Source organism: Rosa chinensis, chromosome 5, assembly GCF_002994745.2.
Source record: "Rosa chinensis cultivar Old Blush chromosome 5, RchiOBHm-V2, whole genome shotgun sequence".
Lineage (NCBI taxonomy): Eukaryota > Viridiplantae > Streptophyta > Magnoliopsida > Rosales > Rosaceae > Rosa > Rosa chinensis.
The window spans coordinates 66,095,071-66,166,465 of record NC_037092.1 but is presented as its reverse complement, the minus strand read 5'-3'; the positions used below and the strand labels follow the sequence as shown (position 1 = coordinate 66,166,465).

The 71,395-nt window shown below is 39.6% G+C and overlaps 5 protein-coding genes and 1 long non-coding RNA gene across 9 annotated transcripts; 3 read left to right on the top strand and 3 right to left on the bottom strand.

Annotated features, from left to right (window-relative positions):
* Positions 1–22,434: 22,434 nt before the first annotated feature.
* LOC112168087 (thiamine thiazole synthase, chloroplastic) lies at positions 22,435–25,166 on the top strand. Its single transcript, XM_024305211.2, has 3 exons — positions 22,435–22,951; positions 23,335–23,823; positions 24,728–25,166. Exons 1-3 carry the CDS (start codon positions 22,523–22,525, stop codon positions 24,890–24,892), a joined length of 1,083 nt encoding a protein of 360 aa, XP_024160979.1. The 5' UTR covers positions 22,435–22,522; the 3' UTR covers positions 24,893–25,166.
* A 1,553-nt stretch (positions 25,167–26,719) lies between these two features.
* Positions 26,720–28,292, bottom strand: LOC121049072. Its single transcript, XR_005799249.1, has 3 exons — positions 28,029–28,292; positions 27,417–27,903; positions 26,720–27,331 (listed from the first exon to the last, which is right to left on the bottom strand). It is a non-coding gene; the product is annotated as an uncharacterized LOC121049072 (long non-coding RNA).
* Positions 28,293–28,323: 31 nt separating this feature from the next.
* LOC121049252 lies at positions 28,324–30,005 on the bottom strand. The gene is made up of 5 exons (XM_040505932.1): positions 29,873–30,005; positions 29,123–29,755; positions 28,681–28,971; positions 28,387–28,555; positions 28,324–28,343 (listed from the first exon to the last, which is right to left on the bottom strand). The coding sequence occupies exons 1-5, from the start codon at positions 29,945–29,947 to the stop codon at positions 28,324–28,326; spliced, it is 1,188 nt and encodes a 395-aa protein (XP_040361866.1). The 5' UTR covers positions 29,948–30,005.
* Positions 30,006–44,411: 14,406 nt separating this feature from the next.
* On the top strand, positions 44,412–48,796 carry LOC112165218. The gene is made up of 4 exons (XM_024301670.2): positions 44,412–45,126; positions 45,478–46,262; positions 47,239–47,388; positions 47,844–48,796. Exons 1-4 carry the CDS (start codon positions 44,464–44,466, stop codon positions 48,676–48,678), a joined length of 2,433 nt encoding a protein of 810 aa, XP_024157438.1. The 5' UTR covers positions 44,412–44,463; the 3' UTR covers positions 48,679–48,796.
* A 12,247-nt stretch (positions 48,797–61,043) lies between these two features.
* LOC112167991 lies at positions 61,044–64,001 on the top strand. The gene is made up of 3 exons (XM_024305099.2): positions 61,044–61,886; positions 62,321–63,093; positions 63,576–64,001. Exons 1-3 carry the CDS (start codon positions 61,146–61,148, stop codon positions 63,673–63,675), a joined length of 1,614 nt encoding a protein of 537 aa, XP_024160867.1. The 5' UTR covers positions 61,044–61,145; the 3' UTR covers positions 63,676–64,001.
* Positions 64,002–64,431: 430 nt separating this feature from the next.
* LOC112167992 (glutathione S-transferase T3-like) lies at positions 64,432–65,985 on the bottom strand. 4 transcript variants are annotated; one of them, XM_040507050.1, is made up of 3 exons: positions 65,892–65,985; positions 65,203–65,528; positions 64,432–65,098 (listed from the first exon to the last, which is right to left on the bottom strand). In XM_040507050.1, exons 2-3 carry the CDS (start codon positions 65,413–65,415, stop codon positions 64,604–64,606), a joined length of 708 nt encoding a protein of 235 aa, XP_040362984.1. In that variant the 5' UTR covers positions 65,416–65,528; positions 65,892–65,985; the 3' UTR covers positions 64,432–64,603. The 4 variants fall into 4 exon arrangements, with proteins under 4 accessions (XP_040362984.1, XP_040362985.1, XP_040362983.1 ...); XM_040507051.1 differs by having other exon boundaries at positions 65,203–65,534; positions 65,892–65,975; XM_040507049.1 differs by having other exon boundaries at positions 64,434–65,098; positions 65,203–65,577; positions 65,892–65,953.
* Between the last annotated feature and the right edge of the window lie 5,410 nt (positions 65,986–71,395).

The window sequence follows — 71,395 nt, the reverse complement described above, 5'->3', positions numbered from 1 at the left end:
ATTGGAGTTTCTTATGTGAAAGTTACAAGTGAAAAAAAAAATTACTGTTCATGGTAATTTGGTATAAAATTGAAAATTTCACAGTGATAGGTCAGAACCTACCCCTGGGTAATTTATTCCTTCCTCTCTCCTCCCCATGTTTCTTCTCTCTCTCCCTCTCTTCGATGGTTTACTGTTCACCTTCACCGAGCTCATATCTAGCCACTTGGGGGCGAGCCGCGGCCACCATTCGATTCCTCTCCCTGTCCTCGACTCATCTGTGGTGTGGAGCACCGTGTCGTGATCGGAAAATGAAGAACCAAGGCCGAGTGGTTCACTGTTGCAGAAAGATGTCAAGGTCGATTTCTCTAGAATCCAGCCACCTCCAGCGACAAAACCAGGTCCATTAGAAGTACCTTGGAACACCCGTGAATCCCTCCAAGTTTCATAACCCAGATCGAAGTGTGGAAGGAGAAATCACGTCGGGAAATTTTCTGCACTATTCCCCATCTAGTTTTTCGGGTTTGCTTGGTTTCCGGCCACTTCAAGGTATTTTATGACTTAGTCACAGTTGAGAAAGTTGTTGGAAATGTTGAGATGATGTTGTACATGAAATTTGGTGGCCGGAGGTGGAGGCCCACACGCCCCCAATGTGGGTGACGCGTAGGGTAGAGCTTTACTTCATGTTTTTGGCTAGTTAAATCTGTATGAGTTGTAGATTTTGTAGATATAATTTTGGTGAAAATTGGAGAAGTTTGATATCGATTGCGAATTTCTAAAGTCTGGAGTTTTGGATGTCGATTTATGGAAATGCGACCCTCAGATTTCCTTTGTTTCGGCTATGGAATACTGTAATCGTCGGATTGATATTAGTGGTGAAGTTTGGGTTGAATTCGAGAAGTAATAGAGATGTTGGTTTACGTGGGGTTTCGGGTTTCGTTTTAGAATCATAGTTATTTGTTGAATTGTTGTTTACGGAATATAATTGTGTACAGGACGAGGTACCGATCCATTTCTCGACGAGGATCCTTATGCTTGGGTACTGCGTTAGCCGTATACTGTGAGCAGACGTTTGATTTTAAATGATGCATGTGAATATTTTTTGAATTATTGATTTATTCGATTTATCGAACACATTATTGGTTTTGCATTATAATTGGTTTATTGATTGGATTTCCATCATGATTTGCGGACATGATTTATGTTGATATTAGACGAATTATTTTGTCAGGTGATTTCCGGAATTAAACATTTTATTTTTATTTGTCGATATTGAGATTTTTGAAAGGCTTTCGAAAATGGGATTTTCGAGGAAATTATATTCATTTGTTGATGGATTTGAGAATATCATTTTGGCGTGTGGGACACGTCATTGTTTCATGTGATTTATCATGCGATTCTCAGAGTACAGTTTGGGATCGTACTCGAGCTTTTATTTGCCAGATTTGGGGAAGTCTTATTGGTTTTTGGTTTTCATATGGATTTTTAATCCACCATACCTGGGTCGTTTTATTTATATTATTGCTAGCTAGCCTATTAGTACTCCTCCCCGCTTACTCTGTGTTTGTGGGTGAGTTGAGCAGAGCATGGGATGCTCAAGAGCCTGGGAGGCTCCATTACTCGTATGGTGATGACTTTTTCCCCATACTCTACTGTTACTTGACTAGCGAGGCTAGTTTGATTTTGTTTACTAGCGGGGCTGGTCTTATTTTCTTGAGCTGTACATCATTCGGATTGTTTTCCTTAATTGTTGCATGCATCGGGTTTTTAAAAGACTAAATGTGGGAAAGTATAAAATCTCTTTTCTTTTTAATTATTTATTTATTTTTGTCCACTCACGCTAACGTTTTTATATGTTTTCCCCTGGGTCCTTTGGTTTCAAATGCCCAGTCTGTTCGGATTTAGGAGTTTAGGTTTAGCACCACCGCTGCCATCTATCATTCGTAGGTTACTTGTTAACCTACTTTGTTTATCGTTTTTCTCCTGTCTTTAGACTGCTCTGATAACCATAGGATTGTTGTATAAATATTGTAATTTATGAGTTGGTAGTAAAATCGAGATATTTGGATTTTGGATACTCTAATTTGTGGAGTTGTTCGGTTTTGGGAAGTAGGCTGGCTCCTGGAGAATAAGGATGGTTTTTTATAAGTGTGAATGTGTTTCCACAGGGTTTGGGTGTCCATTTTTAGGGGAGACTCTGCCAAATTTTTGGTAGAGTTATTCCTAAGGTGGGCCCCATAAGGCTACCTCGGATTTCAGGGTGAAATTCGGGATGGATCCTGTCAACAGTGGGTGCACTTATTCTCATATACAACCTCAATGGGGAAACAATGAGTCTCCCGCTCCACCATCAATAAAGAATGCATGTCACTAGCAACATCCACATCAAGCAACACTCTCGCACAATATCCAAATTCATGCTCTTTTGTAGCTTTATCCAGTTGCAATAGAGTACCCGCTCCAGAAGCAATCTCCATCAGGTGTTGGGGGTGCCAGTAATCATGGCTTAAACCATAAAATCTGACCCAAATTTGTGCATGCGTATGTGGGAGGATATATAAAAAAGAAATAATGGACTTAAAAAAATATATATTGTATAAATGAAAATATATAGATAATAAAAAAATTATATTTTGATAATTAAACATACAAAAATAAAAAATAAAACATTAAAAAAAATACAAATGAGAAGTGAGAAAAAAAAAATTAACACAAAATAATAAAGTAGAAAAAAGGGAGATACTAAAGTCCTAAGCGTGGCTTTTGGTTAGTAGAACTTGCTATAGAAAATACTTTTTTCATTCTGTGGTTGCACCGTACCTAATGAGTTTTAGATACCCTTGTTCGTATTATTTGAAGCAAAAATACAGAAAAAATTATGTATTCTATGAGGATTTTGCTAGTAGTGACATCCCTTGGCACAAAATCCGGCTTCCATTGAGCTAGTTTGAAGAGACCATCAGCAACCCCCTCCCCAAACTCATTGTAGATCATCCTCAATGGCAAAGTGAATGTGAAAATATCATTTCCCAAGCGGAACCAAATGCCAAGGGGCCAACGGTTTCTAGAGATCATTGAGCAATTTCTTGAGAGCAGTAGTTTTCAACAACATTGAACCCTTACGTAACAGCAGCCTACCAATAAGATTGATTTTGAATTTTTTAATTGTTCTTGGTATAGAGCCTCATGGATATAGTTGCTTGCTAATTGTTCATGTGGACTACAATTATTTCATTTGTCATTAACGTTCACGTATAATCTTGAAGAGAGGTCGATTATATCATGAAGACGAGGATAAAATTTAACCTATAAGAAAATATTTAATTAAAATTTTGATATATAATTCAATTAATTCTTATTTTGTTTTATGAATTCTTCTTTATTTTTATTTATTTAATAATGAGGAACGGTATAGATGAAAGTTTGATGATTAAAAAACAGAGGGAGTAGAGAGCGCCGTCTCTGCCATCAACAAAGAAACCCGATTCTAGTCTGGCGGCACGCCCTCCTGGCGTCGTCGTCGGACGGGTTATAGTGGATCTCGTGTCCGGATGTGTTGCCCCTGAATAATCCCAATCGGAGGGAAGGCTGCATGGTGTTGGTGCTGTTGTCCAGATCGCGGAGCGGCTCCGTCAGTTTGGGGTTGATCTCCCCAAGATTGGAGTGCAGACGGTGGGAGGGGTTGGCTGGTGGTGACAAGTCGGTGGCGGCGAGGAGAGGATCTGCAGTACTGAGATATGGTCGGAGTGATTATGGAGGGCGGTCGGATCTGGGCGTTTTGGTAGGTGCTTGGTGGTGGTGCTGTGGCGAAAGGGCTGGGATCTCCTTCGTTCGGTGGGTGGTGGCGGTCGGGTTCTGGTTGCGGCGGTGATGCGTTGATCTTGGTGGTGGGACGGTGGTGGGCTGGTGTGCTGTGGCCTTGAAAGGAGTTGTGGTCTGGGTCGGAAGCTACCAAGCTTTGGATCTGTGTTTTGGTGGTGGTTTGCTAATAAGTACGGGCAGTGGCAGCGGCCGTCATCCTTTGGCCGCCCTGTGGGTTGTTCCTGCCTAGTTTGGGGTCAGCGAAAAGTCTTAACCGTTGTTTTGACGGAAATCGACGTGCTTATGGCCTTCTAGGAGGTCTTACCTGTCAGGTTTGGTTTTGGATGCGGTGGCGTGTTGGAGCGGCGGCGGAAATGACGGTGGTGGATTTCTTTAGTCCTAGGTCTGTCTGTCCAGTGTGCCTGTTGGGCTTGGTTGTTACTAGTGCTTTAGGGTTTGGTTTTATTTTAAGGTTTTGTTAGAAATAAGCCACTGCAGGTTGTGGCAGAGACAATCTTCTCTTCGGCCTTCTAGTGGGACGTACCTGTTCTGGAGTTGGGTCAGCAGCGGTGGCGAAAACGTCTGGCAATGGCATAGACAATCATCCTTGGCCTTCTAGTGGGTCATTCCTGTCTGGGATCGGGTCGGAGGCAATGGCGATTTGGAGCAGTGGTGGATGGATGGTGTTGACAATAGGGTGGTGATGGTGTTTTCTTTAGTCCCAGGTCTAAATGTCCGGCACTCCTTTTGGTCGAGTTTAGGTCACAATGAGTGTTGGCTTGGTCGATCCAAAGCTGGTTAGGAGGACTCTGGTTGGTGAGTTTAGTGTCGACACAAGTGAGTTGTCTAATTTTAGAAGTTCTTACAGACTGGACGAGAGGTGAGATGTCAAGGATTCACTGCTCCTGCGCTTTTGTCTTTGTCATCCAGTTGTAGTGCAAGTTTAGAGTCAGTCAGTATAGAGTTCCAGTGTGAAGTCTAGAGGCCATTTCTGATTCAGAGATGTCGCCTAAAACTCATTGTAAGCAGTTCATTATTAATGAAGTTCTTCTTTGATCAAAAAAAAAAAAAAAAAAAAACAGAGGGAGTGTCCATTAAGTAATTGAGGGTGTATATAAAACTATTCTATCTTCAAAGGGAAAAATAAATCACTTCAGCATCGGCCTCTAGCGCCTCAATCATTTGCTCTTAGTAAACTAGTATCTGATTACCATTATTTTTTTTCAACATTGTATGTGTGGAATAACAAATCCATTTGAATAGCATTTACTGATCGATATTTATTGAAATTTTTCACTAAAATCGAAACTCAAATCTTGATTTTAACACGCGAAAACAACTTAGTGGCATAGTCATAGACTCGAACAAGTGCTGTCGAGCTATCAGATTCCATGCACGTACCACGTACGTAGAACAAGCTGTTTCTGATTTGGTTTTCTGCAGAAGAAATACGAAGGAAGACGTTGCACTATTCTCTCAGCCGAACTAAAAATCATTCACGCAGAGCCAACCTATGGCAAATATATTATTTCTTTCTTGTACCCGAAGATATTATTTCTCAAAAGTGATCTTTCTGATTCTGTACTTTGTACACAAGCTCTGGAAAGGGCATCAAAGATGGCACCCACACCATCAGAAGATTACAAAACCAGTGACTACACAATGTGGTGGTGGACTGGTTCATGCGTGCCACTTGTAGCAGAGCCAAATTCTAGGCCCTTCGTATCCTATCCTCTTCCCACCCGTACCTTTCAATTTATTAACAGATATACACATATAGTGAACTAGCGAAGTAACTCAAGTTCCTGCAGAAGACCCCCAGGTTCCAACTTATCCCATTCAGACCCATATGGGGTTCTAATATTTATTTGGGCTGAATACAAATTACTACCTTGTGATTTAGGTCTAAAATTAATTCAGTCCCTAAACTTCTAATTTCATCAAAAACACCTCTGCACTTTCAATTTTGATCTAATAAGTCCAATTTGTTAGTTTTCCTATAATTGAGTTATTTAACTTGTTAATGTGGCTCATATATAACCTATCTTTTATGATGTGGTGTCGAGGTGATATGCATAGTCAATTTAGGAGTGAGTCCTACTATTAAAAATAAATAATTTTTCAACAAATAATCCAACTATAACTTGAACCCATAACAGAATATTAATGAATTGGACCTATTAGATCAAAATTGAAAGTGCAGGAGTGTTTTTGATGAAATTAGAAGTCCAGGGACTGAATTGATTTTGGACCTAAACCACAGGGTACTAGCTAGTATTTAGCCATATTTATTTCCTTGACGTCTCCAACTTTTAACTGAGCAATTCTTTAGTTAAATCAGCCAAAATCTTATAAACCAACTCTAGCAAGTTTTATTTACTTTCTATTATATTTTAAAGTTTGTATGGCTCCCATAGTTTACTCTCTTTTTGAAAGTTTGACCTAGAAATGAAATATTCAACTTAATAATAACTTATAAAAAGCAAAAAAAAAAAAAAAAATTAGAGTTCTACTATTCCATAAATATGATAGGGAGTCAGTCTTTTTTTTTTTTTAGAATGAAAAAGTTTTATTCAAACGAACCAAAATTACAAACCATGGGAATGACCGGTGGTGGACAAGAATTCCCCACTCTCCTCCCTATAAAAAGAACCAGTTATGGGTCCGTCATTACCAATGACATCCATGAGCCAAGAAGGCCCAACCCCTAACCAACTACTCCGCCCATTACCCCGGGCTACAACTCCAGCAATAGCATGAGCCGCCATATTAGCCGCTCTAGGAACATACCAAATATTGTGGAAATCCAATGCCACTAATAACTCTCTGATTCGCTCCACAATAGTACCCTCACTTGCTAGGCATTTATCACTTCCATTTACCATTCTCACAGCCTCCAAGCAATCTGTTTCAACCACGAGGCCAGTCCAGCCTTGTTCCATAGCCCATTCAACACCCCTCATCACAGAGAACAACTCAGCTGCACATGGCCTTAATCTTCCAAAGACCATCTCCCCCATAGCTGCTTCCATATTCCCATTGCTATCTCGGCACACGATACCAATCCCAACCTGTTCTCCGTTTGCAGCCACCGATGCGTCACAATTTAATTTTAGACTTCCACCTGAAGGCGGAGCCTAATGTACTTCATTAGGGAGTCGGTCTTTCGATAGCCTATAGAAAGCTAAAATGTGAAACTAAAGAAAAGAGGCTGTTAGAGGCTTCATTTTATAACATCCTCATAAAAATTACTAAATAACAAATATTATGGTGTTGTTTTTCATGATGACATTACAGGTTTATAAATATATAGTGCGGTCTTTTATTTATGTATGGACATGGAATATTATTTAGTATGACTCTGGATTGTACAAGAAAATGAAAAGGGAAATTTTAGGAACAGTACACCAACTAAGGCCCATTATGCATTTGTGTACATGAACTTACAAATTATGAACTTTGGTACATCAAATGTAAAGTCCGACCCACTATATAGACACGACATCATTAACACCATTTACTCTTATGTCATTACTCATTTGTCAATGAATAATTTAGTACTCTCGTACTCTGACTCTTTTTTTGGTCAAAAAAAAAAAGAATACGGATCTCCTCTCTCTCTCTCTCTCTCCATCCACATACCCAAACCCAGAAAGCTCTCTATGAGCCCCTCGACCACCACATCTCCTCCACCTTGTCATTCTGAAATTTGGAGAGACCTTGCTTCGGCTACGAGAGATTGGGAAGGTCGTCTTCTTGACGAACGGCCTTCTTGACCTCGGAAATGTTTATGGTTATTGGTTCTTCTCGGCCAAGGCTGAAGAGGGCCAACCTGGTGGCCCATAACTCGAGGGAGGTGTAGCGGTTCTTCAAGACGGTGGTGACGTGGCAGATAAGGGTGTACTAGGACTTGCGAAGCGGAAGAGAGAGATGATGGAGGTGACGGCGGGCTCGAACTTTTGCTACTTGGAGACGTCTCTCTGCAATTCGTCTAGCCTTTGCTTTAGGTATTGTTCATTTTTGAAATCCATCATATTTGGGTTGGACTGGTTTCTATGTGTGAATGACTGGTTTTGATGATGAAGAAGAAAGATTCAATTGGAATTGGAATTGGGGTTTTTGATGATGAGTTGCTAGGTGGATTATGATATGGAAGTCGATTATAGCGCAGAGTGGCCGGGGAGCAGTGGCTAGGCGGTTGGAGAGGTGGCGGTCGAGGTCTTGGCCGGGATGGTGGCGGAGAAAGTAGGGTTCGGGTTAGGGAGGACCATAAGAGGCAGTGAGTTGGAGGACTGGAGCGAGTCGGTTTTTGAAAAAGAGGAGAAGATAGCAGAGGACGGAGTGGAGGGAATGACGATGGTGGTGTGGTAGTGGCGGGAGAGGATGTGGTTGCAGGTGTGAGAGAGAGAGAGAGAGAGAGAGAGATGGATGGACAGAGTAAGGGCGAGATAGAGAGATGGGTGACCAATTTACCCCTCAAATTATGCCAGGTGGCAGAGGTTCTCACGGCGTCATTGACGTCGTGTCTATATAGTGGGTCGGGCTTCAAATTTCGTGTACTAAAGTTCATAATTTATAAGTTCAAGTACTCAAATGCATGGTGGACCTTAGTTGGTGTACTGTTCCTAAAATTTTCCCAAATGAAAATGACAAATTTACACGTAAAGAAAATCTATAATAAATTAGGATTACACTAAGTTATGAGTCGACTCCTTCTAGTTTCGGCCCAAAAAAAAAAAATCTATAATGAATCTTCTTGATAATATCCTTTATGTTCAAGTAAATCCAGAATATGTGTCTGGCCCAAACTCGAGGTTACTTGCTCTAGTTGAAATATGGTTTATATTAGAGATATTCTCGAAGAATCTTAGGAGATATCCAATCAATGTATGATTATATTTCCATGTACAACTCTATCTTTATGCTTGTAATCCTCTATATAAAGAGGCCCCTATTATCAATGAAAGTACGACTCAATTCTTTCCCAATTCAGTTTTCCTTAAACACGTTATCAGCACGAAGTCCTAACCCTGAAACAAATAGCCAAACCCTGATTCAAGAAGCTAAAAACCTTGAATCCGACTACAAAACCTTGAACCCTTTTCTACCACCACCACATAACTTGAAGCCCTTGACCCCAGGAATCCAGAACCGGCGACAGAACCACCAGAACTAGCCGAAAACCTACCGAACTGGCCACCGGAAGCTCTATACAATCCGCAACAAATATTCCACAGATTCACCATCTTTCCGACTTCCAATTTACACCAAATTTTGTCAGCAGAAGCCCCTCAATCTGAAGTTTCAGGAACCGGAAGAAAAATCACCAAAACCGGTCTAAAAAGTACAAAACCGGCCGACTCATCCTACTCCAGAAAAACCGACAGACAGGAGAAGGAAAAAAAAAGGAAAAGAAGGAAGCCCAAAAGCCCTGAAGGCAGAGGCCCACTGACGCAGACCCACGCCATGTCATCACCCGAACCCGCACCAAGTCAGCAAGAGGGACCATGCCACTTCAGCATCCAGACCCTCGCCACGTTATCAAAGGGGAACGCCACGTCACCAAGGGGGACCCACTGCCACGTTAGCTCCCAGGTCAACTTCAGTTAACTCCAGGTCAAAGCCTGTCAACCACTTTTCCGGCGACTTTCCTGTAGTTTCCGGCAACTTTTTCCGACCACTTTTTCCAACACGTTATCAGCATGAAGCCCTAACCCTGAAACAAATTGGCAAACATTGATTCAAGAAGCTAAAAACCTTGAATCCGAATACAAAACCTTGAAGCCTTTTTTGCCTCCACCTCACACCTTGAAGTACTCAATCCCAGGAATCCAGAACCGGCCAGAAACCTACCGAACCAACTATTGGAAGCTCCATACAACCCGCAGCAAACATTCCACCGGTTCACTATCTTCCGGGCATCCAATTTCAACCAAATTTTTTCACCATTAGGCCCTTGATTTCAGATTCCGGGAACCGAAAAAATTACTCCCGAAACAGGTCAAAAAGCACCCAAACCGCCCTCCAGAAGATTCCACAACTTGGACCGCCGTCTGCTTTTTTCAGGTTTAATTCCCTCTCTATCCCAGCCTTCCAGGAGCCTAGAGAAAGCAAAGAGAAGCAAGCCCAGCCCAGAGGTGAGAGAAAGAATATCACAGCCCAGAAGAAAAAGGAGAAATAAAAGGACAAAGGCCCACTGACGTCACAGCCCACTGACCTGCGTGGCCCACCGACACCTGCTCCGTCAGCATCCGCCTCGTCAGCAAGGACATCAGCTACATAGTGCCACGTCACCACCGACCTGCCACGTCAACACCCCAGTGCCACGTCAGCTCCGGTCAACAACGGTCAACCACCGCCGGTGACTTTTCCGGCCATTTTCTGGCGACTTTTTCCGACCATTTTTCAGGCCAACTTTTCCGGTGACCTATTTCGAAGTTTTTTTTTCCCTAAAAATTCCTCTTTTTTTAGAGTTTTTACATTCAATATCTCTTCTTTTTCTGGGAATTGCAACCTCCCTTCTTCTACCCCCCTTTCTTTATCATAGGTGAGACCAAATTAAGCCGAACTGTGGGGGTTCGTGCTCACTCCAAGCTTGGAGCTTGTAGAGTCCTCCAAACTTAGAGTTTGTTGAGATAAAACGATCGACCACAAATATCATTGTTTCGATCTAATCCAACCCCTCTGGGAATCGAATTTCTTGGAAGCGACTACGCTCAAAAATTTTATTTGTTTTCATGGTAGCCTTTTTCGCTCCCAAACTAACCCTAATTTCTTGTTCTCTTTTAGGATGAGTAACCTGAACAAATTGGACTTTGCTCCATTGGGAACAACTGGCCCTGAATATCACAGGTGGGTTCGTGATGTCCGCCAGCATCTCAAGGCTGATGGAATCCTGGATACGATTCTCAAGCCTAGCCAAGACGTGCTAACTGTTGAGCAAGCTCAAGCTTTGGAAGCAAATAGGGCAGCCTTAGAGGCAAATAAGGCGAAAACCATCATCCTAATGACTCGTCATATGGATGATTCGCTCCAGTACGAGTGTATGAATGAAGAAAACCCCAGAAGGCTGTAGGTCTCACTCAAAGAAAGATTTGGCAACGTCTATGACTCCCTGCTTCCTGACCTAGAAGTGAGATGACATAGCCTCCGCTTCTGTGATTTCAAGTCAGTTCTTGACTACAACTCGAAAGCACTTAGCATTAAATCCTTAATGGAATTCTGTGGTAAAGAAATCACAAATGCGATGTTGATTGAGAAGACTCTCTCTACCTTCCCCATCTCTGCATTGATGGTTGCTAAGAACTATTGAATCGATGTTACTGCAAGACGGATCACAAGGTTTCATGAGCTCATTAGAGCTATGAATGTCGCTGAAAAGCATGACAACATCCTTGTGAAGAACTATAATTCGAGATCCGTGGTAACAGAGAATATTTCAGAATCCAATTATAGTCGCGCCCAAAAGAGAGGGCGCCAAGAGCGAAACCATAATCTTAGGGATACATTTGGACGTTTTGGTCCATATAATCGCTCTACTTGGGAAGGTAACCACTAAAATAGGCGAACACAGAACCGAAGAGGTCAAAGTGGAAAGAGAGAGGGAGGCAATGCCTCTGGCCATGTTGGTGGCACCACCAACACTAAGAGCCATCTAAATGACGCTTTCAAAGTGCCTCAATCAATGGAGTTTGAGCAAAGAGATGTATGTTCTCGATGTGGAGTGTCTGATCATTGGGCACACATTTGTAGAGCTTGTGAAGAACTTGTCACCGCCTACAAAGCATATTGTGAAGCAAGAGAAGCTCACTATGTGGAACAAGAAGATCAAGAAGATGATCTAGAGTGAAGGGTTGAAGACTACAAATCTGGCTGGGATCAATAGATCGTCAATTCTGTTTAAGTCTTTTTATTTTCCAGGAGATGTAATAGGCAATTGCATATATTTTTGTAGTAGATGCCAATTGTTTAGTCTTTCTTCAAAGTAGACTCACCCCAAAGTAAGTGTGATGTCTAGGAAGGTTCTGAGATTAGTGGTACTTAAGCGAGCCTTGCTCCACCGACAGCTCTCTACTCACCTGGTCACATTTATTTTGGAATTACCGAAAGAAGTAAGATGACTACCATTGTTTTGCATTAGCTAGCATTTTGGATTAGATTTTCTTTAGTCAAAGAGACAATGATGTAACTCTGTTGGCTTATGAATAAAATTTTGAGTTCTTTTCATTATGACTCAATTTTGATTCTAAGCATATTACTTTGTGACTACGATGGCTTGGTCATCAGTAGTAATTCAAGGACAAGGAATAAGCCAAGTTCCCCTTTCCAAAAGGCACCTTGATTACTGTCGCAAAAACTCTCTATGCTCCTAGGGCAAATCGTACCTATGAATTGCCAACGGATTCCATGCGAAAATGCATGTAGAGAACGGAAATGAGTTCCTCTGCAATACCTCTAATGATTGCGAACAAAGGCGCATCGTAGAGAAGTTTATGTGTCTCTCTAGTCGACTCTATGTCATTATTCGAGCTATTAAATCCAATAAAGTTATGAGAGAAGATCTCTTGGATTTAGACACATATTGGCTTTGTCACGACAAGATGGGTCATCTTAGTCATGATATGATGATCCATCTACTAAAGACTTCATATGGACATCCTTTCTCTAGAGCGAAATGAAGCATGAATCAAATTAGGTTGATTCCTAGACTAAGTATGACCGCCGCCGCTGCCGAGGGCACCTGCCGCTGTCCACCACCAGCCTAGGGCTGGCACAGTCCCTATCCATAACGCTATGGATGGTGTCCATCATGGTGATGTCGCCCCAAGTGATCACCAATTTTGCTTCAAATAGCGTTTCACATGCCCCAACCACAATCCTCATTGGTTGCTTCTAAAGCCTCTCGCTCGTTTACAAAGCCGGTTCCTTAGTGAAATTAGGACTGAAACCGTCCTATGCAAAGGATATGAAAATACTCATTCTGTTCTTACATAGAATCCGTAGGGATTCTGTGGACTATTTCAACCAACCTGCGGACATTTTAAATATCTCATGATGTTGGTTGACATGCAAACACACTGGTCAAGTGTTGTGTCATTATCCACTTGTAATGCTACTTATGCTACACTCCTAGCAAACATCATATGGCAACGGGCTCACTCCCCGGATCATCCTATTCAGTCAATCGGATTTGACTATGCTGGAGAGTCTACATAGAAGACTTTCGATGGTTATTGCAATGGGACTGATGTTGGACATCATATTCCAATGTACACACCTAAATGGTCTCGTGGAAATGACTACAATGGTAGTCCGGACATTGGTAATGCATACCAATCTCCTTATATCCGCTTGGGGTGACATAATATCGCATGTAGCAATGCTAATTCGTCTACGACCCACTGCCACTCAATGTACCTCTGCGTTACAGCTAGTGACTGGGTACAAGTATTGTACTTATGCATATTTGAGTGAGCCATTTATGTGCCAATTGCGCCGCCACAGTGCTCTATGATGGGTCCTTACAGACGAATGGGTAACTACATTGGATTTGAGACTCCAACAATCGTCCACCACTTAATGCCCTTGCAAGGCAATCTCCTTACCGCTAGATTTGCGAGTTGTCACTTTGATGAAACAGTCTTCCCGTCGTTAGGGGGAGATAAGAACATGAATGTTCAGCAGGAACGACGGGAATTTTCGTGGCCTGTCCCCACTATGTCTCATCTCGATCCCCATTAAAGTGACGAGATCACACAAATATGCTGCAAACAAGCCAGCAAGGAAGGACATCCCTACGAGAGGACGTAGCGCCACCCTATGCGGAGGTAGGCATGGCTCCAATGCCAAAGAAAGTGGCACTCTGGCGTTATAGGCCATGGCCCCAGCTAGGATGCGTGGGAGGCCCGTGGATTCGAAGGATACTTTGGCACATTCCAATCCTTTGATCATCAAGACTCAAAATCCGTCTCATGAGAATCTTTCGGGTTATTATTATCGTTGGGGACGCCTCAACGTCAGAATTTATTCCTGAGAATATAGAGCTCTATAAAAATTACACTAGTGTACATGAGACATTGGATAGAAACTCCATCATAATTGATGCAGTTGCGCATTTCGTTGCGCATGAGTTTGTTGAGTCCGATGATATCGACCCACGCTCCGTTGATGAATGAATGCCAACATAGAGCAATTTGGCCTAAATGGAAAGATGCAATCCAGGTTAAGATGGATTCTCTAACGAAGAGGAAGGTTTTTTGAGCCAGTGATGCCAACACCTCCTAACATAAAACCTATTGACTAATGGGTCTTCGTTAGAAAGCGTGGTGAGAAAAAGATATGGCAATCTCGCCTTATGGTGCAAGGCTTCTCACAAAAAGCCCTGGAATCGACTACGATGATACATATTCTCTCGTAATGGATGTCATTGCACTCCACTACCCTGTCAGTTTGGTAGTTTCCTAATAACTGATTATGTAGCTTACAAATGTGGTCACTACGTATCTCTATGGGATCTAGATACGGAATATACATGAAGGTTCATTGTGAACTTCATTTACCCAAGTCAACTGGCTCTAGACCACGGAGCGCGTTTACAAAGAGGTTGAAACGCCTACTAAATGACTACTTGATTGGGAAGGGATATGCCCGCGCGTTTCCATAACAAGTTTCAGATTCTATCGCAGTTCATGTTGGACATGATATTCATTGGAAGCCCTTAAAGAGTTAAGGGAAACCGTTGAACCCTTGAAATTCGAGTTTAAGATGAAGAATTTTGGGAGAACACGATTATATCTCAGTTTGGAACATGAGCATCGTGTTGATAGATGCTTAGGCATTTAGACAAGGTCAAGCCTTCAAGCATCCCCATGATCTTTCGTAGTCTTGATCCTGAAAATGATCCTCTTCGTCTGAAGGATGTTGACGAAGATGTGTTAAAGGCAGCAGTGTCCTACATGAGTACAATAGGCGTATTATTGTACTTACCCTAATGCACAAGACTGGACATCTCATATATTGTGAACTTGTCAGCTAAGTATAGCTGTGCGCCAACGCGACGCCATTAGATTGGTGACAAAAAAAAAAAGATATCTTTCAGTACTTGAGATGTATGATTGATATGGGCTTGTTCTATCCCTACAGAGAGATGATGGATTCAGACCCATCACATACCAGGAACGCCGCCAACACTGGCTTAGTCCACTAACCCCATCCCAAAACGACATGTGTTTTGGAAGGTTTTGATATGAGCATTTTTATGCGACGTTTTAATAGTTAACTCCTCATATTTTGCTTAGTTATTTCCTTTACTTAATCATTTTTAATTTAGTTTCTATTTTCTAGGTACATTGGAATAAATGACAAAGAAATGAGCTGAAATGAAGAAATGGAGTTTTCCTGGTCCGACTAGGAATCCCAGTAAACGCAGGAATCCTAATGAGGCTAGGAGACCACATGACTTGAAGATGACGTGGGAGATATTTTTGGGAATTAAATCTGATTTTTGCAATGGGAAATGATGGAGATAATGTGAAAATCAAGGAGATTACGTTCAGAAAATCTTAGGAGAGTTTCAAGGGATTGTGCAACAAGAAAAGGCTCAAAACAAGTCCAGATTCGTTCCTTAATTCCCTCAAGATATGTTGGCTGAAATTAGAGATTAAAATATGCAATTTTAATGAGAAAATCAAGAGGAAATCAAGGGGAGGATGTTAAGGATAAAGCCATGGAAAGATTTAAGGGAGAAAATGTCCAAAATGAGTCCAGATACATTGTCTAGGTTCATGCCTAGATATTTGGCCAAAAATTGTGAATAAAATCAGATTAAATCATGGGAAATTTGGCAACAATAGATTATGGAATTATTTTGGAGCTTTTTGATTGGTTGAGTGACATGGCAGAGCTGACGTGGCATTAATTCATTGGTTGGAGCTGTGTGGTGCAACCAGAAAATTCCTTAGAAATTAAATTCATGAAGCCTTGCCTTCCCCTATATATAGCCTCCTCTCTAGACGTTTTAGACACCATCACACCAACACAACACACCACCACAACACACCTCTCTCCATTAGAAAATAAACATTAGATTAATTCTCTCCATTCTCTAGTCTTCAGAAGCTCTGCGTCTCAACCAAGGAGGAGAAGAAGTCATGCAATACATCAAGATCCTATCCGCCATCCATCCTTGTGTCGTCTCTAGAAGATTGTTTGCTTTCAAGGATATTCAAGTTCTTCGTCTCAAGGCTTGTCATCCATCTTTCACGGTGTATTTCAAACTTTCTTTTCTTTTCCTTTGTTTGATTCGTAGAGTTATGAATTCTAGTTAACATGACATTAAGGGCAAAGTTTAAAGCCCGTTTATATGTTTTGAAATAAAGTTGTGATTTCTTTATGTTGATTTATATGTTGCTTATGTGAGATTGCTTAATTGATTTTGGATTACAGAAAACTTTTGCATGTTTGTGTTCTTTGGTGGCCAACTTAGGATATATGCATGTAATTGGAGCTAGATTTAAGTAGTAAAGACTTTGGACAAAAGTCGAAATCAATTAAGGAGGATTGCAAATAGGTGAACTTATTCATAACTAGGTTGTGCACTTTGGTTGACATCCTTTCTTTGTTCTTAATGCGTTGAATGTGTTCTTGATTAGCTAGCTTTCTAGACTATGATTGCATGTTCAATAGGATTGATTTAGGTGCTTTCACTTAGATTAATTATTCAAGGAAAGTAAAAAATGGGAAATCGTTTGCTTTCTAACATTTCACATGGTCAACTTCTTTCTCATGACATAGAAGATCAACAATAGGAATTGTGATTGGATTTCATTCATATAATTGTGGATTTGATCTTTATTCCTTGCGTTCCACCCTTGTATATGTGTTTTTATATTTTCTTTCTTTTATTTATTTTAATTTTCGAAACCCTAATTCTTAAATCCCCCTTTTATTTAGTTATTTGTATATATTCTTTTTGTAAATTTTTACTTTATACTTTAATTCTTTACTTGTTTTTGCAATTACAGGTGTACCCTCAATCCCCGGTTAGAACGATCCCTATTTACCATATACTAATGATGACATTTTCAGGGTTAAATTGCGCGCTTGCTTTTAACGTGTCAGGTTTTGCTGATGTTGGGTATCTCTCTGACCCACACAAAGGTCATTCCCAAAATGGTTAAGTGTTCACCATGGGTAAAGACCGTGATATCTTAGAGGTCTACAGAAATAGACCCTAGTCGCTATATCTTCGAACAATGTAGAGATTATTGCTCTTCACAAAGTGGTTCGTGAATGCATATGGATTGGATCCATAATTACGCATGTTTGAAACAATTGTGGTTTGAAGTCTACCACAGATGAGCATACGAGCATTTAAGATAACGCTGCTTGTTTTGAATAAAGAAGCAAAGGCTACATCAAAAGAGACAACACCAAGCATAATCAGCAATAACAAACTCTCCTCAAGATCAAAATGAACTAGGTTCAATCTGAGGATAGTGTGGCAGACTTGCTCACTAAGTCATTGCCTAAATTCCACTTTTGAGAAACATGTTGGTAGCATTTTTTGCGGAAGTTATCCGAACTCCCATGACCTTTATCATCAGGGGGAGATGTCTACATGTATGGTCTCGAAACGTGAAGGGTGTGTTGTGCTCTTTTTCCCCTTCGACTGAGGTTATTTTTGTCTCACAGGGTTTTTGTTACTCCGCAAGGTTTTTAATGAGGCAATGAGTAGAGCACCAAGTTTGGGCGACACAAGGGGGAGTGTTCAAGTAAATCCAGAATATGTATCTGGCCCAAACTCGAGGTTACTTGCTCTAGTTGAAATAGGGTTTATATTAGAGATATTCTCGGAGAATCTTAGGAGATATCCAATCAATGTACGATTATGTTTCCATGTACAACTCTATCTCTATGCTTGTAATCCTCTATATAAAGAGGCCCCTATTATCAATGAAAGTACGACTCAATTCTCTCCGAATTCAATTTTCCTTAAACACTTCAGAGTTTTTATTACCAACGGTGTCTAAACTTTTTTGTAAAAAATAGTGACCAAAATAATACCTAAACTTTTAAAACAAATCAACTTGATACCTCGGCTTATTTTCCGTCACTTCTCTGTTAAAATTGTTCACGTACTGTGCATGTGAGGTCTTTTTGGGGTTATAATACGTTTTTTTTTCTCACACAAAAACTAATTTTTAATTATTTTTTATTTTAGTTTGTTGATTCTCTTCTTCCTCTTCTATCGTCTACTTCTCTCTCTCCCCTCCCTCCCCTCTCTCTTTCTTTATTTTTTCAGAAGGTGGGAAATATCCCAACCTTATTTGTTTCTAAGATTGTGGAATTGAAATTGAATGGAAGATTTTAATGCTATAGAAGAAGAAGATTGGGTTATAGATGTTTGATGACCCTTCTGACCACAAATCACTTCAATTGATGGGTTTTATTTTGCATCTGTGCATCTATGTATACAGTTTTAGATTCCAATTCTGCAATAATTTTGAATTGAATTACAATTTTGTGGTGTCATCGGCGGCAGCGAGACCATTGTATTTTTGCACAGTTCTGTTGCCTAATAACCATTGATCCAACTACTTTTATATAAACAAGAAAAAAGCTTGGGTTATAGATGCAATATGCAGAAGGAAGATAATTGAACTAAAGTCGCGCAATCAGAGCATCTTTAGCAGACTCTCTATTTTAGCTCCTTAGCTATTTTAGAGAGCATGTTTAGCTTTTTATCTATTTTAGCAGCTGCACCAGACTCCTAAGTGACTCTCCATTATAACTTTTAGCTATCTCGCTCCTAAATATAGAGAGTGAGATGAGGCTCTCTATAATTTAAAACATTCCTTTTGAGTGATTTATACAAATTATAAATATATTTAAACAATTTAATCTTGATTTAAAAAGTAATATAAATTCAAAATTAGCTAAAATAGAGAGCATTGATACAGACGTGTTTCTAAAGTGGCTAGCTAAAATGACTTTTTAGCTATTTTGACTAAAATTTGACTCAAAAATAGCTGGCATTGCTAAAGATGCTCTCACAAGTAAAGAATAATTAAGCTTGGATAGATATAGATTCAAAACTAGCTAAAATAGAGAGCACTGATGCAGACGTGTTTCTAAAGTGGCTAGCCAAAATTTGTAGCTACTTTGACAAAACTTTGATTCAAAAACAGTTAGCATTCCTAAAGACGCTCTTAGTGCATTTCTCGTCTTCAATAAAAAAAATTCTATAGAAAAGTCTTTATATGAAAACTTCCTAGTTTTGCCAATTAATAATAGCACCTTGCACCAAAAATAGAAATAATAATAGGTACTAAACTTGTTACCATCTATATAGTTAAATTTACTTTTACTTATCGGCCCACCAACTTATAAATTCTACTTCTGCCCCTGCATACCAATCATATATTGTCTTTTTTTTTTTTTTTAAAGGATCATATATTGTCTTTAACAAAAGGGAAGTGTCGGAAGGGATATCATTTTGATTCATCGGTGGCATCACTCTGTTTTGTCACCTTTGAGAGGAGAATGAGTAGTGACCAGTGGCCACATGCCCACGACAAAGCTAATACAATCTCAATCCCATCTCACTTATTTAGAATGTTCCATTACCATCTAAAGTCTGATTAGTCTTAGTCATGTTGTTTTATATCAAGGACATCCAGCAGGTTAGCATAAACGTCACAAGTCTCATGATCTTTCAAAACAAACCATGCAGGTAATCTCTTCCCAACAATCCATGAAAACATGTCCTGGTTCAAGACAAAAGGTTTCACGTCCAGGTTCAAGATAAAAGGTCACTGACATTATTATAAGAGTTTTTATCACCAACGATGTCTAAACTTTTTTGCACCGGACAGAATGATACCCAACTTTAAAAAAGGATCAAAATAATACCTAAACTTTGAAAACAAATTAACTTGATACCTCGACTTATTTTCCGTCACTTATTTGTTAAAATTGATCACGTACGGTGCAGGTGAGGTGTTTTTTGGGGTTATAATAGTATTTTCACACAAAACTCATTTTTATTTTATTTTATTGATTCTCTTCTTCTATTATCGTCTACCTCTCTCTCTCTCTCTCTCTCTCTCTCTCTGTCCCCCTTTTTCTTTATTTTTTTCAGCAGGTGGGAAACTTCCCAATCTTATTTGTTTCTAAGATGGTGGAATTGAAATTGAATGGAATATTTTAATTCTATAGAAGAAGTAGATTGGGTTATAGATGTTTGATGACCCTTCTGACCACAAATCACTTCAATTTATGGGTTTGATTTTGCATCTGTACATCTCTGTATTCAGTTTCAGATTCCAATTATGTAAAATTTTTGAATTCGAATTATAATTTTGTGGTATCATCTGCGGCGGCAAGACCATTGTATTTTCACACAGTTCTATTGCTTAATAACCATTGATCCAACTACTTTTACATAAACAAAAAAAAAAAAAACTTGGGTTATAGATGCAATATGCAGAAGGAAGATAATTGAACTAAAGTCGCACAATCACAAGTAAAGAATAATTAAGCTTGAATAGTATATAGATTCAAAACTAGCTAAAATAGAGAGCACTGATGCAGACGTCTTTCTAAAGTGGCTAGCCAAAATTTGTAGCTACTTTGACAAAAATTTGATTAAAAAATAGTTAGCATTCCTAAAGATGCTCTTAGTGCATTTCTAGTCTTCAATAAAAAAAAATTCTATAGAAAAGTCTATATATGAAAACTTCCTAGTTTTGCGAATTAATAATAGCACCTTGCACCAAAAATAGAAATAATAATTGGTACTAAACTTGTTACCATCTATATAGTTAAATTTACTTTTACTTATCGGCCCATCAACTTAGAAATTCTACTTCTGCCCCTGCATACCAATCATATATTGTCTTTTTTTTTTTTTTTTGAAAGGATCATATATTGTCTTTAACAAAAGGGAAGTGTCGGAAGGGGTATCATTTTGATGCATCGGTGGCATCACTCTGTTTTGTTACCTTTGAGAGGAGAATGAGTAGTGGCCAGTGGCCATATGCCCACGACAAAGCTAATACAATCTCAATCCCATCTCACTTATTTAGAATTTTCCATTACCATATGAAGTCTGATTAATCTTAGTCATGTTGTTTTATATCAAGGACAATCCAGCAGGTTAGCACAAACGTCACAAGTCTCATGATCCTTCAAAACAAACCGTGCAGGTAATCTCTTCCCAACAATCCATGAAAACATGTCCTGGTTCAAGACAAAAGGTTTCACGTTCAGGTTCAAGATAAAAGGTCACTGACATTATTATAAGAGTTTTTATCACCAACGATGTCTAAACTTTTTTGCACCGGACAGAATGATACCCAACTTACAAAAATGATCAAAATAATACCTAAACTTTGAAAACAAATCAACTTGATACCTCGACTTATTTTCAGTCACTGATCTGTTAAAATTGATCACGTGCAGACATGCGGTGTGGGTGAGGTGTTTTTTGGGGTTATAATAGTATTTTCACACAAAAACTAATCTTTATTTTATTTTGTCGATTCTCTTCTTCTATTATCGTCTACCTCTCTCTCTCTTTCCCCCTTTTTCTTTATTTTTTTTTGCAGGTGGGAAACTTCCCAATCTTATTTGTTTCTAAGATGGTGGAATTGAAATTGAATGGAATATTTTAATTCTATAGAAGAAGAAGATTGGGTTATAGATGTTTGATGACCCTTCTGACCACAAATCACTTCAATTTATGGGTTTGATTTTGCATCTGTGCATCTCTGTATTCAGTTTCAGATTCCAATTATGCAAAATTTTTTAATTCGAATTATAATTTTGTGGTATCATCTGCGCCGGCGAGACCATTGTATTTTCACACAATTCTATTGCTTAATAACCATTGATCCAACTACTTTTACATAAACAAAAAAAAAAAAAAAAAGCTTGGGTCATAGATGCAATATGTAGAAGGAAGATGATTGAACTAAAGTCGCGCAATCACAATTAAAGAAGAATTAAGCTTGGATTCTTTGGTTGTAGATGACTAGATCCAATATGCAGATTGCAAAAGAATGGGGTAGAACGATAATAGAAAAAGAGAAAGAGAAAAAAATAGAGGATAATATGACATTCCAACTAAATATTTAGTGAACGGTTGTGTATACCCTTAGTTTTAACGGAGATGTGACCAATAATGGACAGATGTATGAAATTGATCAATTTTTATAGGTCTAGGTACTTTTTTGATCACTTTTGAAAGTAGGGTATGAAATTGATCAATTTTTATAGGTCTAGGTACCCTTTTAATTACTTTGGAAAGTAGAGTATGAAATTGATTAATTTTTATAGGTCTAGGTACCTTTTTAATCACTTTTGAAAGTAGCCAAGTAGGGTATGAAATTGATCAATTTTTATAGGCCTACGTACCTCTTTGATCACTTTTGAAAATTGAGTATCATTCTGTCCAGTGCAAGAAAGTTTTGACTCTAGCGGTAATAAAAACCCTATCCTTTATACTTTGTCATGGGAGAGAAAAAAAAATTAAAATATGGTGAATCTTTGGAAATTATTGCAACCACCGGGGGCTCTATTGAAACCTAAAAACCTCAGGGGCCTGCACATCACTCCAGATATTTCACACCTCAGTGTCCATAAATACGCTCTCCCAGTTACACACTCACCACTCTTAAGTCCCATCTTCAACAAAACCAAACCCCCATATCTGTTCCCTCTCTCTCTTCATACCATCAAAATGGCATCCATGGCTTCCACACTCGCTGCCTCCTCTCTCTCTACCAAGCTCCAGAAGCCATCTCTCCTCGAATCCTCCTTCCACGGCGTTCCCTTGGCTCGGGTTCAGCCTTTGAAGGCGGTCTCATCCAACGGCCACGGCCTCTCCGTGTCCATGTCCGCTGGTGGCTCCACCAGCGCTTACGATTTGAGCAACTTCAAGTTCGAGCCGATCAAGGAGTCCATCGTCTCCCGAGAGATGACCAGGCGATACATGACTGACATGATCACCTACGCCGATACTGACGTTGTCATCGTCGGTGCCGGTTCCGCAGGGCTATCTTGCGCATGGGAGCTCAGCAAGAACCCCGATGTGCAGGTAGCCATTATTGAGCAGTCCGTCAGCCCCGGCGGCGGCGCGTGGCTCGGTGGCCAGCTCTTCTCCGCCATGGTAATATAACTCCACCTGACTTGAATGTGATGTTGTGCCACGTGTCTTACATCACCATTTTATCTGATGGCAATTATTATTGTTGCTCAGAACTTGATTTGTATAAGAAAATATTATTCTTGAAAAGTTTCGTAGATCCTAATTCTGATCAGATTATTCGGATCCATCCCTGGAAAATTGGTTTCATATTGAAAATGCTAATTGGTATACCAAGTTTTTTTTCTTCCCCTTTTTGTAATGAATAAATAAAAATCTTAAATTGTTCCATTCTTTATATACGTGGTAGCCTACATATCATTGCAAGAAAACATTTTTGTGAAAAATAGTAACTATACTAAATTACTAACTAATTATTGAAAATTCACTCCATATATTTTGAACAGGTAGTGAGGAAACCAGCACATCACTTCCTCAACGAGTTGGGCATTGACTATGACGAGAAGGATGACTACGTAGTCATTAAGCATGCTGCCCTATTCACCTCAACTATCATGAGCAAGCTTCTTGCCCGTCCCAATGTCAAACTCTTCAACGCCGTAGCAGCTGAGGATTTGATCATCAAGGGTGGAAGAGTTGCTGGTGTTGTCACCAACTGGGCCTTGGTCTCCATGAACCACGACACACAGTCGTGCATGGACCCCAACGTTATGGAGTCCAAGGTTGTGGTAAGCTCATGCGGTCACGATGGGCCAATGGGAGCCACAGGAGTAAAGAGGTTGAGGAGTGTTGGGATGATTGAGAGCGTGCCTGGGATGAAGGCCTTGGACATGAATGCAGCTGAGGATGCCATTGTGAAGCTAACAAGGGAAATCGTGCCTGGAATGATCGTTACTGGCATGGAAGTTGCTGAGATTGATGGCTCTCCAAGAATGGTAAATTTCTATATAATAAATTTATTCTTTATGCTTCAATATATGTTCTCTTATGTTTCTTCCCAAATGACTTATTTTGAATAGTTATATGCAAAGTTTATAATTCTGACCAGTTTTGAGTAAATAAGGACCAGATGCTTCAGACAAAACTTATCATGCTCTGGTCCTTTCTAAAGAAAAAACAAGTTGAAATTAAATTTGAAACGAAGTAAATAGATTGCATATATAGTATATTTGCCTAGTTTCAGGTCATTGAAGCAAGTCAAACATTTGCTATTTTTTCATCAATCGTGTTGGTGATTTGATAATAAGTTCATATATATATTTCCGGTAGTAGGTGGTTTAGCATATATGGTACAAAAGTTGTCTATCCCTTCATATAATTGGTTACTCCAAGAATTTATATGATGTTCAAGTAGTTTTATGTTTGATTGATAATGAAATCTCATTATCAATCAAAGTACAAGTGTAGAAATGCCAAGTGAATGTTTTGAGGGGTTGCCAATAATGCTCTGCTATAGTTAACATGGAAAATTTACGTTGTTAATTAAACCCTTGAAACGTGGACTAGAACCAACTTAGTATTGCACCCTCAATAATACAAGGTGGCCGGGAGGGGATCCAAAACCATTTCATTTGCTAACCTATCCTAATCAATTATCATATAAAATCTACTTTATTGGAGAGGGATGTTTACCATCCTCTTTTGTTCCCCTCACTTAATTAAAAGACAATGACACAGGAGGCCAGCAATCACTTTTAGGCTTTATTCAAAGATGAGCTAAATGGCCTAAAGGGGGGTACTGGTCCAAAAACTTGGTCTTACTTTGATTTTTTGCTTTGCGGAAAGCGCTCCATCACTTGACTAATACAATTTGCATTTTGGGCATTATTGTTGATGCAGGGACCTACATTCGGGGCTATGATGATATCAGGGCAAAAGGCAGCCCATTTGGCATTGAAGGCACTGGGACTTCCCAACGCTCTTGATGGATCATATGTTGGAGGTATCCAGCCAGAGCTGATCTTAGCTGCTGCAGATTCTGCTGCTGAGATTGCTGATGCTTGATCGTATCATAGTCCAATCGAGGATGATGTTTTAATAAATCTGGGTAAGCAAAATCAAAAGGCCGGAACTAATAGCAGCTGTTAGTGGTGACTGGTGAGTAATGATGATGGTGTGTGGATAGTTCTTGTGACGGGTAAATTTAGTTAATAATGTGGTTGTGGACCTGTGGTTGTGCGAAGATTTCGTTGAAAATCAAATGAAATTTCTATTCCTCTGTATTTAGCTTCTACTTACCGTAAAATGAAATGAACACGAGTGAAATTACATGGCAAAACAGTTTATCCTAAATCCCAATTGAAAAGCTGAAATTTGCTGGACCGACTGCTTTGGTTGACAGGAAGTATCAGGGCACGTTTACTTACTTGGAAGGAAAGTGAATGATTACGGGGTAAAAACATTCCTGCGTTTACTAACACATAAAGGAATCGGAATGATTCCGGGTAAAAGAATTCCTACGTTTACTAACACATGAAGGAATCAGAATGGATGTAGGTCCCACCTCTTTATCAGGAATCGATTCCTGAATACTCAGGAATTCGATTACGAAGGGGGGGAGATGGGTTTAGGAATCATTCCTTCGGAATCAATACCGATTCCTTTCTTCTCCCATTCCACTTGTCTCCGATTCATGATTATTTTCCATTCCAAGTAAGTAAACGTGCCATCAGTTCAGCCCAATTTGGTTTCAATTAACCTGACTACCTGAGCTTGTTTATTTTTTAACCAGTTTTCTGATTTTCACATATTGCAGAAGGAAAAATTATACGGTACATTAATGTACTAATATATCAAGTAGTCTAGATTTGATATAAAGGTAGACCGACTCCATGAATAAGTAGACTAGCTTGAATTGGTCTACCTCTATATCGAGGTAGTCTATCTCTGTATTAAACTAGTCTTACTTAATATATAGGTACATTAATGTACCGTAGACAATCCCCTAAAAGTTCAAAAACAGAACCAAAGAAATTCTACCAAAGAATTTTACATACGTGTAACTTCTTCAAAGATCAAACATGACCAATGATCATCATACATTCTTACTATGATACTTTGATCAGCAAATGTTCTCGATTTCGTACTAAAGAAAATGCAAGCATACACTATGCCAAAAAGGCCTTCAGACGACAGAACTGTTCTGTCGTCTGAACGAACAAAAATGTGTCGTCTAGTACGGTGTCGTCTCTTGGGGGCATTCTGAAAAATCAGACGACATAAAAAAATATAAATCTTGTGTTGTCTGATGAGTTTTACATTTTGGGAACATTGTGATCTGTATCTTCAAAAGCATTCAAACAACAGTTTTGTATTGTCTGATAGACAAAACAACCACAGTATTTTTTAAATGCTATTGTGTGAAGCATATTTGCAAGACTTATTTGTGTGGTCTGAATGCCCTTAAATAAGAAATATGAAACCTCGTATGTAGTGTCTTATCTCATGCAACAACAATTAAAGGTTGTGCTAATTTACTTTAAACGATAATTATATGTGGTCGCAAAGAGCATCAGAGGACAATTAAGTGTCGTTTTAGGGTAGGTTTGTATGACATTTAAGTGTTGTGTGAAAGGTTTTGAAATTATACATATGTGATGTTGGGAAATGGTTTAGACAATAGATATCATATTCTTTATGTTATGTCAATCTCATTACGACGACAATTTACTGTCGTTCGAGATTATTTAGACGACAAATATTTGTGGTCTGAATATAAAAAGGACCACTAATAGGATATGTTTTATATTGTCTGTAATCACATCCAATCACACTTATTTGTTGTTGTTATACACTTTAGTCAATACTTTCAACTAACTTATGTTGTTGTTTTGCCTTTCAGACTACAATTTTCTGTTGTCCCATTGTCAAAAAGACAATAGACTTCTTATTGGTTTTTGTGTTGTGTCTATGCAGCTGCAACCACACGTTTTGGTGTGCTTTTGTTGTAGCTTGCAGTTTGTGACGACACATTTTAGTAGTCCCCTGTACAATTGGTATGCATGCATTATGGAAATTAAAATTGGCTATTCCTGAAATCATAAAATCCACATCCAAAATCATATTGCAATTTCCATTAATCCACCATTGTCTCATGTACACAAACCTAATCATCAGCATCAGTTCTAAATGGCCAATATCTACTAATCTGGGCAACCAACAATATATATGCATGCAGTACTGCTTGCTAATAAACCAGAAGCACTACACAATGTGGACAACCAACTAAACAACATAGCAAAATAGCTAGCAGTACTGCAATCAAAATTTGGCCTATATATATATCAACTATGCATGTCTAAAAGTTGATGCTACATATCTTCAACTACTAGTTAACCTACACATGCACTAGTTATCTTTGAACTTCATAACATACTTTGCCCACTCTGCCCGGACAACATCAACCTTCTCCATTGTGTAATAGTGATTTGCTTTTCTTTCCCACTGTAAGGACATAAGCTTATTTATGCATCACAATGGATTAATCCAATAAATCACTAGTACAATAGATATATTAGTTACTGATTACCTTAGCACTCCACTCTTGGTTTTTGTCCTCCACTATATCCCTCATGTAATGCATAATCCAATATCCACAAGTCTTATCACCTATCTGCTCCGGAATGCCCTGAAAGAAATAAATATTTTCAGTACCTAATAAACCTTGCCTGAACTGGAAAAATGCAAATATAAATAGTTAACTAGATGGGGAACACATACTGCACAGTTTTTCCATTAAACTGTCTTTCGGCCTTTCCTATGTTTTTGTGTATTGAATATTTTAATGGAGCTTCAACAACAACACAATACACAAAATTATGATGAAACTAACAACTTATAAATTGAGAATCGATATCTCCAAAAAAAAGAGGACTAAACAAAAAACCCATCAAGCTAGCTGCATTTACTTGTCCACAATAGTTCTCCATTCACCGGTGATGAGTCGCCTCTTTAGCGGATCAATGAAATATACAACTTCTTCAGTGGGGTTCACTACTGTTAACATCCAATGACAGCTGGCATTCAAATTTATGATAATTAATACCAACATGAATCTGATTTAGGTACATGCATTGCTATATTTATGAGATCAGAAGTCAATATTTACAAAAACAAAAATGCATGAATGAAGCTTTTGTACCCTGAATTATAGGGGACCAAAAAAAATCTGACCAGGCTTCCCTCTTTCATAAGAAACTGACAAAGAACGAGCCCGTTCAGTTGGATTTCCACAGCCAATGACACTAGTATTAGCAGGATCTACGAAGCCAATCATATCAAGCATCTTCGATTTCTTCAACACTTGATAAAGGAAGCTATAAAACCACAAGTCTCAAAATATCATTCAATAACACTGAATTAACAGCTCCATTTAAAATGCATTACAGACCTCGTATACATCACAATGCAGCTGGCAGAAACCTCCTTCATGTTGGTCATGGCATACACATCCCTTCTGAAGATGGCGACCTTTTTTAGATATCCAAAAAATTCCTCACCTAAGGTTGTGTGAATGGTGATCCCATCCTTCAAGTTATCATTAGCCCATGTGGCCAACATCTTAAGTGGTGGAGGCAAATTGGGTGGCAGTTTGTCCAAATCATCATGATCAAAATCCTCATCATATATATCCTTCTTTTTCCTCCTCACAATTTTATGCTTTTGCTGCTGCAATTGATATAAAAAAATAACATTGCATGATTAGTATTTCTATATCATGTAATATAGCAGCTCACATGGGAGTTTTGGTAAGAATAAAAAGGTTAAAAATGAATTTAAGCAAACTACATTACATTTGCATCAGCTGCAGTGGATATAACCCAGTCTCTAGGCCAAGCAATGCATGTACCAATTGCATCGCGGACAAACAGAATCTCATCATTAATAGGAATTGGTAGCAAAGCATTAGCAACAATAGATTTGGTGATCGATACTCGGGCATTTTCCTCAGCCATTGGAACACCATGGATAGTTTGCTTGCAGGACTCAACATCCACTTGAATGATCGTTCCTTCAGCCATTATGTTGTCCAATGAATCTATCGCAAGTTTACACCCTGACTGGACAATATTGGTGGACTGAACCTGCTAATTCAAACCAAAAAATATGTAAGCATTAGTCACATTTGAGGCAGCAACGTCATCAATATGGTTGATGAAATGTAATTGTAAAGAAAAAGAAAAGAAAACTAATTGTAAGGAAAAAGAAAGTAAAGCTAGGGTAGCGATTAATTACAGGCACTTGCACTTGCTCCACAACTGCATTTTTTTTCGGAGTTAAATCATTTCTAACCTCCTCCTCAATAATCGAGGTTAGTTTGATGTTCAGCTCCCCATCCACAAAGACTTCATTCTCCTCAACTACTTTCTGCTGGTCCTCCCCTAAATCTAACTTCTTCTTGGCAGTTTTGGCAGCTTTAATTTCAATAGCTTTCAAACCATCCTTTTCAAATTGCCTTGAACAGCTGCCCTGGCCAGAGCCTAAATCATTTAGCGGTGTCATAGGTTTGGGTGAGTCAGCTGGCATCTCTTTCCCATTAACCATCGCTTCTAACTTCTGAAACCTTTCCTCCCAAACGGCTCTTTCCCTAGCAATTTGTTGCTCCATCTCCAACTCCCATTTGGCTCTTTCCTGAGCAATGATATTTTCTTTCTCTTCTGCTAGTATCTTCTTAACACTTACCCTGACACTATCTTCTACATTTAGCATTTGGCGTTTAGGTAGATGAAAATATGCTGAAGGCTTGACGAAGCCACCAACACCGCGTACCCTACCAGGATACTCAGGATTTCCCAACGCCAAAGTCAGAACATCATCTGTTCCTTCAGGGTTGATTTCTCCTTCAAACACTTTCCTCTTCAAACTTTCCTGATATAGACATCAATCACAGCACACAAAAATTATCCTTGGGATACAAAACCTGGAAAAAATAAATAAATAAATAAAAGCAACAAGTAATAAACAATTACAAAAAACTGAACTTACAATTTTTTCGACCTTCTTCTTCACTGCTGGCCCTTTGAAGTTGCCGCTCTTGTCTTGCCGGGCCTTTATCCACATCGTAGCACGATCCAATTCTTCAATCGGTATTTTTTCAGCCTATAAATATGAATAGATACGTGTGACATCATGATCAGTTTGGTGTAAACCGAAAAGAATAACAAATATATTGTAAATAGATTTGTAAGACGAATACTGACCTGTTCTTCTTGGAAGTTAGCATCCTTTCTGTGACATTCGATGAGGATACTTATTCTCCTTCCTCTTTATTCTCTGCTTTTTCACGGAGTATCTATAAAGCATATATAGAATTATGCATTATATTTTAGTATCTGCATAAACACTAACTAATAATGCATAAACTGTTCCACAACTGCATGTCCAAGTATGGTATTAGACAAACCTGAAACTGTCGTGAAGTTCTATCAGCCACGAACGTATTTCATTCATCTACCTCAATGGATCGATAATCATCTGGAGGGAACTATAAAAGTTTAGGAGAATCTAGATAGGGAATAATGTACCAGTTGGTTAGTTTGCTCTTGAACTCTCTCCATTTGTGGCCGGCTGATGTAATCACCAATTTCTTCCATTATTTTGGCACCACATAAGCATCCTACACATTAACGAATACAAAGTATCATAGGTTTAATTATTGTTTTTTGAAAAAAATAAGAATAATGAAATGTAAATCAGTGAACAGCTAGCAACAACTTATATATAGACTGATTGTTTACCTGAATACTATTCCAAATCTTGTCTTTTTCATCCAAAGGCACATTTCTCCAATCATTTATAGATATTGGGATCTTAGTGCGTGCCAACACCCCAATGTATGACTGCATCTCCTTAGCTGCCTTACCAATTGGCTCCCCATCAGCATTAGAATTCACCTTTAGCTTCTTTGCTCGAATCAGTCGCCTGGTAATTTTATTCATGGTTACCATCCCTCGCTTAAGCAACCTCAATCCACCAGTGATGTTGTCATCATCATCAAAATCCTCGGATGACTTGCTCTTTGCACACTTACGACTGGACGACGACTTCTTTGTTGCCACAGCCTTCTTGGAATTTCCTGCTTTAGGCGGTGGCATACTTCTCCTGGCGGACGCATCCTTGCTGGACTGAGTAGCTTTATGTTTTCGTGGACTTCTCCTAGGGAAGGTAGCCTTGTTGGCTTCTGTCAGTCTTGCTTCAGCCTTCTTGGGGGTAGCAGGTTTACGATTTGGAGAAGTAATAGGTGGTTCAGAGACGGTTTTTCTACTACGTTTCATCTGCACCGCCTTTATCCTTAAGGCTATAGATCTAGCAACTTTCGATGTGCTTGCAGATGGAGCCATGACCTGCAATACATAATAAATATAGTTAGCCCCATAATATATGTTAACAATTAATGTCAATAAATAGATGAAACAAAAACACATAAAACAATGAAATAACTAACACATAAAGCAATGGAATTACTAACACAACTCAAAATTAAACAAGAAGACAATGAAATAACTAACATAATTGGAAGTGTTAATATACATGTTTCATCAAACACATCAGTACATATATATATAGGCATTCTAAAACAAATCAATCACGAACAAACAACTTTAACTAAGTGTTTTTTTTTTTTTGCCCTTAGCCACATTGATTGCAGTCATTTTCCACCCATATTGCTTCATCTCCAGGACGCATATAATTGCTATGCTGATCACCATCTATATTATCAAAAGTCTCGATGGATGGCATTGTTGCTTCAAATGGTTGTTGTTCTACTTCAATATCTTCTAACTCCTCATCTGAATCAGCCCCTTGATAGTCTCTATCTAGGACCCTTACTACCACTGACCATTGAGCATCGAGGGGATCCTCAATGTAAAATATTTGCTTAACATGGCTAGCTAAGACAAAAGCATCATTAAGATGACATTTCCTATTCAGATTTACCAATGTCCTAGTTCATCTACTTTAATGCCCCTAACATTCTCAACCCAATCACATTTAAACAACGGTACCCTAAACTTGTAGTAGTCCACCTCCCATATTTGTTGTATGACACCATAGAAGTCCATATCATCAGTTTTGGGATTTTTATCCTTTGCACTAGAAACTTGCATTGCATCAGCCACCAAAAAAACCCCACTTTTTTGCACTGATCGCACATTGTCCCGCTCCTTAGTGTTGAAATCAACACTATTAACCTGGTATCCACTAAAGGTCGGCATTACATGACTCGGTCCACTTGACATCCACCTTATTGTTTCCGAAACATTATTGTCCGGAAACTGCAGTTCATTTGAAACCTTCAAATCAATAATAGATTACATTAGCGTAATGTTGAAATCTTATTTTTTGTTAATCACTAAGAATCAAGTATATGATCGCATACCCTTTCCTTTAACCAGACAGCAAAGGTCTAGATTTGTTTACCCTTAAGCCACTTTTCATTTTGGAAAACCTTGGATTGAGAAGCTTCAACAATTCCAAATGTTCACTGAATATCAAACACACAAAACTCAATGATTTAAGTAACAAAATATTTAATCAATTCATGGACTGTAGGAAAACTAATGATAATTAAAAGTTTATGACTTACATGAAATAAGGACTTGCATCCTCGGTATTCTGCAATATACACAGATGTGCTTGATGCATCTCCTTGCCATAGACAGAAATCATGGTAGCGCCTGACAGCGGTTTGGATGCATTACAGGCTCGTGGTTTGGAACTTTCAGGGATTCCAGCAGTAGAAGCATCACTAAGCATACGTTCAGTGCAAAACTCAACAGCCTTTTCGACAATATAAGACTCTGCTATGCATCCCTCAGGATGCGTTCGACATCTAACCCACCCTTTAAAGACTTTCATGTACCTCTCGAAGGGGTACATCCACCGAAAAAATACTGGACCACAAAACTGAACTTCTCTTACGAGATGCACAGTTAGATGGATCATAATGTCGAAAAATGAAGGCGGGAAGTACTTCTCCAATAAGCAAACAGTAACAACCAAATCTGCTTGCATTTTTTCCAGCTTCGAAACATCGATCACTTTAGCACATATTGCCTTGAAGAAAAGGCAGAAGTGGATGATCGCATACTTAACCGACTTCTCAAGAACAGAACGTAAAGCAACAAAAAGAAGAATCTGCATGATAGTGTGACAGTCATGTGATTTTAGACCGGCAAGTTTTAAATCCTCCATAGAGACAAGATTCCTTACATTTGACGAAAACCTAACAAGAACCGTCATTTCAAAAAAAGAGCCACAAACTATTTTTTTTTTCAGCAAGCATCAAGTTCCAACTAGCCAGAGGTAATTCATCCCTTTTGGCACCAACTTTTGGGTTCAAACCAGCCCTAATACCCATCTCCACCATGTCCAAACGAGCTGCAACCCGTCCTTTGTCTTCCCAGGAATGTTCAGCAGCGTTCCAATGATAGCATCACAACAGTTCTTCTCGATGTGCATGACATCGAGATTATGTCGTACCGGAATATATTTCCAGTACTCTAGTTCAACGAAGACAGACTTCTTCTTCCAGCAAGGTCTGCCTTGGTCTTCAACACCCTTGGCAGGAGGAGAGCGTTTCTTTTTCCCACACACACAATTCAGACCCTCTACTCTAGCAAACACCTTCTCTCCGGTTAATGGTAGAGGAGGTAGGTCCTCCTCTACGGTGTTGTCAAAAGCAGCAGCCTGTTTACTATACGGATGATGTCTAGGTAGGAACCTGCGATGCCTCATGAATGTCATTTTTTGCCTCTCTTTAACCTATAAGCTCGAGTCTAGTCAAGGCATATTGGACAAGCATTGTATCATTTAACAATGCTACCAGACAAGTTCCCGTATGCGGGAAAGTCATTAATAGTCCACAGGAGCACCACTTTCAATTTGAAGTAGTCCCCTCTTAGTGCATCCTATACTCCCTCAACTCCATCCCACAATACTTTCATATCATCTATTAATGGCTGCAAGTAGACGTCGATATCGTTACCAAGTTGCTTCGGTCCCGATATTAACAATGCCAACATCATAAACTTCCTCTTCATACAAAGCCATGGAGGAAGGTTATATGTGACCAGTATAACTGGCCAACAAGAATACTTGCTGCTTAGAGAACTATACGGGTTAAATCCATCAGAAGATACGGCTAGTCTGAGGTTTCTAGGGTCGCTACTGAATTGTGGATATTTTTTGTCAAGTAATTCCCAAGTAGGAGAATCAGCTGGGTGTTGCATCATTCCATCTTTCTTTCTACCAGACTCATGCCAAGTAAGATTCTTAGCTGTGTTGATCGATTGATACATTCGTTTGAACCTTGGGATTGGTGGAAAGTACCATAAAACCTTCGCAGGTATCCCTTCTTTCACAGTTTTATCCCTACCCAATTTCCACCTTGGAACACCACAGTTGGGGCAGATAAGAGCATCTGCATACTGCTGTCTATATAAGATGTAGTCATTAGGACAAGCATGAATTTTTTCATACTCCATCCCTAAAGCACTAAGTGTCTTTTTCGCTTCATACAAAGACAAAGGAACCTGATTCCCTTCAGGAAGCAGACCCCCAATCATGATAAGCATATCTGAATAGCAAGCATCGGTCATTCCATGCTTTGCTTTCAAATTCAAGGTCTGAATTAGACCATTCAGCTTGGTTGTCTTCGTACAACCTGGGTACAAAGGTTGATCCCCATCCTCTACATACTTCAAAAACTCATTAGACCCAACCAAAGTCCTCATTGGTAGATTATAAGGCCCCTCGCTCGTTCTGCAAAGCCTATTCCTTAGGGAAAATAGGACCGAGATCGTCCTATGCAAAGGATACTAAAGTTCTCATTCCATTCTTACATAAAACCCGAAGGGATTCTATGGACCAATTCAACTAACTTACAGACCATTTATGGTATTAGTTGACGCGTAGACACGCTGGTCACATGTCGCGTTATTGTCCATTCCTAATACTACTTATGCTAAACTCCTAGCTCAAATCATAAGGCTATGGGCTCACTACCGAAATCATCCCATACAGTCAATTTGACTTGACCATGTTGGAGAGTTTACATTGATGACTTTTGATGATTACTCATATTTCCATGTACATACCCATATGATCTCGCGGAAGTGGCCATTAAACGACTTCAATGGTAACCAAGACATTGGTAATGCGCACCAATCTCCCTACATCCGCTTGAGGTTATGCAATATTACATGAAACTATGGTAATTCATCTACAATCCACCACCACTCAATCTATCCCTGCATTATAGCTAGTGACTGGGCATGAGTATCTCATACTTACGCATATTTGAGTGCGCGATTTATGTACCAATTACGCCACCACATCGCACCAAGATGGGTCCTCACAGATGGAATGGACATATACGTTGGATTTGAAGCTCCAACGATCCTCCGCTACTTAAACCCTTGCCAGGTGATCTCTTTACCGATTGTTTTGCGGAATTGTCACTTTGATGAGACAGTTTTCCCATTATTAGGGGGAGATAAGAACGTCGACATTCAACAAGAACAATAGGAATTGTCGTGGCCTATCCCCTTTATGCCTCATCTTGATCCCCGCTAAAGTGACGGGATCACATATATTTGTTGTAAACATGCCTGCAAGGATATATGTCCCTACGAGAGGGTGTAGCACCACCTTACACAAAGGTAGGCATGGCACTAACACCATAGATAGTGGCACTTTGGCATCACAGGTCATTACCCCAGTTAGGATGCATGGGAGGCTCATTGGTTTGAAGGATACTCTCCCTAGAAAGAGAAAGAGAGGGATTGAAGCACAACCAAATTCTTTGATCATCGACACTAAAATCCGTCTCATGAGAATGTTCTAGATTATGGTTATGTCCAAGACACGTTGTTAGGGGACATCTCAATGTTCGAACCTATTACTAAGAACATAGAGATCTCTGTGAGTTACACTAGTATACATGGGACATGGGATAGAAACTCCATCATTATTGATAATGTATTCGCACATTTCTTAGCGCATGAGATGGTTGAGTCCGATGATATCAAACCATGCTCCATTGATGAATGATGAATACCAACATAGAGGAAATTGGCCTATAAACAAAAAGATGCAATCCAAGTTAAAATGGATTATCCAACGAAGATGAAGGTTTTTTGGCTAATGTTGCCGACACCTCCTAACATAAAACTTGTTGACTAATGGGTGTTCGTTAGAAAGCATGATGAGAAAAAGAGATTGTAGACTTGCCTCATGGTGCAAGGCTTTTCACAACGCCCTGGAATTGACTACAAGGAGACATATTGTCTCGTAATGGATGTCGTTACACTCCACTATCTTGTCAGTTTGGTAGTTTCTGAATAACTTAACATGCAACTTACAAATGTGGTCACTAGGTATCTCTATGGGGATCTAGATAGGGAATATACATGAAGGTTCATGATGAACTTCATTTACATAAATCAAGTGGCTCTAGACCACTAAGCGCGTTTACAATGAGGTTGAAAGACTCACTAAAGTGACTACTTGATTGGGAAAGGATATGCCCGCGCGTTTCTATAATAAGTTTCAGATTCTATCGCAGTTCATGTTGGACATGATCTTCATTGAAAGCCCTTAAAGAGTTAAGGGAAACCGCAGAACACTTGAAATCCGAGTTTGAGATTAAAGATCTTGGGAAAACACGATTATGTCTCAGTTTAGAACTTGAGCATCGTGTTGATAGATGCTTAGGTATTTTGACAAGGTCAAGCCTTCAAGCACCCCCATGATCTTCCGTAGTCTTGATCCTAAAAATGATCCTCTTCGTCCAAAGGATGATGACGAAGATGTGCTAGAGGTAGAAGTGCCTTACTTAAGTACAATAGGCACAACATTGTACTTAGCTCAATGCACAAGACCAGACATCTCATTTATCATGAACTTGTTAGCTAGATATAGCTTTGCACCAACGCGATGTCATTGGATTGGTGTAAAAGATATCTTTCAATACTAGAGATGTAAGACTGATACGGGCATGCTTTATCCCTACAGAGAGATGATGGATTCGGACACACCAGGAACGTCGCCAACACTGGCTTGCGTCCTCTATCCCCATCCCAAAATGAAAATGACATGTGTTTTTGGAAGGTTTTGCTGATGTTGGGTATCCTTCTAACCCACACAAAGGTCAATCCCAAACTGGTCAAGTGTTCACCATGGGTAAGACCGCGATATCTTGGAAGTCTACAGAACAGACCCTAGTCGCCATATCTTCGAACAATGCAAAGATTATTGCTTTTCATGAAGTGGTTCATGAATGTACATGGATTGGATCCATAATTACGAATGTTCAAACAATTGTAGTTTGAAGTCTACCACAGATGAGCATTTAGAATAATGCTACTTGTTTTGAACGAATGAAGCAAGTCTATATCAAAAGCGACAACACCAAGCATAATCAGCCAGAACAGACTCTCCTCAAGATCAAAGCGAACTAGGTTCGATCTGAGGACAGTATGGCAGACTTGCTCACTAAGTCATTGCTCACTTTCAAGAAACATGTTGGTAGCATCGTTTGCAGAAGTTTTCTGAACTCCCATGACCGTTGTCACCAGGGGGAGATGTCTACATGTATGGTCTCGAAACGTGAAGGGTGTGTTGTGCTCTTTTTCCCATTCAACCGAGGTTATTTTTGTCCCACAAGGGTTTTGTTACCCGATAAGGTTTTTTATAAGGCAACGAGAGGAGCACTACGTTTGGGCGACACAAGAGGTAGTATTCAAGTAAATCCAAAATATGTGTCTGGCCCAAACTCTAGGTTACTTGACCTAGTCATAATAGGGTTAGAATTAGAGATAATATTAGAGAATCTTGGAGATATCTAATTAATGTAATATTATGTTTCCTTGTACAACTCTGATTCTATGCCTGGTAATCCTCTATATAAAGAGGCCCCTATTATCAATTAAAGTACGACTCAATTCTCTCCCAATTTCAATTTTCCTTAAACAGTATGTGTATTGAAAACTATAGTATATAAAGATAATATTTAGATAATAGATAGATTCGGTATTTACCAAAATCAAACCAACTTTTTCAGTAATTTTTTATTTTGATTTTATCTGTCTCGGTTATCAAAAAGTCGCCCTACCAAATCTAAAACATCGGTTGATATTTGGTCGTTTGGTAATTACCAAACCAAGTGACAGCCCTAGGTAAAACTATACTCTAATTTTAGACTATTAATCAGATAACAACTAATGATTGAGATTAAACAAAATATGTTATTTGTTTTCTAAATAATATATTTCATTATATATCTAACCAAATAACTATCCATTTATTTCTTTCTCATTCTCCTTCAAATTCATTTAGTACAAGTAACTTAATTATGTTAAATAATTACAGGCAATCCAACTCCTCAAAATATTCTCTTCTTTCTCTCCTTCTCTAATTTAATCTGTTGCCAGAAAAATAATTAAGAAAATGTAAAAGTAAAATTGGAATTGAAATTGGTCTACTCATTTCATTTCATAGCCCGTTAATATAGGGATGGAATTACAATGGAAATATCGATTAACATCAATTACAATAATGATAGTAAATACTGATTGTCATGTGATTGCAATTCCTTGATTCCATCTTCGTCTGTTTCTTTGACGAAGGCACATAATATGCTTTTCCTTTAATACTCCCCCTTGTGCCAAGTCAAAAACAAAATGGTGCATGAGTTGTTGCCTCACTAAAAACCTTGCCAAGTAATAATAAAAACCCTATGGGACAAAAAATACACCTTGGTCGAAGGAAAAGAGCACAACGCACCTTTTACATTTGAGGATTCCATGTGTGTGTTAGACTCCCCTTGACATCCACACCTCCCCCTGATCCTTACATTAATCAAGGGAGCTTGGAAAGTCTTCGCATTCCTATGTTTTTCACGTGTTTCTCAAATATGGCCTTAGGCAATGATTTGGTGAACAAATTTGCCACATTTTCCTCAGACCTTACTTGATTCACTTGAATTTTGAGGAAGGCCTGTTATTGCTTATTGTAGAAAAACTTTGGCGATTTGTGTTTTGTATTATCACCCTTGATATATCCTAGCTTCATCTGTTCGATGCAAGGTATATTATCTTCATAAATGCAAGTAGGCACTTCAGTGGTAGAACTCAAACCAGTAGTCCCTCGAATATATGTAATGATAACTCTTAACCATACATACTCACGAACCGCCTCATGTAGAGCAATGATCTCTGAGTGGTTCGAGGAGGTAGCCACAAGGGTTTGCTTGGTTGATCTCCAAGATATCATCGTGTTCCCAATGGTAAATACATAACCAGTTTGGGAACGACCTTTATGTGGGTTAGAGAGGTACCCATCATCAGCAAAACCAACCAAAACGTCATTTGGCGTTTCGGTGTAGTGAGTGGAGCTTTCGTCATCAACATTTCCTTTAGAGATTGCAGTTCCATCTGCGGTCCCTCTTGTCTCTCTGTAGGGAAAGAACAGTTCCAAGTCAATGGTTCCTTTTAGGTATAGGAAAATGTTCTTGATACCATTCCAGTGACGCTGCGTTGGCGCTGAGCTAAATCTAGCTAATAAGTTCACTGAGAATGCAATGTATAGTCAAGTACATTGGGCTAAGTACAATAATGCACCTATTGCACTTAGATAGAGAATTTCAACTCCCAACACCTATTCATCATCTTCCTTTGGACGAAATGGATCTTTCTTTGCATCCAAACTTCGACAGATCATGGGAGTGCTAGAAGGATGCGCTTTTTCCATGTTAAATCTCTTGAGCATCTATTGGGTATACGCAGACTGGTGGATTAGTATTCCACAAACTCGGTGTTCTAGTTCAAGGTCTAGACATAATCGAGTTTTCCCAAGATCCTTCATCTCAAATTCAGATTTCAAGTAGCTCGCGGTTTTTCTTATTTTGTCAAGAGTACCTATTATGTTCATATTATCAACATATACAACTACAATTGCAAATCCGGAACTTGTTTTCTTTATGAATACGCAGGGGCACAATTCATCATTCTTATATCCCTTCCCAATCAAGTAGTCACTTAGACGGGTATACCACATATGCCCGGATTGTTTTAATTTGTGAAGTGAGTGTTTCAACCTAATTGAAAACGCACTCCATGGTTTAGAGTCACTTGACTTGGGTAATGTAAGGCCATCAGGCACTTTCATATATATCTCTGAATCAAGATCCCCATAGAGATATGCAGTAACCACATCCATGAGCTACATTTCCAATCCTTCGGAAACTACCAAGCTAACTAAGTAGCAGAATGTTATAACATCCATTACTAGAGAGTATGTCTCCTCGTAGTCAATTCCAAGGCGTTGTGAGAAACCTTGCGCCATAAGGCGAGCCTTGCACCTCAGGACTTCATTCTTCTCATTACTCTTTCTGACGAAGACCCATTTATGTCCTACAGGCTTTACACTTGGTGGGGTTAGCACTACTGGACCAAATACCTGTCTCTTTGCCAGGGAATCTAGTTCTACATGGATTGCTTCTTTCTATTTAGGCCAATCTGCTCTTTGTTGACATTCTGCAACAGACCGTGGTTCGATATCATCGTGCAACATTGTATGCAAATACATCATCAATGTGTATGGAAGATCTTTCTATCAACTCATACGCACTCTCATAATCCATTGAGATTTCTTTGTTCTCTGGAATCATTTCAAACATCGGAGCGTCCTGCAGTATTGATTCATGGACATAACTATAACTAGAGACAGTCTCATGAGAGGGATTCTCTGCATTGATGATTAATGGATCGGTTTGTGCCTTACTCGTCCTCTTCTTCCTTGGGTGAGTGTCAATCGAACCAAGTGGTCTCGCCCTCTTCCTTTGGGGAGCCACGGCCTCAACCACACCTCCACTAAGTGTGGTTGCAGTGCCTCTATCTGCGGCACCGTGCCTCTTGTTGGGGACTTCTAACCTTGCAGGCACATTTGTAGCTAGTATATGCGATCTCGTCACTTTTGTGATATCAATAAACGCATCAGGCATCTAATCTGTTACGTTCTGAAGATCGATTATTCTTTTCACTTCACTTTCACATTGTGAAGTGCGGGGATCAAAATGAGACAGAGTGGGGACAAACCACGACAATTCCTATCATTCCCTTGGAAAATCCTTTTTCCTATCTCCCCCTAACGATGGAAGACTGTCTCATCAAACTGACAATCCGCAAATCTAGCGGTAAAGAGATCGCCTGTCAAGAGTTCCAAGTAGCGGATAATTGTTGGGGTTCGTATCCAATATAAATACTTAATCGTCTGTAAGGACCCATTTTGGTGCGTTGTGGGGGCGCAATAGACAAATATACTGCGCAACCAAATATGCTTAAGTGTGAAATGCCACGCTCATATCCAGTTACCAACTGGTACGTAGAAAATAGTTGGCTAGCAGTGGGTTTGAAACGAATAAATAAAGCTGCGTGCAATATTGCTTAACCCCAGGCAGATATAGGCAGGTTGGTGCACATAACCAGTGCCCTAGCCACCATCTGTAGTCTTTTGATGGTGGGTTCTGCGAGACCATTTTGTGTATGCACATGGGGTACAGGATGCTCTACAAGTGTATGGTATCGACATCATCTCTAGGCGTTATCGGCATCATTTTAAGTAGCTAGTGAGCCTTGTGCTTCCGATATTTGTACCTAGGCGGTATATATACCAATAACGACGACGATTGGCTTCGACGATGCCCTTCATGTTTGGTTGGAGCTTGTCTCCTTGGGGGATCAAAGCCTCAGATGATGGCCATCTTGGTCGTGGTGGCGCGGGGCTTCTCGCCTTCCACCTTGTCAGAGACAAGAGGAGTAGGGGTTTTCATTGACGGCAAAGGCGATGGAGGGCCCATGGCGGCGACTTTCTGTGATGGTGGCGGGGATTGGATGAATCCGGATTGGCTGGGTCTCTCTTCTGCCTCAGTTGACGGTCGTTTGGCTTCTGACTTGGTGGGTGCTCCTGAGGGTGGAGTTGGTGGATCTGGCTTGCTCGACGACGGGGCCTAGTTCAAGCGTTGCATATCTACTCCCTCTAGCGGTGAAGGGGTGAATGGCGCTGGCCTGTGCTAGTTATGTTTGTACAGTAGTGGCCACTGGTGGACTTGCTGATGGTGGTGAGGCTAGGTTTCAACTTGGGCTCTGTGGAATTTGGTCCTTGGGGGATGCTAGGGCTACCATGTTTAACTGGGGCTTTTGGGCTCGATCTTGGTTGATGGATTCCCTATGGACTGCAAGGGTCTCTTGTTGGGCTGAGATTGATTGGGGATCCTCAAATTGGGTGGCTCTAATGAATGAAGATGGAGTGGAGAGTGACAAGTCATTCTCTACTCCAATTATTATTTAATTTTGTTAGGTCGCAAAGATCATAATCTCTAAGGATTTTTTTATCTTGCTTCTGAGATTACTGATTTTTGTTTGGAATAAAAGTGCGTGAACTGTCGAAAAGGTGAGTGTACTGGAGGTATAGTGGGTTCTTGTTCTTGTTTTAGAATAGGAGTCTCAGGGTATTCTGAGAAACGATTATTTCTGTCAACCCCTTAGAAGTATTTCGTTTTTGTACTGCTTGCTGAATCTATATAATGAGCTAACCTCTTTTCATAAAAAAAAAAATAATAAAAAAAATATAATAAAAAAAGAGATCAATCTCTATTTAGAGTTTAAAGGAAAGAAAATTTTTAGTTTGTTGATTTTATTCCTTTGGTACTCAGGTTGCATGTCTATCATAATGAAAAAAAAATTGTTTTCTGGTTCTCTGTTCTTTTTTCGAGTGAAAAATAAAATGGGACAAAAATCCTCCACATTACAAGGTGCCGGTCCTAATACTGCTCAAATGCAATCATTGCCTTCTGAAGTACTAGACCCACTACCTCCCTCCCATTATGCCTCATTGACTATTTCAAAAGCACATCACTCGTTTTACAAAGCCTGCTCTTAAGCAAAAACAGGATCGAGACTTTCCTATGCTAAAGACACAAAACAAAACATTCCATTCTTACAAAAGATACAAGGAGATATCTGTGGACCTATCCATCCAGAATGCGGACCATTCAAGTATTTTATGGTTCTGGTGGATGCTTTGACACACTGGTCACATGTCGCTTTATTGTCCACAAGAAATGCTGCATTTGCAAAACTCCTAGCATAGATTATACATTTAAGGGCTCACCACCCTGATCACCCTATCAAGTCTATAAGGCTTGATAACGCTGGAGAGTTTACATCAAAAGCATTCGATGATTATTGCATGTCGAGCTAGCCACTTAAGCAGTCAATTATGGTTATGAACTTTAACCCCGGAAGCATATATTTACGTCGTCAAAGCGTTGGTAGCAGACCCTCGAAAGGATCCATATCCCCAAGTTTATTAGGGTGGGTGGGAACAAGAAGCCACCTGCGAGAGAACAAGACAGAAAGACAGACGGGGCGGAGAAAGCAATAAGGTATGTGGAGAATTTCCATCCACTCCTTCGGAGCCTCAGGTCATAATTACGCAATTGGCCCTGTTGGAGTATCGCCACATTGGAAACAAAGGGGTGACAAGCCCATCCCCACACTATAAATACATGTCTCTCCACTCATTCAAGGAAAGCCAACACTCTTCATTTACTCCTACCTAGTCTATATTCTTACATGTATCTGACTTAGGCATCGGAGGGTCGAAGGCCGGCTAGCTCGATCTTCCCTCTGACCTCTGTTCATGGTTGGCAGGTACGGATATCAGAGGTGGAAACTCTCATGACAACCCCGTTTCTTACACTGAAATAGTCGTAGCCAAGGAGGGGATAAGAAAGCACAGCGCCGCCATCCTTCCATGTCCAAGGAACAAGACCATTATGTAGTCAAGAAATCTATCTGTCGAGAGTCAGTGAGTTTTCAGCGTCACCGCCAGTAAACACTAGCAACGACCTTAGATTTGCACTCAAGAGAGAAAGAGAGCATTTATCATAAATGCATGATCTAAATAGAGATTGATCTATGTTACATAAAAATTTAAAAATAGTTTTTTTTTTTTTGGTTACAAATTTAAAAATAGTTTTTCGATTCATATTAGAGAAGAAAGTAAATATATAGATAATCTTGATCGATTTGGTATTTCAAATCAGGTTTTGTCTGTAGTAAATGAATAATCGGAAAAAAAAAAAAAAGAAGGAAGAAAGATTATCATATGTTTTTGTATTTTAGAATTAATAAATAAATAGAAAATTATTATTTAATCTCAACCATTAGTTGTTATCTTAGCTAATGATTTAAAATTATAGTATAATCTTAACTATAATTTAGATGATCATTGATCCGCCTCCATTTAACAATTCATAATAAAGCAGATTTGAGGAAGTCGTAATAAAAACACTCGCGATAAAATAAGGGAAGTTGAACAGATAATGGGGCTAATGGGCCATTGGGCCAGAACAGCTGTTTCATAAGCTTTTGGCCCGTAAGTCGAAATTCGTTCGTACCGGTTACTGTACTCCCTCCAAACTTCCTAGAGAAGTTTCCAAAAATTCCAAACCGCATATAAAGACAAAAGCCTCCCAAAAAAATCTTAGACAATCCCGCTAAAAGGACTCTATGGCCAGTACCAGCGGAGTCCCCCGCTCCGATCACCGCCGCGACGACGACGACGACTTCATGGACATTGATACGCTCGACTACGACACCGAAATCGCCTTCAACCTCCAACTCCAAGAAGCCCTAACCGCCTCCCTCGCCCCTCAACCACCCTCCTCCGCCGCCCGTAACGACGCCGCGTCGGTACTCGTCCGACTGGAGCAGGCTCTGAAAGACCGCGTGCATAGCGAGATCGAACTGCGGCGGGTGAGGGACGATCTCGCGCGTGTGATTCACGATGCCAAGGTCGCGAGGGAGATCGCGGACATTCCCGACGACGAGTGGGAAAAGTCCGGCGGCGACTTTGCCAAGCCCTTCGACGGCGGCTCGTCGGCGGCGGAGGCGGCGGCGGCGAGTGTGGAGAGCGAGTTCAGGCTCTATTTCAAGGGTTTGGTGAGCGAGGAACAGGTTGGGGATCGGAAATTGGTGCTGGCCGGGATCGGAGTAGCGATATGCGACCCCAGGGATAATCTGGTGTTCGAGGTTAGGAAACCGCTGATTGGGAATGGGCTTAGTAGAAATTCGGCCCAATTGAAGGCCTTGATCGAAGGGCTCACTGCTGCTCTGTCTTTGGGGCTGAAGCGAATCTCCTTCTTCTGCGATAATTATCCAATCTTTCAGTTTGTGAGTTGATCTCTCCTCTTGGATACTTGTTTTTTTTTTTTTTTTTTGGATTGAATTTGTTTGATTGGGTTTTGAAAAAGAATTGATTTTTAACTGTGTTATTGTTCTCTAAATTGTCTTGGGATTTTACTATCTTTTTGGTTCCATGTCAAATTTTAATGTCAAGAACTCAAGATGTCATCCATGGTGGACAAAGAGAATATAATTACCCTGAAGAACTTATTTCAGTATTGTTTTCTCGCTTAATTTGACTATGAGAGAAAGAGGTTTAAAAATTGAGTTTACTATTAGTATTATTGTAGAGCATGCAGTGTTGAAAAATTATACTTGAAGTTGTATTGACATGTGCAGGTTAATGGGAAATGGCCAGCAAAGCAGCGCAAGGTTGTAAATCTTGTTAATCAGGTTAAGAGCCTTCGAAGCAAGTTTACACAGTGTAATTCCAGGCTTGTGCCTCGGTTGGAAATTAAGTTTGCATTTAAACTTGCAAGAGATGCCATAGAGTCTCAGTCTCTGTCTCAGATGAAGCCTGCAGAATCTACCACTCACAAGAATGTGAAAGAGACTTGCGTGATTTGTATGGAAGATAGTGATGTTAGTCAGATGTTTTCAGTTGATGGCTGCCTACATCGATATTGCTATTCTTGTATGAAACAGCATGTGGAGGTGAAGTTGCTTCATGGGATCCTTCCTAAATGCCCTCATGAAGACTGTAAGTCTGACCTTAGTGTCGACAGTTGTGCGAAATTCTTGACACCTAAACATGTTGACACTATGCGTCAACGTATAAAGGAAGCTTCAATTCCTGCAACTGAGAGAGTTTATTGCCCATATCCAAGGTGCTCTCTCTTAATGTCAAAAAGCGAGGTTTTACAACATGCTAAGAAAACCTTGATGGGGGCTGTGGAACAATCAGGGCTTAGGAGATGCATGAAATGTCACTACCTTTTTTGCATCAATTGTAAAGTCCCTTGGCACAGAAACATCACATGCGCTGACTACAAAAAGTCGAATCCTAATCCTCCAGAAGAGGACACAAAGCTAAAGTTCCTTGCCTCTAGTAAGCTTTGGCGCCAATGTGTGAAGTGCAGCCATATGATTGAACTTCTTGAAGGTTGCTACCACATGACTTGCAGGTATTTAGTCATGTCTATTCTTGTTCACGCCTCTTAATTTTTTTTATCGAGTATTTTCACATTTTGCAAGCGAAAGAGGACTCTGTCTAAAAAGTAAATTTTCTGATCTAAATTTTTTAGACTGCTATTGTCATTGTCATAACCCGAAAAGCAAAAGGCCATAGTTTGTCTTCTATAAACTAACCTGCTTGCTCCACTTTTCGTAGCGTAGCTTTAATTTTCTTTTTAAAGTTAATAAACTAGGTAATGATAGTTTTGAGATTACTCGCAACTAAAGGTAACAGCAGAGGTGGGCAGACTGGCAGAGTAGTGAGTGATCATCGGTAAGAGAACTGATGCAGGACCAATATATAAACTGTAGAACTAAGGATGTTGTAGAGATAATCTGCAGTAGACTAAGAAAACAGAAAGATAACTACACCCAGAGAACTTAGGCATCACACCTAAGGTTAGGTTGCATCACACAAACCTGGAGAGAAGCAGAAAGCTTTCAATTTTATTAATCTCAATCTGAAAATAAAAGACTACAAAGGCCTCTATATATAGGGAGGCTAAGATAACTCTAGAATAACTAGGAATATCCTTGAAGAATCCTAAAGAAATAATCCTAATAATTATAAGAATCCTAATAATAAAAGCCTAGATTTATTTGAACTTCTTTCCAAATCTTGACTTAAAATATTCCGTTTGTATTCTTCATCAAGGACAGTCTGCGCTTTCTGACATATAATCTTGGACATCAAGTAGAAACAGTTGTGGGAAGAGTGATCGAGGAAAAGAGTTAAAATCAAATGTGGGCTCGATGACCTTTGATTTGTGGATAAAATGATTTTAACAGAACTTAGAAATACTAACTAGTGGTTTGGGAATCTCTGATTCCTATCGGTATTGTTATTTCTTTAATCTAAGCTGTTGTAGATTAAGTTTGCAAATGACTGTATTTATGTCTCCACCAATTATTTTATTTCTTTTGTAGGTGTAATTATGAGTTCTGCTATAATTGTGGAGCTGAGTGGAAAGACAAGAAGGCAACATGTACATGCCCGCTGTGGATTGAGGATAATATTTTGCATGAGGATGATGATTTTGATGGAGAGTCGGATTCTGAATCTGAAGTTGAATTTGTGTAACACATCCTCTCCAAAGAATTCTCCCCTTAAATTTTCTATGACTGGGAAATATTGAATAATGTTTACTTTTATAAGTTTGGCCAAGTATTAAACGGCTGTCTCTTTTTTGTAGTTTGGTTTTCAATTGCTTTCTACGAGGTTTTTGCATCTCTTAATTATGGTAATATATTTACAAGGAGATCATGGCAGGAAAAAAAAATACTAAACTCATATAGAACAGTGTCACCAAGAAACTACTTGATAAACTCATATAGAAGTGTCACATGATGGACCTATGGTAGATGGAAAAATAGAATATACTTTTGTCAATAGTTGTCTGTGTGTTAGATTTTATACTGTGGTTGGGAATCTGCATTTTCAGTATCATGCTCGTTGGAACTGAAAGCTGGTGGATAGTAACTGTATTCATGTCATCTTGGTCGTCACTCTCATGCTTTTATTGTTTCTGCAGAAGTGAGCATGATGGTTGCCATTATTGTGGAGCTGAGTGGAAAGACAGAAAGGCAACATGTTCATGCCCACTATCAGATGAGGATAGCAGTTCGGATGGCCAAGTTGATAAATATTTTGAGGAGGAAGAAGATGATGATGAAGATGAGGACTACAATGATGATGAATATCAAAGTGAAGATGAGGAGGAAAAAGAAGTTGGAGGTCATAAGTATGAAAACAATAGTGAAGATGAATATGAAAGTGAAAGCGGTGTAAGTGAGGAAGAGGTTCAGGAGAGACAGGTTCAAGAGCAGTTTTTGGGGAAAGATATCGAGAATCATATCTTGTCTGATGAAGATGAATATTATGGGGTGGAGGAATATCAAAGTGAAGATGAGGAGGAAAAAGAAGTTGGAGGTCATAAGTATGAAAACGATAGTGAAGATGAATATGAAAGTGAAAGCGGTATTAGTGAGGAAGAGGTTCAGGAGAGACAGGTTCAAGAGCAGTTTTTGGGGAAAGATATCGAGAATCAGATCTTGTCTGATGAAGGTGAATATTATGGGGTGGAGGAAGAAGAAGATGACAACAACGGCGAGGACTTCAATAATAGTGAGTGTCAAAGTGAGGATGAGGAGGAAAATGAAGTTGGGGGTGATGAATATGAAAACGAAGGCATTGTAGTTGAGGATGAGGTGCAGGAGGGACAGATTCAAGAGGAGGTTTTGGACATGGATATGGGGGATCATATCTCGTCCTATGACGATGATATATATTTTGATGTAGAGTATGAGGAAGATGAAGAGGAGAACTATTGTGACTTCGATTGTTGTGACTCTGACTTGGATTTTTAATTCCATACCCGAGCTAATAATTTTCCAGTAGGAATGTAAAGTAGTAAGTTGTAAAACTGCTTGCCCGATTTAAAACCTAATAATCATTAAATATTGCGGTGATGCTTTCTTGGTCAAACCCCTCAAACGCTAGACCCCTTCCAGTCGATCTTCGTACCTGGCTCGGAATAACAGCTCATGACAAATTGGGGACACTAGAGTAAAAGATTGCGGTACATACAATAATAGATTACTATGTGCTTGTATCTTAAATCAGTTGCCAAGTAAGAAGGAGAAAATTTGTATCATCCACTACTAGTCTACTACAATGACTCTACATTATTTTAAGTCTACATGACTATAAAAATTATCTCTTAAAAAGAAAATAGCTCAAACTTTATTTTGTCAATGCACTCAATTATAATATTCCAGTGTATATTGTTAACTTGGTGAAAAATAACTTCATAATACGTAAGCTAGCAAACTAAAGAAAATTAATGGCTCCTGACCCTTAGTAGTATGGCAAGGAGTCTTGGATGGATATGTCAAGCGCAAAAGGCCAATCCCCTCCTGCTCCTTTTTGGTCTTGGGTTTTCATTCCACACCCCCAATCGGAGCCTCTCTTCAAAGAAAAAGGATATCTATTTCTCAATTTCCAAACCTTTTTCAAAAAAATAGGTTTGGAAATGTCATATGGGAAACCCTGACCATAATTTCTCATTTACTGTTAAAAAGCTTCTCATCCATTCTAGAACATTGCTAGTAATAGACGCAATGTTGCAGATTATCTCTCACATCAAAAGCAGGAGGGTATGTTGGTAATCCTCACCCATTAAAACAAATCAAAGAGAGGAACCTTGTTAACAGGATTCATACCATCATATTCTTGAAGTATAACTGGAGATCAAGCAAAATTCCAAGGCCTGCCACGAGGGACCTTTCTTCTGTCTCCACAGTCGTCGTCAAGAAAAGACGAGCATAGCATTCGGCTTCTCTTGAATCCGAAAGCTCTTCTCCTAGATCCTAATGCAATGGAAGTGAAGACGTAAATCCTTTACATCCACCGCCTTGTGAGTCAGAATCCTTCCTAGTAGAGAGGATTAAGAATTCACAGCGTTGCCTACCTAAATTATAAGAGATTGTACATGATAAGTGAATATTAGTTGCATATTAAATTTAAAAACTAAAATTATAATAATTTGGAATTGTGCATTTATTATCAGCCGTTAGAAAAACAACACTCATAATTAATGCAAGAAGATGATGAGGTTTTTCCTTTCATCAAAACTCACCTCGTCCAACGGCGCACCCGTACCGGCATGTGGCGCGTGCAGTCGGATGAGCTTCTCTTTTTGTGGGTTATCGATTTCCTCCCAGGTTGGGTTTTGGGCGCTAGATTTTGCTCAGATGGCGGTGGAAGCAATGGTGATGCTTCTGCATCGGCATTGCTCTGACTTGGATGGATTGGATTCGCTTTGGCTTGGGTTGGCACTGGTTTCTGAGATTGTGAGGTGGTGGGTTTAGGTCGCAGTGGTGGTGGGGCTCGACTGGACATTTTGAACAACGGCCTTGATTACAAGATCGGGTTCCTTGCGCGGTGGCTTCGATGAGGGTAGGTGGGATAGTGGGCTGCGGTTGTGGCTTGCTTGAGAATCAGGTAGAGCGTCGGCGATGGTGGTATGAAGGCAATGTAGATATGGCAGGTCAAGGGGGGTGGGTTTCACAGGGCTTCTACATGCCTTCTTTGAATGGGTTGGTGATCCCAAAGGCACCTGTGTGGGCTACTAATCTCTTAGTTAGTTTTTTCTTCTTACTATAATTTCCTACCTTGTTAGGGAAAGCTATGCACTTTTGTGCACCTATGTCTTTTTTTAGGCTTGCTATTTACTATGTCTTTTCATAGTTCATAGGCTTACTTTACAATAAGTGAGCATGGATGTTCGTTAATGAGTGTTACTAGATATATATACGCACACCACGTCTTCTTATTTGTCCAATGTATTCAAAGCAGTGGAAAGGTATGTAATGTACTGCTACTCAAACAAGATAGAATTTAGAGAATGAATTGTTTGATATCTTATTCATCTCACAGTGGAGGTATATAAAGAGGACTACAAGAATATAATAGGTAAGTACAATATATTCTATACTACGAAATAAATACAATATATTCCATTCCTAATACTAAACCGTGACTCACGCTAACACTCCCCCTCAAGTTGGCGCATACACATCGACCATGCCCAACTTGCTTAGTGAGTCATAAAACGCCTTCCTAGAAACTCCTTTGGTAAGTATATCTGCAAGTTGCTCTTCCGTCGGAACAAAAGGAAAACTAATAATTTTGGCATCTAGCTTCTCCTTTATGAAGTGACGATCAACTTCCACATGCTTAGTACGATCATGTTGTACTGGATTCTGTGATATGTCAATGGCTGCCTTGTTATCACAATACAACTGCATAGTACTTTTGAGTTTGAAACCCAGATCACGTACCAGATTTCTCAGCCACAGCAATTCACACACTCCGTGAGCCATACCTCTATACTCGGCCTCAGCACTAGATCGTGCCACAACTTTCTGTTTCTTACTCTTCCATGTAACCAAATTACCTCCCACAAAGGTAAAGTAACCTGATGTTAACCTCCTGTCTGTAATATTTCCAGCCCAATCTGCATCTGTAAAGCCACAGACCTCAAGGATGTTGTTATGTCTAGAAAACAATACTCCCCTTCCTGGAGCTTACTTCAGGTACTTTAAAATTCTCATAACAGCATCCATGTGACTTTCACTCGGGTTATGCATGAACTGACTCACCACACTCACTGCATATGCAACATCTGGTCTAGTATGAGCCAAATAAATCAAGCGCCCAACTAACCTCTGATAGCGAGCTCGATCAGTAGGTACCTGATCTGGATACTCAGCTAAACAATGATTCTGCTCAATAGGAGTATCAATGGGTCTGCAATCCAACAAACCTGTCTCTGTTAGCAAGTCAAGGACATACTTCCTCTGGCACAAGTAGATTCCTTCTCTCCCCCTGGCTACCTCAATTCCTAAGAAGTACTTAAGTTCACCCAAGTCCTTCATCTCGAACTCAGAGGCTAGCTGTCTCTGCAGTCTATCTATCTCAACAGTATCATTGCCAGTAATTACCATATCATCCACATAAATAATTAGAGTTGTTACCTTCCCTTGTTGATGTTTGAGAAACAAGGTATGATCTGAGTTGCTTTGTTTGTAACCAACCTTTCGCATGAACTGTGAAAATCTCCCAAACCAAGCACGAGGCGACTGTTTGAGACCATACAGTGACTTTCTCAATTTGCATACAAAATCACCAGGAGAAGCAACTACATACCTGGGTGGAAGGCTCATGTATACTTCCTCGACTAACTCTCCATGAAGAAATGCATTCTTGACATCAAACTGTCGGAGTGGCCAGTTTAAATTAGCAGCAAATGATAACAGTACCAGAATAGTGTTCATCTTAGCAACAGGAGCAAATGTTTCATCATAGTCAATACCATACGTCTGAGTAAACCCCTTTGCTACAAGGCGTGCTTTGTATCGATTCACTGATCCATCTGCATTATGTTTCACAGTAAACACCCAACGGCAGCCTACAGCTTTCTTGCCTTGTGGTGGAGGCACAAGTTGCCAAGTATTGTTCTTCTGCAACGCCTCCATCTCTTCATCCATTGCCTTCCTCCACTGTGGATCCCCCAATGCATCCTGCACTCTGTAAGGTACTGATACAGCAGATATTTGATTCACAAATGATTCATATGACTTAGACAACCTCCTAGTGGACATATAATTGGCTACTGGGTATTTTGACTTGGCAGTAAGAGTAGGTTCATATCTTTTGGCTGATTGACCTCGAGTGGTCCTACTTGGTAACACATATTGCTCAACATTAGACTCACTATTGCTAGTAGTAGTGGGTGGACATACCTCAAATGAGTGATCTTCAACACCAGCAAGTTGTGGGTCAGGGGTAGAAGTGATGACAGTAGGGGCAGTTGTGTCTTCAACTGCATGTTCAATGATTGAAACTGGTGTCTGGTTGTTTGGAGCTTCTACTTCTGGAAGTGATGAGTCAATATTCTCAACTGGATCCGTCAAAATACCTCCTGTCTGTGCGACTTCTCCTTCGCTTTCTGATTCCTCCCCCTCTCCATGATATAGCTCTTCAAAAAATGAATTCTCCCCCTGAAGAGCTGTATCTGAGGAAAAATAACTCATGTCCTCAAAGAAAGTAACATCCATAGTGACATAGTACTTTCTGGTTGGTGGATGATAGCACTTGTACCCTTTCTGATAACCTCCGTAGCCCACAAACACACACTTAAGCGCTCGGGCATCCAACTTAGACCGCTGATTTTTAGGGATATGGACAAAAACAACACAACCAAAGACACGAGCTGGCAGATTATGAAATGAAGAGAAGGAAACATGAGAGGCAAGAACCGCAAATGGAATTTTTCCATGAAGGACACTAGATGGAAGACGATTGATAAGATGGGAAGAAGCAAGAATAGCATCGCCCCAAAGATACTTAGGCATATGAGCACTAAAGAGAAGGGCACGAGCCATATCAAGTAAATGTCGGTTTTTCCTTTCAGACACACTATTTTGCTCTGGTGTTTGTGGACATGTGGTTTGGTGAACAATCCCATGGGCTTTGAAAAACTCTTGGAAAACATGATTAACATATTCTCCCCCATTGTCAGAACGAAGGACTTTAATGGTGCTATGGTATTGTGTTTGAATAAGAGTACGAAAAGTTTGAAAAGCTGGAAAGACTTCATCTTTGGTTTTAAGAAGAGCAACCCATGTCAATCTCGTACAATCATCAATATACAACACAAAATACCTCATACTGGACATAGTGGGTTCTCTAGAAGGTCCCCAAACATCAGAATGGATCAACTCAAAAGGAATAACACTTTTATTAGAAATACTAGAAGAATAAGTAGCACGATGACTTTTGGCCAAGACACATGTTTCACAATGTAGAACAGACTCATCCACACCAATAAACAGAGTAGGCATGGTTTTTCTCATAAGACTAAAAGATGGATGCCCTAAACGGCGATGCCACAACCAAACTTCACTTAGCTTATCAGAATTCAAAGTCAAAGCAGCGCGAGACGGTGCTCCTGGTTTCTCCCCTGCGTATGTCTGATCCAGATGGAACAATCTGCCCCTCAGATACCCCCGACCGATTAACTCCCTGGTGAGAAGATCCTGAAACATCACGTACATAGGATAAAAGGTTACGGAGCATTTAGACTCAGTATTCAACTGTGGAACAGATATCAAGTGATGAGACAAGTCAGGCACATATAACACATTATGAAGTTCTAAAGTGGGAGTAATACGCACGGACCCTGACCCTAACACAGGAAAAGCCTCACCATTGGCATTGGTGACATAGGACACTGGTGGGGGAGACAACTCAGTAAAAAATGATTTATCATAAGTCATATGGTCAGAGGCACCAGAATCAATAATCCATGTATCAGAACCAACAAAGTGAGAAACCTTTAAAGCCATACCAATTTTACCTCGACCAGCTATAGAGGCTGTAGGAGTAACTCCACCTGCTGTATGATGATCTTGGCCAACTACGCCATAGAAGTCTGGTTCTTGGACCAATTGAACAGCTGCTGCTTTCGCCTTAGGACGATAGCCTTGTTTTTTAGGTTTAAGGTGTGGGTTCAGCTTCCAACATGTCTCCCGAACATGCCCAAGGTCGTTGCAATAAGAACATTGAGGACGAGTGCGGTTGGTAAAGCCTTGTGGGAAACCTTGCTGAAGAAGTGGAGCTGAACTCTGCTGATGAAGGAACGGTGCTGGTGACTTGGACTGAATGGCTAGGCTAGATACTTCAACCTGTGCATGTTTGACACTCTCCTGCTGAGACTCATCCTTGCGGATGTATGTGAAAACCGTGTTCAAACTAGGCGGGTCTGTCATTCTGAGCAATTCTCCCTTAGCACTGCTATGCTTCTCATCAAGCCCTCTCAGGAATACATGGACCTTTTCCAGCTTTTTCTCCTTCTGGTACCACACAAGATCTTCCAGATTCTTGATCTTGCAAGGACGCTTCTGATCAATTTCAGCCCATACATTCTTCAGCTTGGTGAAATACACAGCTACTGGTTGCCCATTCTGTTGCATATTAGCAGCTTTACACATCAATTCATGAACCTGTATAAAATCAGACTCGTTGGTATACAAATCCCCCAATGTCTTCCATATCGCCTCAGCAGTTTCACATTCTTCCACCATCTGTAGCACATCATCAGTCATGGCTCGAAATAGAATTGACATCACAAATCCATCATCATCTTCCCACTTGGCATAGGCCTCCACATCATCTTCCCTAGGAGCCTTGATTGTTCCAGTCACATGCCCCATTTTGTGGATTCCACGGAGATAAACTGACATAATTTTCTTCCATGTGCGGAAATTGGTACCAGTGAGTTTGGTACCCCCGAAAGAACCACCTTCTGAGCTCTTGACAGAGACCTCAACCTTCTGCACATCATTGGCCTTAGAACTTTGACTGTCATCACCACCCATTGCAAGAGTACAATAGCAACAAACACACAAATCTCAAAGTATGCAGCGGAAATAAGAACATAAACAACTCCAACAAATAATAACAGTAAACAACTCCAACAAATAATAACAGTTTTTTTTTTTTTTTTTTTTTTTCCGAAACCTGTTGGAGTTGACCGAGTTGAGTCGACTGGGTTGAGTTGCGATTTGCTTACTGCTGTTCGAGGCCTGAGATTGAAGCAGAAGACCGGAGGTGGGTCCTCTGGGCACTACCGGGTGAAGGCTGACGAACAAAACGTGGCGGAGGAGAGGATCACGGTCTGGAAACACGGATCTGGAGGATCGGTCTTTGGGTGGGTGCCCAAAGTAATTTGTCGGGTCTGGTCGGGGCAAAGCGACGACGGCGACTGGGGTTGAAGCGGCTTGGAGTGTCTGGGCTGAAGACGAAGGCGGTCGGAATTGAAGAGATCGCCGGTCTTGGCAGGTGAGCAACTGACGGTTGTGTGAACTGAAAACGAAGCCGGCCTGGAAGAACGACGACGGTTGTGTGAATTGATGGGTGGACGGTCCCCCCTGGATAAACGACGAGGTCACCTGGACAGGAGGAGAGCACCGGCGGTCCCTTGGATGAAGACGAAGCCGGCCTGGAAGAGAAATTGACGTCCGCCAAGATGGGTAGCGACGTCGTACAGTCTGACCCAAATAGATGGGTTCAAAACACAACTATCTTCTTTGGACTGAGAGAAGACCAAAGGAAAAGACGAGACAAAGTCCTTTTCGGATCTTTGCTCTGATACCAACTCAAACAAGATAGAATTTAGAGAATGAATTGTTTGATATCTTATTCATCTCACAGTGGAGGTATATAAAGAGGACTACAAGAATATAATAGGTAAGTACAATATATTCTATACTACGAAATAAATACAATATATTCCATTCCTAATACTAAACCGTGACTCACGCTAACACTGCTCTAGCTTGAGACTATTATGAGAAATCGCTGATCTGATTCAAAAAAAATGCAAGAAGATGATGAAAAATGAGTAACTAAACATGGACGAAAACAAAACTGCTTAACATGCCTATAAAATGTTATCATTATCTAGCTACCAATTTTAAACTGAAAAACAAGAGGTTGGGAAAATGAATTATTTGGAGATTTGGGGATCCACTTATATATATACAATCATGATCCCCTAGTCAGCTACTGACCATGGATCATTTGGTCAGTCACCGTCCGATTGAAATCTGACAGCTGACAGATAGGTGATGAAATCTAGGATGAGTTCTGTTAGCCGTCCGATTTCAATCAGACGGTGACTGACCAAATGATCCCTGGTCAGTAGCTAACCAGGGGAACGGAACTCATAATATATATATATATATATATATATATATATATATATTAAATAAGGGCTACTACAGCTGCCATCAAGACTTGTGTTGATACTCGAAAAATCACATTAATTGTCGTCACAACATAAACTAGCATAAACACGCAATTTGGATAAAATTCTGTAAAATTATAGAATTTTATATCCATCTCTCTGAAAGTTAAAGCAGTGCCATAAAACCAATAAAGTTATTTTCCTAATATGTTAACGACCAAAATTTAATCCGACAACACGATATTTCATCCTGCCACAAGGAGATAGCGTCCATTGTACAATGAAAACATAGCGATATCTCGCTAAGGCACTCAAAGTTCACAACCAGGCATGTAGTCTGACTAGTCCTACAACTATAGAGTTGGAATTTATTGCCAACCTAAATCAGCAAACTAAAAACAAATAGTAAAAGTGAAATAATAAAAACCTAATAGCCTTCTAAAAGGGGCCCAAAAGCACAGGCCCAGCCCCAATTCCAGTCAACCCTGCACGAACCATTGGCATGATGTCGTACCGCAACCTGCAATGAACACCATAGGCTAACGACAGCGGTCGAATCTCCAAGCCAGAGAGATCAAAGTCCCAACCAAATTACACGTCAGGTTTATACTCCAATCGCTCATCAAGTCTCCATGCTGCACTCAATTTTCTCACCGGAGGGCACCTAACCCGGCGCTCTTGACCACGCAACCGTTGTGCCTCGCTTGCGCTCGACGACCCATGAAGATGAGATCTGGAATGACCTGTGTAATATCCCAAAAATTCATTATTAATTTTTGATGATTTTTTAGAAATTATTAAGTTGATTGTTAGGACGATTTCATGGTTCGAGGGTGGAGCAAAAGTGTTTCGGACAAATAATTACTCAAAACATTTTATTTTCGAGGAGTCAAGGGGTTGACTTTTTATTCGTTGAGTTTCTCTGAAAACTTCCTTCACAAAAGTCATAGAGCCAGTAGAGGGCGTCGATACGAGTTTGTGGATATGTGGAAACAAAAATTGGAGTTCGTATGAAGAAGTTATGGTCAATGGAAAAAGTTTCCAATTTTGGATATATAAATAGAAAAAATTCAGAAAAATATCAAAAAACCCCTAACTTTCCAAAAACGGAAACCCTAATCCGGATTTCTCTCCCAAGCTGCCGGCCCGACCCAAATTGGCTTTCCGGTCATATCTTCGCCGTCCAGTCACATTTGGCCACACCACCGATCTCATTTGATTTGTCTTTTCTCTCTCTTCAAGTCTATGGTAGTTTTGTTGCTCAATTTTGGCCGTAGAAGGGACAATAAGGTGGCAAAATGGGTGACGGAGTTGTTTCGTGTTCATCATCCGAACTCATGATTCCGACCACCTCCTGCTCCAATTCTTGAGGGGTTTTAAAGCTTGTGAGCTGTACATCAATCCCTCCAAGCGGCTTGAAGCAATTTGAAGTGTAGAGGTCGAATCGAAGATTTAAAATCTAGGGTTTTGATTGGCCCCTTTTCTTTCGAGGTAAATTCTGGCTTTTATAGTTAAAATTGGACTTTGTGATAGTTGATGATTTGTTAGGCTTATTGTTGTGAACATTTTGGCATAGGTCTCATGACCCAATTTGTGGGTTGCCGGCGGCACGTCCAGCCAGTTTTTGAGGTTCTGTTTGTATAGTTATCTCCTACTCGTCAATATGAGCATGTTGATATATTATGGGGTCATGTTGTGATCATTTGAAGCATGCTAGGTTTTTCATAAATTCGATAATTTCAGTTTTCTCGATTTGCGATCCGTGAGGATCCTACTGTTGGATCGTTGTATAATTTTGTGAAATTGATCCTAGAAGTATTCCAGAGACCTTGGGTGGTATTGGATATGGCTTCGCCTCAATTGGCGAAACCCTTGGTTGTTTCGGAGCTCATGTTTCAGACTTTGAACGTTTTTGTACTTCATGTTGTGATGAGTTGTGGCATTGATGTGATTAGGTGCTTGACGAAATCGTTTTGAATGGAGTTGATGGTTTTGAGCTTTATCACGTGTGGCATATGAAGACGCAGTGGGATTTAGAGGTGAGTAAATCTCACGGAGTTCATTTGTGAACGGAGTTACTTTGTTATTCAGAATTATTTGTTTAATTGTGAAATTATTTTATGGAAATAAATATTTGTTTTAAATTATATGAACTTGATCGTTTCGGTTCATAGGTAAGTTAAAATGAGGTTTTTTTGTGATTTTTCTCAAGTTTTGTGATTGTGGACTATAGTTGGTGTTGGTGGCATTCCTGAGTGGATGATTATATATATATATATATATATATATATATTTTACGTGAAATATATATCTTAATGGTGTGGCATTCAGAGAAGTATATGAACTGTGGTTTTATTCGGGTTATTGTTTTGAGCATTTACTCTTTTTGGGAATGCAATATATCATGCAATTGTTGATTTATATTGTGTTGACAGAGTACCTTGAGTTGAGTGAGACATTTTGAGTCATGTGGGAATTTTTAAATGTTTTCGGTCTAAGAACCTATTGTCATAGTGGTGCTGGAGTTGAGTGTAACATTTTGAGTCATGTGAGACTTTTAAAATGTTTTTGGTCTGAGGACCTATTGTCACACTGGTGATGGAGTTGAATATAACATTTTGAGTCATGTGACTTTTTAAATGTTTTATGTCAGAGTACCTATTGTCACATTAGTGATTGAGGCAAGGAAATCGGGAACTACCCTTTGGCTGGGTGAGTGATTACGATCAGTTAGACCTCTAGTCTGTCTGCCAATGTACTACTTGGGGAATAACTGTGTTATTGCACTCTGAGTACATGTTTTTAGAAGAGAGTTTCAAGTGTATTCTTTCTTTTAATAGTCCAAGAAGGGACATGGTTTCATATTTATTTTGTTGAGTGAACAAATAGTATGACTTTGTCATTGTGGTGACGTGATTTGTCTTTGTGAGAAAATGATGTTGAGTTTTGAAAGAAATCAATGTGTGAGTTATTTCTCTTGAGTTGAAATGATGATTCCTCGCTTTAGCGTAAGTTGTTTGATTTTCTTATTAAATTCTTGTTTTATTTGAATTGTTTGGTTTTAATGTAATCTTTTAACTAAATTATATGCAAGGATTATTATGATTTCTATTTATTGATTTTAATGTAGTCTACTGAACTAAAATATATACAGGGATTACTATGATTTTGGACTGTGTGGTTTTTGATGATCTCCTGAACTAATTTTCTATACATGGATTATTGGTTTTATTTTGTTTAATTTGTGAATGTAGTTGTGGTTGAGACTCGTAGTGAGTTCAGAAATGTTTTAGCATGTCATTGTGGTGATAGATGATTCATTCCGAGAGGAAATAACAGTGATTTCTTGATTTTATTGTTGAGATTATAAATGATTTGATTTGTCACGGTGATAACTTGTATTTTCCTTAAAATTAAAAAGAAAAGGAATTTTGATTTTTGAAATAATCATCATGTTGATTTGTTGTCCTTGAGTTGGAAATGTGTTTTGTGGTTATTTGAGTTTACTCACACGAGCTTGCAAAAGATTACTGGGTTTGTTGTTTCAACCCGGTGCACTATTCTATGGTGTAGGGATTATTGTGCAGGTCAGAGTGACGAGTAACTGTCGAAGGCTTAGTTGTTGTCAAGGCTTGGACGTAAAAGTGTCCTTTTGGTTTTAGTCTTTCGCTATATAGTGAGTGTGGTGGATCTATTTACTCATTGAATTGTTATTTAATTTAATTTGTAAACTCTCTGTAATCTAATATGTAATTCTAAAGAACAAGTCAGTATTGATATTTGTGAGCTTGGTTTTTTTTGTTGCTTAGTTTAAATGAAAAATTTTCCAAGTATTTTTCTTGTGCTTGTTAAGTTATCGCATTTCGGATTCGAATTTCTTTATTCGAAATTCGGAGTGTGACAATCTGCCCAGCCTGCTGACGGCATCCCACCTTCTCCAATTTGTCTGTGCCCATACTAATCAGCTCCTCCAGAGAGCAAAGCAACCTTAAATTCCCGTCCGACAATGACGCCACAAGGATGCCTCGCCGGATGGACCCTCACAAACCATCGAAGCACCAAAAGCCAAGCGGTATAGTTTTCTCAAACTTCTCTCTCGGGACAAATTATTTTCTTCCCGTATAGAAAATAAGGATGTGGTATTTTTATAGCTTTTTGAGAAATTGTTTCTATCTTTATACTTACAAAACACAGAAAATGAATGAATTTCATTTCCCAAAACTTCAAATTCTTGAATCAAAAGATTTCTTAAATCCAAATGGGGAAGGGGAGTTTCAAGACTCAACTTTAATGCCCATGGTCAAAGTTAGTCAAACTACTTAAAAAAAAAAAAATGTTGATTTTAATCAATGTTTTCTAAAGCGGGAACTCGGGAAGAGCATTGGCCAAACACAATAATCAAAATTGCTAGAATTTCGCAAGCACACGTGGCGAAATCGAACGGACTCTCATTTTCCCCAAGACAGAGAGTCTTGGTCTCTTCCTGCTCTACCAAGCTTTACTCTTTCAGTCTCAGAAGTCATGGAAACCCCAACGGACCAAACCGACGTCCACGTCATCCTCTCGGAGCAGCGCAGGGAGCTCTTGGCGGCCAAAACCCTAGACGCCGACCTCGACTTGGCCTTCAATCTCCAAATGCAAGAAGCCATGACCGCCTCTCTGGCGCTCAATCCATCGCCGAGTACTTCGCAGTCTCCTCCTCCGTCGCAGCCGTACGAGCCAAACGACGACGTGTTGGACATCGCCGCCACGCTGCTGCTGGAGGACGTGGAGAGGTTCTCGCAGGAGTACGAGGACCACGAGCGCAGCGTTTTGGAGGCGAGGAAGGCGAAGGAGGATCTGGACCGTCGGATTCACGACCACAAGTTCGCGATCGACGTCAGTGACTTGCCGGAGGAATACTGGAGGAATCACGGGGACGTGTACGAACGGCCGTTCTGTACAGATGGGGCGTCGTCGTCGTCGTCGGGAAAAGCTGCGGCGGAGACAGAGTGTTTGAGATTGTACTGCAAGGGTTTGATTAGTGAAGAGTTGGTGAAGAATGTGAAAATGGCGGTGGGTGGAATTGGGGTTGCGATTTGTGACCCTAGAGATAATCTGGTTTTCGAGGTGAAGAAGAATATGGAGGCGGTGGTTGAGGGTGAGAGACTGAGCGATGAGGCTGCGGAGCTTGAGGCTCTGGTTGAAGGGCTTAATAAAGCTCTTACTATGGACTTGAAGAATGTCACATTTTTCTGTGATGATAACAAGCTTTACCAATATGTGAGTCTTAGCATAAAGTACTCATTTGATTATTCGTTAAGGGTTAATTAGTTTCTTTTCTCTTAATGTTTTATCATTTCACGTGATTGCTTTTGCATCCTTGGTTTACTTTGGTATTATCTTCATGATAGTAGCTGTCGGCTTGTGTGAAAACTTTGGGATGTTTTCTTAGCCAGGGTAAAAATGTATGGAATTAAACAGTATGATATTTATGGGTTTTGGTAGGGGAAGCATTGTGAGAGAGTGAACAGAGGACTATACTTGAAAATTTATTTGAACTGTCAGTCATCACAAAGGGAATTGAATTAACCAGAAAACGCTCAACTCTTGTCATTTATAGTATACACTTCTTGGATTTAGAGAGATCATTGAACATATAACTAATAGAATGTTTGGTGCCACTTATTAGATACTTGACATTTTTTAAATTGTAGTTTACAAACAGAGTGGTTCCTGGAAACAGCAAAATTGCAACACTAGTCAACCAAGTTGCTCTTCTACAAAAAGAATTTGAATCCTGCAGCCCTTCACTTGTGGCACGTGGTGATATTAAGTTTGCATTTAAATTTGCAAGAGAGGCTATAGTTTCCCAGATCACCTGGCAAGCAGAAACAAGCAATGGCAAGTGTTTGAAGGAGACTTGTGTCATATGTTATGAAGAAACTGATGTTGCTCGAATGTTTTCAATCGATGGTTGTCTGCACAGGTATTGCATTTCTTGTATGAAACAGCACGTGGAAGTAAGGTTGCTTAATGGGATGGTGGCGCATTGTCCTCATGAAGGCTGCAAATCCGAAGTGAATATTGATAGCTATGAGAATTTCTTCTTGGCACCTAAACTAGTTGAGGTTATGAACCAACGAATCAAGGAGTCTTCTATTCATGTTACAGACAGAGTCTATTGCCAATATCCCAAGTGTTCTGCATTAATGTCCAAGAAGGAGATCTTAGAATATACCAAAACTTCTTATGTTGGTGCTGAGGAATCTGGAGCCAGAAAATGCATGAAATGCCACTACTATTTTTGTATCAAGTGCTTGGTTCCTTGGCATTTTGAATTGACCTGTGATGAGTACCAAACGTCACACAATTTCCCTAAAGAACATCAAATGCTGAAGTCACTGGCTACAAAGAGACTCTGGCGGCAGTGTGTTAAGTGCAACCACATGGTTGAACTTGCACAAGGTTGTTACCACATTACTTGCAGGTACTTAACTCTTCTATTTGACCTATATATATAGATATATATATATATATATATATAATTATTTATTTATTTATATCGTGTTCTTGTTACAAATTGTTCTTGCCAATTTATAAATTAGCACTATCTTTTGAAAGTGGGATTTTTTTGTTCGGTATAGAGAGGAATGAAGCAAGGACAGAAATTTTACTAAGCGGCCAGTGAAATCAAGATGGCTTACCTGAACAAGTTCCTCTAGTTTTAGGTGTGAAATTGACACTATCACACAATCACCAAAATCCAATCTGTAAATGTTGTTGATATCGTTTTCGTTATGATTTATGCTTTGGTTTGTTGGCCAACGTTGTCTGCGATGCTGGTTTTCTATCAACAGATCTAATTCTAGGGCCTTTCCTAGTTTCTCTTGATATTTCTGGATGCTTCTATTTTTTCCTTTATGCCAATGCTTAATTGTGGCTTATTTCATGGTTCCATTGTCTTTGTAGATGTGGATATCAGTTTTGCTACACTTGTGGAGCTGAATGGAAGGACAAGAAACCTTGTTCCTGCCCACTCTGGGACGAGCAGCACATACTTGCAACATAATAAGCGGCTACAATGATGATCAGAATTACCTTGACCGTTGTTATATATTAGTAGGATCAAGACTACTCTAAAAATAGTCATCTTTTGTGTTTTCCTCCTTTTGGTTTCTTTTTTTCTATGGAAATTGTGGGTTAAAGGAGTGGGAAGGGTGTTCAAAGGACATACGGTGCTAAAATTATAATATTGTCCGGCCTTATGCTAAACTTCTTTTGCTGCATTAGTTGGTTTCTTTGAAGACCAAGGTTTTTCTTTTGTTTCTTCAGTTTGAAAATCTATAAACAATGCATCTGCGACATGGTATATCATTGCGTTGAGGAGTTTGTAAATGTTCGTTGCCATGTTGAAATCTATTACTGATCAGCTCAATGTCAAAGATGGCAGCAGATGCAGTCGGGGTTGGCCTTAAGCGACGGAGGCCAACCGGCCAGCCTTTGTTTTGGGTTGCTCCATCTCCGTCCGGCGAAACCGAACTATATTTGTAGTCTAACAGCATCTCCAATGGCTTTTTCTTTTGGTTTGGGTCAAATTTGAATTTGACATATGACATGGCAAATTTGATATAGCAACATTTTGACATCCCTTAAGCTCCAATGACTATGTCAAATTTGAATATTACTTTAATATATAAAATTCTATTTATGTTGTTTTTCCTTTTTTTTTTTTTATCTTGTAAATCAATTGAGATGCAATTGAGATTATGAGACATTTGAGATATGGGAATAAATATAATCGAAACATAAACAGCTTTTGAACATAAACATCAAGTGCACTGCTGGAAACCAACAAACTGATCCAAACAAAAAAATCTAGAAGGCTTTCATGACCTCCATACAGACTCATGCTGCATATTACAAGACCAAGTAGTGCTCAAAAACAATCGAAGGAATAAACTTATCAAACTTCATATATCACCTTGCAAAATTTTCATCTAAAGTTTGGAATAATATGCCCTCTGCTCAGGATTCATAGTAGATGTATCCATATACATAATTCTCATCTCAGTCTCAAATTTCTTATTCTCAGCCTCAAGTTTCCTAACTCGCAGTTTCTCTTTGTCAACTTCAACTTTCTCCATAATTTCTAGTTTCTTTTCATCTCTTTCTTTTTTCTCTTGATGTAATTTTTGTATTTGCACCAATTGACCAGTGGTTTCTTTCAGCTTTCTTTTTTCAACCTTCTTACCCAGTGGTCTAGACACTGGAAAGCAAGTGTTCGTGTCTTCTTCAATATCTATGAGATGGCCTGTAGTTGAAGATGATGAGATATTAGTTATACAAGACTTAGATCTTTGCTTACTTTTCTTGCTGTCCAGCTCTTGCATTAATTGTATCCACTTTGGTTGGTGCCTCAACAAAATCCAAGCATGATCAAGATTGAACCAAAGCTTTTCTTGTGCTTCAAACATCTTCTTTGCATCTGCAATCTGAAGAGAGTAAAAACTGATTAAAAATAATTATATTATATCATGGTGCTTAGAGGCATTACTTTGAAGACATTGTATTGAGTAGCTTTTGTAATAGAGTTTACCTTGTCTTGTTCAGTCTTCCCACTTTCATGCCTTTCATTTATAGCTGCAAAACATCCTGAAAATTTGTTCACCATCTTTTGTATTTTTCCCCACCGTTGTGTCAGCATCGATTGTGAACGATCACTGTCAAAGGACTTATACTGATGATAGTACTCTGTAATTTTCCCCCAAAAAGTCTGCAGCTTTTGATCATTGCCTTGTATTGAATCCATACCAGTATTCAACCAAGCACTTATAAGAAGTTTATCCTCCTCTACATTAAAGCTGGGACCTCTTGGAGGCCTTTTGTTAGCCACTTGACAGACCTCATCAACATTTTCATGCTCTGAGTCTTGCCGTGAATATTGAGAATCCATGGAAGAAGATGATACAAACTTAATCAGAAAAGAACCCAAATTATGTAGTGCTTCTGTATATCAGTTTTAGTTGCCAACAGATGAAAAAGAACATTAAACAAAAAAGTATCTAGATTTAATGCTCTTTAATATTGCAGTACAATCCTATTTAATGCACATCAACTCAAATCTTCAAAGATTTGATAAAAGAACTTATGGAAGCGTTTTAGCAGGAGTACATGTGTTATTGAAAGAGTTATTAAACTAAGCAACCAAGCACTTATAGATGGTTCAATCATAAATATCAAAAGGAATATATATAATGTTTGAGATTGACATGATGAGTATAAAACCTGCAATTTATGCTATCAGTCTGCACAAGTCCTCTTTCATTTAAAGAAGAAGTCTGCACAAGTCCTCTTTCATTTAAAGAGAAGTCTGCACAAGTCCTCATCAATTTAAAGAAGAAGCCTGCACAGGTCCTCATCAACTTTATTAGCCACATGTTAGGTACTAGAAACAATTAAGACCATGTAGTTAACAGTCTATTCTGTCTTTACCAAGCTCACCAGCATTGAATGTCTAACCACAATGCAACATGACAGCAAATTGAGATGTAACTTAACTAATATTCCTTCATTCTCAGTGAGGAACAAGATATTGCATAAAAAGAACAAAACAAATATGTGCAAATCTGGTAGGAGGTCTGATATATAAAAATCAAAAGAGCTTATTAGTGAAGCATTTAACTCATAAATATTATCACAGTCCTTACTACAGACCAACAAAACAAAATCTAAAAAGTGGACTATCAGTTTGATACAAACTCCATTGAATTGACCTCAGTCTCTCACATAATTGGATACCACAGGGCTATAAGGCAAATGCATATATGTACACCATAGTTTTGGCATATTTCACAACATCAACTAATGAACCAATTATCTATGTGCTTACTGCATGATCAAAAAAGAGAACCTGCCTGGCAGTTCGTAGACAAACCAGCCCAACAAACCAAAGTACAGAGCTGAATCCCCAACTTGACTGAAAGTGAATAATAGTAGGCAAGAGAAAAACAAAATAAAATTCCGTATATAACATAACTTCATAACAAAGACATTCACAACTTAAGTATCAACACTGGTTGAGGTACACGATTCTGCAGACAATGAGAACTACAGAAGGATAAGACTTGAGCATTGAAGAGATTGTAATGTAGACAAAAGCAAGAAAGTAGGGGCGGTGGTGCAGCTGTACATATGGCCAATGGGAATGGGTCGACTCCTCTCCTCCTCTCCTATATGCCTGTGGTCGTGGGTCACGACGATTTGGCCGGAGAAGCTAGAATTCAAGTCAAGAAGATTACTGTAGCAGTGCGGCATTTCCGGCGATTCCTTCCAATTCCGGCCATCTCCGGCCACCAAACCAAGTCCAATAGGAGTGCCTCGGGCCATTTATCTTTCCCCTAAAGTTTCATGCATCAATTTGCAGTGTGGAGGGAGAATCAAGCAAAAACCTGATTCTAGGGTTTTGAAATTTCTGAAAAATTTTCACTGGCCGATTTCAAGCACTCAAAGGTAAAATTAGAATTTGTTAGTTGAGAAAAGTGTTGGGTTCGTTGAGTAGGTGGTGCTGCCAAATTTTGGTGGCCATTGGAACTGGTGGCGGCGGCAGTGGTGCGTGGGGCAGCTTTTTAATTGTGATTTTTAGCTAATTAAATCCGATAATTGTTTTAGAGGTTGAATATGTGATTTTGGTGAATTTTGGGAGAAGTTTGACATTGATTGTGAATTTCCAAAGTTTGGGAGTTTCAGTTGTCGATTTGTGGGAATCCGACCTTCGGATTTCCCTTGCTTCCAATATGGAATACTTTAATCGACGGAAGGATATTAATGGTGGAGTTTGGCTTGAATTCAGAAAGAAATGGAGATGTTGGATTACGTGGGGTTTTCGGGATTTTTTTTAATCGTATTTATTTATTGAATTGTTGTTTACGGAATATAATTGTGTACAGGACGAGGTACCAACCTATCGCTCGATGAGGATCCTTACGCTTGGATACCACATTAGCTGTATACTGTGAGTGGACTTTTGTTTTTAAATAATGATGCATGCATTTATTTCTTAAAGTAATGTTCAAGTTATTTATCATATTACATTTCAAGCATATGATTTAAATTTCGGAGATTGATTTCGCTTTATCTCGTAGAATTGCTTTCAATAATGATTTTTCTGAGGTTGGTTATGATTTATAATAATATTTGAGGAATTTTTTTATTTCTGAGGTGATTTCTGGAATTATACTATTTAATTATATTTCTATTTGTTGATTTGAGATTTTTTTTTAAAAAAAGATTTTCGAAATGTGATTTCGATGGAGTTATATTTCTTATTTATTTATAGACTTTCGGTTTTGGCATTGGGAATGCCTTGATGATGATTTTGGAATTGGTTTTGTTTCAATTTACGGAGATTATGTTTTATTATTATTTCTCGCCTATTTATTTTGAACTTGAGATTATCTTGGGGTGTGGGACACGTCATTAGAAATTCATTTGCGAGAGTTGGGGAAGCCTTATGTATTTAAGGATTTACTGGATTTTCAAATATGTTTTCTTGTGCCATACTTTGGGGTGATTTTATCATGCTAGCATTGAGTACGCCTTTGTGGCGACGTGATGGGATCACGGAAGCTCGTCCACCTTTGTGGCGCTGGTTACTTTCTTTGTGACAGTAATGCTGAGGCCCAATATCCTAATCGCCACACATAGTAGCGTAAGGGTATATACGGGAGTATATGGGAGTACTTTAGCCTGAAGGCTCACTCGTATGGCTGTCATCTTCCCCTACTTATCATATTATTTTTGACTAGCGGGGCTAGTCCGATTTCCCTTAACCAGCGGGGCTGGCTTGTCTTTACGAGATTCTTGATTTTAAAGATAAATGTTTTACCATTGTTGCATGCATCGAGTTTTTAAAGGAATAAATGTAGGAAAGTATAAAATCCCTTTTATTTACAATTACTTATTTTTTTGTCCACTCACGCTAATGTTTTTATCTACTTTCCCCTGGGCTCTTTGGTTTCAAATGCCCAGTCTGCAGAGTAGCTGGTTCGGCATAGTAGGATTCGAGGCATAGCATCTGCTGCTGTTGTTTTCATATTGGAGGTTAATTGTTGAACCTACTTGTATTATGAATTCTTTTTCTTTTAGATTGCTCTGATAACCTGTGGGACAAATGTTGTAAAGTTTTTGAATTGCACTTATGTATTTGGTTTATGTTGTATTGTTCAAGTTTTCAGTGGTTAATTGTGGAGTTGTTGTGATTTGAGGAGCAGGGCGGCTCTAGAAGAATAGGGATGAGTTATTAGAAGTGTGAATGTGTTTTTATAGGTTTTGGGTAGTCCATTTTAGGGGTGACTCTGCCAAATTTTTGGTAGAGTTATTCCTAAAGTGGGCCCCACAGGGCCACCTCTGATTTCAGGGTGAAATTCGGGGCGGGTCCTGTCAACTTGGTGTCAGAGGATTAGGTTGTTAGGTTCTGTAGACTCATTTCTTTCCTACTACTTTATATGCTTAATGGCGCCTAGTACCTCCCGAGTGATGGCCCGACCGTGGCGGGTCCCCATCATATACTCTTCGGTGCTAGTGTGTTCATTATATATGTAAAGTAGATAGGTTAATGTCCTAATCCTTGAGCTTTGTTATCCATCTCTTATTCAGGTGCTATGCCTCCTAGACGCCGAAACCGCAGGAAGACTCCTCCCACTCCAGGAGATGGGAATGCTCCTGAAGGACTAGCGAACCCCTTAGGACATATTTTCCAGCAGCTGATTGCAACACTTCCTAGTTCCCGAACTGATTTTACCATGGAGCGAGCAAGGAGACATGGAGCGTATAGTTTATCCTATGCTCCTGATGCTTTGGACACTCAGAATTGGCTGAACAAAATGGAGAGAGTTTTTACTCAGATTAATTGTCCAGAGGACTGGAAAGTGGGCTTGGCAGTAGAGTTTCTTGATGATGTTGCTTATGATTGGTGGGACATGACTAGCAAGGAACCCAGGAATGCTGGCCCAATAACTTGGGAACAGTTCAAAGTACACTTTAATAGGCGGTATTTTGGCACGGCCATTCGTGATCGGATGAAGAATGAGTTCTTACATCTAAAGAAAGGAGACAAGACCGTGTCGGAGTTTGAGAAGCGATTCACCCAGCTATCCCAGTTTGTGCCAGATTTGGTAGGCACTGAGGAGGAGCGGATCTCCAGGCTTATTGAGGGACTGGGGGGTGATTACCGTCTGCAATTGACAGCTGTACCATTCTACACTTATCATCAGGTGGTTAATACTGCTTTGAGACTTGAGACTATGTTTTTGTCTGGTGTTCGACCTCGAGATGCGGGTGGCCCTAGCTAGGGTCCATCCAAGAAAGCTGCTTCTACTTCTGGTTCAGGATCTTCTGGAGGTAGTAGACGTGTTAGCTCGGATTCGATCACCCTATCTGATTTTGGAGGACTTAATATGGGAGGTGGTCAGTCTGAGTGGCAGTTCAGTGACGACACTAGTCAGTATGGTGGTATCTCAGAGAGATTTCATACTTGGAGAGATCGTCCCCAGCGTCAGACGAGGGATGTGACGTGCTATCAATGTGGATAGCAGGGTCATTATAGGAGGGATTGCCCTACATTGACTCAGGGTGTTACTCCAGACGTCGGTCAGGGTTCTAGTTATGCTTCAGGAGATTCATCTGTAACGGAGGCGGTGGTGGCACAGTCAATTCTTGACATCGGTCAGGGTTCTAGTTATGCTTCAGGGGAGATGCAGACATCAGGGGGAGGTGTCTACATGTATGGTGATGGGTGTATTGTGCTCTTTTTCCCCTTCGACTAAGGTTATTTTTGTCCCACTGGGTTTTTGTTACTCGACAAGGTTTTTAGCGAGGCAATGAGAGAAACACCACGTTTGGGCGACACAAGGGGGAGTGTTCAAGTAAATTCCTATTTGTGCGTCTGGCCCAAACCCTAGGTTACTTGACCTAGTGGTAATAGGGTTAAATTAGAAGGATCTAGATTCTTATTCAATGTATGATTACATTTCCTTGTATGATTCGGATTCTATGCATTGTATTCCTCTATATAAAGAGGCCCCTATTATCAATGAGAATACACAGCAATTTACTCTCAATTCCGTTTCCCTAAAACAAGTTCTACTATTCCATAAATAAGATAGGGAGTCAGTCTTTCGATAGCCTATAGAAAGCTAAAATGTGAAACTAAAGAAAAGTGGCCGTTAGAGGCTTCATTTTATAACATCCTCATAAAAATTACTAAATAACAAATATTATGGTGTTGTTTTTCATGATGACATTACAGGTTTATAAATATATAGGTGCGGTCTTTTATTTATGTATGGACATGGAGTATTATTGAGTATGACTCTGGATTGTGCAAGAAAATGAATAGGGAAATTTTAGGAACATTACATCAACTAAGGCCCATTATGCATTTGTGTACATGAACTTACAAATTATGAACTTTGGTACATCAAATGTAAAGTCCAACCCACTATATAGACACGACGTCATTAACACCGTTTACTCTTATGTCATTACTCATTTGTCAAAGAATAATTTAGTGCTCTCGTACTCTGACTCTTTTTTTGGTCCAAAAAAAAAAAAAAAAACGGATCTCCTCTCTCTCTCTCACTCTCTCTCTCTCTCCACATACCCAAAACCAGAAAGCTCTCTATGAGCCCCTCGACCACCACATCTCCTCCACCTCGCCATTCTGAAATTTGGAGAGATCTTGCTTCGGCTGTGAGAGATTGGGAAGGTCGTCTTCTTGACGAACCACCTTC

Excerpts from the sequence above, each read along its gene's own strand:
- LOC112168087 (XM_024305211.2), top strand. The coding sequence starts at position 22,523 with ATGGCATCCATGGCTTCCACACTCGCTGCCTCCTCTCTCTCTACCAAG. Across the intron at positions 22,952-23,334 it reads GCCAGCTCTTCTCCGCCATG|GTAGTGAGGAAACCAGCACA; the intron begins GTAATATAACTC and ends TATTTTGAACAG. Across the intron at positions 23,824-24,727 it reads TTGATGGCTCTCCAAGAATG|GGACCTACATTCGGGGCTAT; the intron begins GTAAATTTCTAT and ends TTGTTGATGCAG.
- LOC112165218 (XM_024301670.2), top strand. The coding sequence starts at position 44,464 with ATGGCCAGTACCAGCGGAGTCCCCCGCTCCGATCACCGCCGCGACGAC. Across the intron at positions 45,127-45,477 it reads ATTATCCAATCTTTCAGTTT|GTTAATGGGAAATGGCCAGC; the intron begins GTGAGTTGATCT and ends TGACATGTGCAG. Across the intron at positions 47,389-47,843 it reads GAATCTGAAGTTGAATTTGT|AAGTGAGCATGATGGTTGCC; the intron begins GTAACACATCCT and ends TTGTTTCTGCAG.
- LOC121049252 (XM_040505932.1), bottom strand. The coding sequence starts at position 29,947 with ATGTGGATAAAGGCCCGGCAAGACAAGAGCGGCAACTTCAAAGGGCCA. Across the intron at positions 29,756-29,872 it reads AGAAGAAGGTCGAAAAAATT|GAAAGTTTGAAGAGGAAAGT; the intron begins GTAAGTTCAGTT and ends TGTCTATATCAG. Across the intron at positions 28,972-29,122 it reads TGGAGCAAGTGCAAGTGCCT|GTTCAGTCCACCAATATTGT; the intron begins GTAATTAATCGC and ends TTGAATTAGCAG.
- LOC112167991 (XM_024305099.2), top strand. The coding sequence starts at position 61,146 with ATGGAAACCCCAACGGACCAAACCGACGTCCACGTCATCCTCTCGGAG. Across the intron at positions 61,887-62,320 it reads ATAACAAGCTTTACCAATAT|TTTACAAACAGAGTGGTTCC; the intron begins GTGAGTCTTAGC and ends TTTAAATTGTAG. Across the intron at positions 63,094-63,575 it reads TGTTACCACATTACTTGCAG|ATGTGGATATCAGTTTTGCT; the intron begins GTACTTAACTCT and ends TTGTCTTTGTAG.
- LOC112167992 (XM_040507049.1), bottom strand. The coding sequence starts at position 65,559 with ATGGATTCTCAATATTCACGGCAAGACTCAGAGCATGAAAATGTTGAT. Across the intron at positions 65,099-65,202 it reads GGAAGACTGAACAAGACAAG|ATTGCAGATGCAAAGAAGAT; the intron begins GTAAACTCTATT and ends TACTCTCTTCAG.